The sequence below is a fragment of the Vipera ursinii genome, assembly GCF_947247035.1.
Source record: "Vipera ursinii genome assembly, chromosome: 7".
Classification (NCBI taxonomy): domain Eukaryota; kingdom Metazoa; phylum Chordata; class Lepidosauria; order Squamata; family Viperidae; genus Vipera; species Vipera ursinii.
Genome location: NC_139521.1, coordinates 28,826,575 through 28,889,602, shown reverse-complemented (window position 1 = coordinate 28,889,602; position 63,028 = coordinate 28,826,575). Strand labels below are relative to the sequence as shown.

The following is a 63,028-nucleotide window of genomic DNA, read 5'->3' as shown; positions in this document are numbered from 1 at the left end:
ATGGATGTGCAATTAAAATGAAAGCCAGTCCCTGTCCTGGAGAAAAAGTTGATAAAGCAAATTGATTTGGCTTCAGGGTGTGCTGTATATGTATTATTATACTTCTTGGATTTTCCTTCCTAAAAGAAAACAATGTGTCTAAAACAATTTGAGTATGAGTAAATATCTGCTTGCAACCTGCTTTTCTACCAATAGAGTTTTAAAATGGCCAACATGCATTTTTCTGCCTTTAAGCCACAATATATAATCCAAATACCATGCATGTGCCTTGAAAAACTTTGAAATTTGCTCCTAATCCTTTTAAAAATTGTTATAAAACATATTTTAATAATATGATAGAAATACTCAATACATGGAGCAAACATTTGTTTTATTAACTTTATTCAATCTAAATCATAGATTATTTTTACATAATCATTGGCAGGCCACTATATTGCAGATGGGGCTGTTGACCCAAAAAGGTTGTGCTAACTGCTTCAAAGTATTAAAAAAATAAAATTCCTCCAACAGCATTTATGTATAGCTACCATATGAGGACAAATTATGCACTGTAAAGATCGCTTGGAGGTGGGAGATACTTCCAATGTAATCTACCATCCCCTGCATGCGTTGCTCCTATAACTATGTAGGACCACCAAACTGCAAGAACACAAGCGAGTGGTCAGACAAGGAGACCCAAACTCATTGGTAGCCTCATATTGCAATAAACAAGGACATACATTTAATTTTGTAGCTACTAAGATTGTTGGAGGAGCAGGGACAAAAGCAGCCAGTGAGGTGATTGAAGCCTGGGAAATGGCCCCCACATCAATCGGAGTGCTGATTTACCCCCAGTTTATCAAGTATTTAGGAAGTGGAGGCTTGGCAGCACAAGGAAACAACCAATGACTGAATAGCCAAACATCAGCACACTAATCTACATCTAAAAAGCTACACACAACAGTCACCATTTAATACATCGAACAGCCCAGAACACAGAGATAAGTTCCCTGAGGATGGACTCCAACATGAGTCTGAAAGCTCAGAAGAAAACCTCTGGACACCTGCAACATCTTAGGACATATATATTTGCCTTCATTAGTTACATCTATTTTCAGTACAAGAAGAGTGGGAGAGAAAAACAGGAAGGGTGGGAATATATTGGTAGCCATGAGTATGAAACTCAGAAGCAGTTGAGCTTATGAAGTGCATAAAAAGAAATAAAATTCTCTTTGGCAAACATTGAAGTTTTTTATAATCCCAGTAGGATTGATTTGGATGGCAGGAAAATAGTTCAGGTATTCTCTATGCTAGGAAGATGGCTTCTCTTATGTATTTCTCTGTAAGGAATATTTTTCCTGGGGAGCTGTGGCTGGCCTTCTCTTCCAGTAATTAGAAAAAACTTGTAGAATATGTGTAGAACCTGTTCTAAAATTATTTCTTCTATTTTTTATTTGCTCCTTTTATCTGATTTCAACCATTTCTTGTTTAAGTCTTTCAATCTTTCCACAATTCACAAATTCCTCCATGTTTGTCATATATGTAAGCTCCTGAATGTCTGCTATAGGTTTAGGGAGAGACATACCTGTTTAGGATTTTTTTTAACATAGAGTAATCCCTTATCTCTTTTGCTAGATTACTAAAAGTCTCAAAGCCTTTCACATTAAACATGGAGTTATTCTGGCTAACCACCCACTCTCATGACATTTACAAGTGGCAGCAATTCTTTCAAACATGATAAAATAGGCTTCCATGTCTCTGACAATTTAGGGATTTTTATGTCTTTGGGGCCACCTCCCCTCTCTGTGTGCCTTCTGGTAATTGGACACCTTTAAGTGCGTCTATCAATCCCTTAAACTGTTTTCTTCTTGCATCTCTTTCACTCTTTTTCCATTCCAGCCTCTCTTTCCTCTCTGGCACCCTCCAAAGCTGCTCTTCTTCCTCTTTAATTGAAACTTTTTGTCTCACTGTTCCTTTAATATTTCTGTAGTGATATCTGAGTCTAGCCCCTTTTCTGACTGGACTATCATTTTCTTTGGTTTAACTGCAAGCATAAGGAGAATATATCTCTTCTGCCTTTTCCGTGTCCGATTGGTGTAGGCTCTGCAAGAGGTCTGATTTCTGCAGCCAGATGTTGGCTATTTCCTGTAAAGCAGACATGTCAAACACAAGGCCTGCGGGCCACAAACGGCCTGCCACATGATTGAATCCGGCCCGCACAACTCTCCCAGAAATTACAAAGGTCCGGCCCCCACCACCTTGGTGCCGGCCCGGCTGAGCACTTGCTCAGTAGGAGGCAAGTACATGTGGGCTGGTGGAACCCAGCACCATTTGCATCTCATTAGTCTCCTACGGCTCCAAAAAAAAAAGTGGAGGAGGAGGAGGGAGGAGGGAGGAGGGAGTGAGGTGGGACGCCGGGGGGGGAGGACGAGCAACACCCAGCCGGTGAGGGGGAGAGATACCCAGGCAGGAAGGCAGACTTGAGGTAGCCAGAGAAAGAGCCACAGATGGCTCCTCTGCCGGGCTTCTTTCACACACGGGCTCCTTTGCCGGGCGCTGCTGAGAGTAAGCAGAGGCGCCCGACTCGGATCCTGCAAGGCCCGGCTGAGATGCACCCCCAGCAGCAGAGCCGCTCCAGTTCTTCTGCCGGGCTTCTTTCACACACGGGCTCCTTTGCCGGGCACTGCTGAGAGTGAGCAGAGGCGCCCAACCCGGATCCTGCAAGGCCTGGCTGAAATGTGCCCCCAGCAGCGGAGCCGCTCCAGTTCCTCTGCCGGGCTTCTTTCACACACGGGCTCCTCTGCCGGGCTTCTTTCATGTACGAGCTACTTTGCCGGGCGCTGCTGAGGGCGAGCAGAGGCGCCTGGCCCGGATCCTGCAAGGTCCAGCCGAAACGCTCCCCCAACAGCACCAAGCAAAGTAGCTCTCACGAGAAACAAGCCCAGCAGAGGAGCCCATGTGTGAAAGAAGCCTGGCAGAGGAGCCGGAGCAGCTCCACTGCTAGGGGCGCATCTCGGCCGGGCCTTGCAGGATCTGGGCCGGGCACCTCTGCTCGCCCTCAGCAGCTCGCGGCAAAGTAGCTCACATGCGAAACAAGACCGGCAGAGGAGCCGGAGCAGCGAGCAGAGGTGCCCGGCCTGGATCTTGGAAGGCCCCGGCCAAGACACGCCCCCAGCAGTGGAGCCGCTCCAGCTCCTCTGCCGGGCTTCTTTCACACACGGGCTCCTCTGCCGGGCTTGTTTTGCATGCGAGCTACTTTGCCGGGCGCTGCTGAGGGCGAGCAGAGGCGCCCGGCCCGGATCCTGCAAGGCCTGGCTGAGATGTGCCCCCAGCAGCGGAGCCGCTCCGGTTCCTCTGCCGGGCTTCTTTCACACACGGGCTCCTCTGCTGGGCTTGTTTCACGTGCGAACTACTTTGCCGGGTGCTGCTGAGGGCGAGCAGAGGCACCCGGCCCGGATCCTGCAAGGCCCATTCAAGACGTGCCCCCAGCAGCAGAGCTGCTCTGGCTCCTCTGCCGGGCTTGTTTCGTGTGCGAGCTACTTTGCCGGGCGCTGCTGAGGGCAAGCAGAGGCGCCCGGCCCGGATCCTGCAAGGCCCGGCCGAAACGCGCCCCCAGCAGCGGAGCCACTCCAGCTCCTCTGCCAGGCTTCTTTCACACACGGGCTCCTCTGCTGGGCTTGTTTCACGTGCAAGCTACTTTGCTGGGCGCTGCTGAGGGCGAGCAGAGGCGCCCGGCCTGGATCCTGCAAGGCCCGGCCGAGACGCGCCCCCAGCAATGGAACCACTCCAGCTCCTCTGCCGGGCTTCTTTCACGCATGGGCTCCTGTGCCGGGTGCTTGAAGTGCAAGGATCACATCCAGGCAAGAATATTCAGCTCACAGAAAATGAGATTCTGGGCATATGCCTGAAGTCACGAGAGATCTTCCTGAGCCAGCCCATTTTGTTGGAACTAGAAGCCCCACTCAAGATTTGTGGTAAACAGCGGTATAACATAAAATTATGGAAGACCTTCACTGATTGCTTCAACTGCCTACCTATCACTACCGAGGGCAGAATCCTTTAATTCCAGGCTGTGTTATGGGTAATTTTGCAGTTGCTGAGTTTCTGCTGCACAGGGTAAAGCTGTAAAATGGAAATTGAAGTGGGATCCCCTGCTGAAAAGCTGGCATGGGTACAGAAGTGAGATTATGTGTTGAATTGCTGTTCAAGTGTGTGTACTTCAGGGGCACTCCTAGCCTGGGGAAAGTAAGTCTCTGGTCCTTTTTTAGGAAGGTTTCCTGAATTTGAAGCCCTCTACCCCACCAAAAAGGACATAGAAATACAGGTAGTTCTCATTTACCGACCACAATTGGGACCAGCCACTCGGCTGTTAAGCAATGCAGTCACTCAGTGAAACTGCAACTGACTTAGGATCTTACTTCAGCTGCCATTTGCCACACAAACCTGAAAAGGTTCTAAATGCAAGGATTGGCTGCAAAGTTACTTTGTCACCACTGTTGTAACTGTACTGTTGCTAAACGAGGACTACCTATCTTACGGCTATGCAATGCTCATCGGGGTGCCTGCAATGAGCCAATATCCGGCCCCACCCCACTAGGCTTTTTCAGGGGCCTCGAGGCTGAAGGGGGAAGTTGGCCCTCTGGGAACCAGGTTGAGTGGCACTCTGCCTGCTTCAAGTGCACCTACCTACAAGGGTAACCCTGGTGTGATTGCTTGATTTGCTGGTATAGTAGAGCTGAGCGCTAAAAACTGTTTTTGCCACCCTGCCTGCCCCTCAGGGGCACTGCTGCCAACTTTCTTTCATTTTGAGTAAGCTGCGCTGAGTGAGCAGCATTGAGCTGGCCACGCCCACCCGGCCACGCCCACCTGGCCACGCCCACCCGGCCCCCTGAGGGCAACCATAATGCTGATGTGGCCCTCAATGAAATTGAGTTTGACACCCCTGCTGTAAAGTGTGAGCTCTGTGAGGACCAAGCTCCATTCCCTTTGCAATTGGAGTTTGTTTTCATGAAATATTTAATGAACTCCTTGTGCAGTTGCCACCCTAGATTGGATGTCACACTATTGCCAAGTACTTTTGTCATAGTTTCTTTTACCTATGAATTACCCAATTCAGTGGGCTCAAGACACAAGAGAGCCAACAAAACTCTTCACATGTTATTACACATTGCTCACCACTATTCAACTTTTCCCCACTGCCACTCCTACTGCCTTATGAATCCTACTAGTTCTATTTCTTATAAGTATTACTATAGAAAATTATCTCTTTCTAGCTGCTTTATTTGCATCTACCACAACCACACCTAGTTCTCTGTCAGCACAGCTTTTATAGCTAACATTGTCATGGCTTTAAGATATCTTAGACAGGACAACAGCATAGGTGCTGGCCATTTTCTGGACACTCTGTTCTCTCACAATATTATACATGACATACATAAAAAGAAATAAATTTCTCTTTGGCAGACATTGAAGTTTTTTTATAATTCCAATATAGGTTTCCTACACAATATGCAGGTGGTGGTATTGAACTTCAAGCTTTAAACAGCTCAGAGCTTGACTTTCTCAAGGACCACTTTTGCTGTTTTGCATTTGTTAACTTAGATGAGCAAGAAAAGGAGAACTCAGGTATTCAAGGCTAGGAAGATGGCTCCTCTTATGTACTTCTCTATAAAAATACTTTTCTTGGAAAGCTGTGTTTGGCCTTCTCTCTTTCATCAAAAGAATGGCAAAAATGTATATTTTTCACCAAACCTACTGACTTTAAGGAAACATCATGGTTCCGATAAATGAGACCAAAAGAAATAAGAACTCTGAGGTAATTGCTTTCCTCAAAGAACACATATAATGGCTACATAATATCAGCACGAACAAAGGTGAAACCAAGACTGAAAGTTAACCACCACCCCCAAAAGGTTACAAAGTGAAAGTTGAACTCCCCACCCATTGATGCATCATAAATCACAATCCCCAATTAACACCTTTAGCGGGCTTCCTACCGATAGCTCCAGCCCACCAAACACTTTAGCTGCCTGACCTTGGCTCCCACAAGAAAGTTATTGTTTTGACTAAACTATAAGAATGCAGTCTCCTGTTGCTATGGCAGTCGAAAAATGAAGTATCCTGACTGTATTCAGAGTGCTTGAAGATCTGACAGCCGACTCCCCTAAAGAAGAGAGAAGAAAAGATTTAGAGTCAGAAATCAACTCTTAGGCTTATTTGGATGCTTATCATAAAATTTACATATTAATCTATCAGCTTTTACATCAGTACTTTCCACCCAGGTGGCCTCTGATAGTGGGTAACCTTTCCGTTGCACTAGATATTGCAACCTTCCCTTATACAACCTAGAGTCAAGGATTTGTTTTATTTCATAATGAGTCTCTCCCTTCACAAGATCAGGTGCTTGCTTGGGAGGAGGTTTCAATGTGGATTTCCTGTATGACTTCAGTAGGCTGCAGTGGAACACAGGGTGAATTTTCCCTAAGGGAAGGAAGCTTTAACTCCACAATCACTGGATTTATAATCCACATAATGGGGAAAGGTCCAAAGAATTTAGGTCCCAATTTTTTACTAGGCAATTTGAGTCTTAGATATTTTGTAGAGAGGTAAACCTTTCCCCCCCACCACCACATGAAATGGTCGCTAGGGTGCCCTCCTCTTGTCTGTGTGTTCTTTGTAACTTTTTGAAGCTATTTCCAAAGCTGCTTTTGCATTATCCCACACAGTTTTCCAGGAAGTTACCCACTGATCTATAGTTTGAGAAACAGAAGAATCCTGAGGGAGCTCAGGCATGGGAATCAATTCTCTCCCAGTAGCTATTTTAAAAGGAGTGAGTCCAATGCTGCTATGGACTGTGTTATTGTAAGCCACCTCAGCGAAGGGGAGGAGGTCAGCCCATGTGATCTGTTGGTAATCTACATAGTACCTAATACAGGTAATCTCCCATATATGAGCATTTATTTAGTAATATTTCACAAAAATGAGGTTATTCAGAAAGGATACTGTTATGTAGTGGGTTTTTCGCACAGGAAAGAAGACAAGTCAAGTGAATTCAGCAAAGCTCATGGTTTATTGCTTGCAGAATCTGAACTGAGAATTGGGCTGCAACTGGCAGCAATTTATAGCCTAGCCCCTAGGTGGCAGCCAATAAGTTTAAAGCAACCATTGCCACCTAGGGACAGCCAATTGCAGCACTGGAGACCTGGAGTCTGGGTTGCTGGAGAGCCGTTAGCTGCTCCAGCTAACCATGCGGTATTACAAGTGAGCCCAATACATAACACCCTTTCCCTCTTAGATCAGAAAACATCATAGCAATAGTTGGCCTTAATACAATTAACAAGACTAAACATCATAGCAACCTTAAGTAAAAAACAATACAAGTTACAAGGGTTAACATAGCATCTGAATGAATAAGCTTTCATTGACAGTACACTAGTCAGTTAACATCATAGCTCCAGTTTTTTCAATACAGTGACAAGTTACAGTACATACAACATTATAGTGCTTTATTTTACAATGTAATCAGCAAGATAAGAAGGAGGCTTGCATGCCCTTGTGGAATGCCTCGGAGTTCCAGTCACTTTGTGGTCTACCAGCTTACCCAGCAGGCCAGGTAGACCATTGTCCCTTGATGCACCTGAGTCAAAGGTATTAGATGCTCTCTGGCTGGCCTCTCCAGGTTGGCCCACCCCAGAGTCAGACTGATCAGCAGAGTAGGCACAGCGGCTGTTGAAGTCTGGTTGGCTTGCTCCTTCAGGGGCTCCATGTTGCATTTCTGGACTCCCCTCTTCTATGCCCAGTTCCTCATCGGTTATGAAGGAAGACTCTTGAGAGTCCATGTATGGGTTGGCTTGACTGCAAGTTTGGGGACCTTGGGAGGGACTTATGATGCAGTCCTCGCTTAGTGGCCATTCTAGAAACCGTTTTCTGAGTTGATCAATGTGGCATCTGACAACTCGCCCTCCCTCCAGCCCCACTTCGTAAGACAGGGGCCCAGATGATTTGGTAATTTTACCAGGAACCCACAGATTCCCATGTCCATAGTTTCTGGCCCATAGCCAATCGCCCATTTGCAGCCCCCTAGGGGGTTTAGGTCAAGAGGCTTCTGCTGCCACTCTATATGGATGCAACCTGTCCAGTTTAGTGATCAGTCGCTTCCCCCAACACAGTTCTGCAGGACTTTTGCCTGTAGCAGTGCAGGGCGTAGAATGCTGGCAGAGTAGAAAATCTGCCAATATGTGTTGCCAGTCACCTGTTACAATGCGCTTGAGTAATTCCTTTGTTGTCCTCACCATACATTCAGCTTGACCATTAGTGGACAGGTGAAAAGGGGCAGACATTGCATGTCTGATAAGATTTGCCCTGAGAAAGGCCTGAAATTCAGCAGCAGTGAATTGGGCCCCATTGTCTGAAACTAAGACATCTGACAACCCATGTGTGGCAAAGAGTTTTCTCAGCACCTGGATGGTCCTAGCAGTAGTCATGTTAGCTACTGGAATTACTTCCAGCCATTTGGAGTGGCTCTCCACCACTATGAAGAAGAGCTGTCCCTGAAAGGGCCTAGCGTAGTCTATGTGAATTCTAGACCAGGGAGTGTGCGTCTCCTCCCATCTCAGGCCTAGATTGCTGGCATGTATAACAACCATGGACTTGTGCTTCAATGTCCTTGTCAAGGCCAGGCCACCAAAGGTAACTTCTTGCTAAAGCTTTCATTCTGACTATGTCTGGATGGCCTTCATGTAATGACTGTAAAATCCTGTCTCTCAGGGAAGAGGGAATTATGACTCTGTTTCCCTATAATATGCACCCCTTGTGGGCTGATAGCTCATGCCTTCTGACAAAGTAATTCTGAAACTCAGAACCTTGGCTTTTATCCAACTACCCTATGTGTAGCCATGAAAGCACTCTACTAAGTGTTCTATCTGTACTTGTTTCTGCAGTAATGTCCCCATCATGGAGGGGAAATTCAGGCAGGTCCTGTATGGACAGAATCCCAACAGAGGTTTGTGGTCAGTAAAGACCGTGAAGTCCCTGCCATATAAATAGTCATGGATTTTTTTTATTCCAGCAACAATGGCTAGGGCCTCTTTGTCAATTTGAGCGTAGTTACGTTCAGCAGAGGACAGTGTACTCGAATAAAATGCTATAGAGACCTGTGTTCCATTCTTTTCTAAATGACTCAAAACTGCCCCCACCCCATAAGGAGATGCATCACATGCTAAACAGACTGGTTTAGACTCTCTAAAATGAGTTACAGTGGATTTATCTGACAAGAGTGCCTTTAAATCCTGGAAGCTTGTTTCATGAATGCCGGTCCATTTCCCTGGAGCTTTCTTATCTAAGAGCATGTGAAGAGGCTCTGCCAATGCGGCCTTGTTAGGCAGAAAGGCATGGTAGAAATTGAGGAGGCCCAAGAATGCTTGTAGCTCTCCTTTGGATTTAGGACTAGGAGCCATTTTAATGGCCTTCACTTTGGATTCAGCAGGGTGAATACTGTTAGCGTCAATTCGAAATCCCAGAAATTCTGTTGAAGGGACCCCAATACTACATTTGCTCTTTTTTAACTTGAGGCCTGCTTTGCAAAGCCTCTGTAAGACAGCCCTGAGCCTGCTGGCTAACACTTCTGTAGATTCCCCAGCAATAAGAACATCATCAAAATAAGGGCAGATGGCCTGAATGGCTTTAAGTGTGCGTTCCATGATCCCCTGGAAAATGCCTGGGGCAATGCTGACTCCAAATTGTAAAAGCTTTACTTTGAAAGCCCCCCTATGAGTCACCATCGTCTGAGCCACAGCTGTGGCCTTATCAACCAGCAACTGGGACAGGGTAAGCGTGTTGCTTAAGCGTGTTGCTTAAATTATTGATTGTACATTTATAGTCTGTACAAATCCTAATTTCCCCGTTGGCCTTCAGTGGGGTGACTATAGGAGTTTCCCACTCCCCACCGTCAACTGGTTGTAAAACGCCCTGTTCTACAAGCTTGTCTATTTCTGAGTCAATTTTATGCTTGAGGGCAAAAGGAACCCTTCGTGGCTTAACCCTAATGGGAACTACATTGGGTCTAGCTTGAATGAGATAGGAGGGCCTGTGTATGTTCCTAGGGCTGAATCAAAAACATCTGCAAAGTCCTCGCAAACTGACGAAAGGTTTGCAGCTTAAGCAACACGCTTACCCTGTCCCAGTTGCTGGTTGATAAGGCCACAGCTTTTAGATAAGAAAGCTCCAGGGAAATGGACCGGCATTCATGAAAAAAGCTTCCAGGATTTAAAGGCACTCTTGTCAGATAAATCCACTGTAACTCATTTTAGAGAGTCTAAACCAGTCTGTTTAGCATGTGATGCATCTCCTTATGGGGTGGGGGCAGTTTTGAGTCATTTAGAAAAGAATGGAACACAGGTCTCCATAGCATTTTATTCGAGTACACTGTCCTCTGCTGAACGTAACTACGCTCAAATTGACAAAGAGGCCCTAGCCATTGTTGCTGGAATAAAAAAAATCCATGACTATTTATATGGCAGGGACTTCACAGTCTTTATTGACCACAAACCTCTGTTGGGATTCTGTCCATACAGGACCTGAATGGACCCTGGGTCCCGGTACCTCTCCTGGTCAGATCTTCCGACTGGTGTTTGGGCGGCCAGTCCCTCTGGCAAGCCCTGCAAACTGCTGCAGTGTGGCCTGTTTTGCCGCACGTGGCTGACTGGAATCTGCAATCGGCGTGAAAATGGTTGCCGCACCCTTTACATCTAGGTAAGAGAACTGCCTTGTAAGTGTTCTCTTGCTGTTTGCTGCTGTGTTGCTGCGTGTTGGTTTGCTTGTGAAGCTTGTTGACTTCAGGATCTTCTTCCTCCAAAGATTCCTCTAAGTGTTTGGCATCCTCATGGTGGACTGTTTCTTCGTGTTTCGTTGTCTTGGCGGACTGGACTGTTTCGACTGCACCCCTGGTGGCTTCGTCTGCCATAACTTCATTTTGAGCTTCTGAGAATGTTAAGTTCAGTCTGGCAAAAAGTCTCTGTTGGAGCATTCGGTTCCTCAGGCCGCAGACGAGCCGGTCTCACAGTCTCTCTTCAAAGTTTAAGAATTTACAGAGGCGTGTGGCCTACCTCAAGGCCGCAATGAATTCTGAGGCTGTTTCGCCGGGTTGCTGCACTTGCTGCTCAAATGTGAAGCGCCAGGCAATATCTGACATCTTTGGCTGGAAATGTTCAGCCAGCTTCTTCTTTAGGTCCGTGTAGGAAATCGAGTCTAGCGGAGTTGGAGCGAAGAGGTTTTCGGCCAGGTCGAAGGTGGCTGGGCCATACAAGCAGAGCAGCATGGTGGCCTTCAGCCCATCTTCTGTGATTTGGTTTGCCCGGAGGTAGTTTTCTACCTGGGACAAGTAGGCAGGCCATCCCTCTGGGTGCTTGATGTTGAATTCGTGAAGTCTTCCAACCTTCAGCTTTTTGTCTTTGGCTGGTTCCTGCGGTTTTCAATCCTGCCTCCCAAGGCCCAGGGAATGAGCACGTGGTTGCTAGCATGACTTGCTAGCTGATCATAGGGGGGGCAAAAATGCCTTTTCCCTCCAGGCGTGAGCTGCCTCTCCCCTAGTGGACTTCAGCTCTTTTTGGGAAACAGGATCCCACCTTCATCGCCAGTGTTATGTAGCGGGTTCTTCGCGCAGGAAAGAAGACAAGACAAGTGAGTTCAGCAAAGCTCATGGTTTATTGCTTGCAGAATCTGAACTGAGAATTGGGCTGCAACTAGCAGCAATTTATAGCCTAGCCCCTAGGCGGCAGCCAATAGGCTTAAAGCAACCATTACTGCCTAGGGGCAGCCAATAGCAGCACTGGAGACCTGGAGTCTGGGTTGCTGGAGAGCCATTAGCTGCTCCAGCTAACCAAGTGGTATTACAAGTGAGCCCAATACATAACAGGTACTTACACTAAAAATTCAAAATTGTGATAAAAAACAGGCCTCTGTAGCCACTTGGATTCAGTCTCAGCTGCTGCAGTGGCCATTTTAATTCTGTGACTTGCCTGGGCCTCTTTGGGCATACAAGAAGCCAGAAGTGGGGGGGGGGTTGTGCCTGGTCACATGGCCAATCAAGATTTTTGCAGCCGGCAGGACCATTTGTTTTTGTTTTCCTGGAGCTGTGTGTGGAAGATTTGCTGCTTGCTAGGCTTGAGGACTGGGCTTGCAGAAAGCTAGAATTACTTCTGTAAGTATTTTAAAATATTTTTTGTTACTCTATAGTACTGTACTACATTGTAATTACTCTGGGAATTGCTCTGCTTTTATTGTTTTGTTAGTACAGTATTTTACAAGATTGATTGTTAGCATTTGCCTGAATCTTATAGCATGTGGCTGCTGCTGCTACTTTCCATAGCATAGACGCACCATAGATTCTGCTAACACTTCCTGTAAGGAAATTCTCCCACGCATCCCATTTTGGATTTTGGCTGGAGAGGCTTGTCCTGAGAAGGAGCAGTGTTTTCTTGTTGTTGTTTTAAAGTTTTTAAATTTAAATTGCCTCCAGAAGTTGTGGGCATTCTCTCACTGGAGGCTTTTAAGAAGAGTCTGAATAGGCATTTATCAGAAATGCAGTACTGTACTCTCTTGTGATAGCAGTGGGTTAGACTAGATGACCTAAATGCCCATTCCATCTCAATTACTGTTGCAAGCCAACAATTTTGTAAATTCCACCTCATCTCCCTGTGCATGCCTGGCTGGAGACGCTTAAGCTAATGGCTGGCAAGTGTTTGTGTGTGTGTGTGTGTGTGTGTGTGTGTGTGTGTGTGTGTGTGTTTTAAAGCAATCGGAGATTTCTGTAACTTCTGGAGTTTAGTGGCAGCTGCAATCTAGAATACTCCACCCCCCTCTGAAGAAGCTTGAGCTGCCTAGCAACAAATGGCTTTAAAAAAAAGCCTACTCCCTTCTTGGGAGGTAGTTTACAAGTACTGTGGTTATTGAAACCAGAAACAGCTGATTTGCAGCTGGAAACAGCCTGCAGCAGTGGCAAGAAAAGATTCTCATTTCAGGCAGCCATTGGAGGAAATAGTAAATCAAATCTTTGTTCATTTAACGACACATTTGATTCAATTAATTAGTTTGATTTTAAAATGTTGTAATATGGAGTCTGATTCATTTGACAATTACAAGTCTAATGGGCAGGCTCTATTAGGCTCATATCTTGGGGACTACCTGTATATTGCTCCACCATTGCATTAGCATTTTCAGAGGCTCCATTAGTAGATGGATGAAAAGTTGATGACAGTCCCTTTGTGGACCTGATAAGCTTCAGAAAGTTTTTCCAAAACCTGGCAGTGAATTGCACCCACCTATCTGATATAATCTGTTTCGGAGCTCCATGGAGTTGGTAGATATGCTTGAGAAACATTCTTGCCAACTTCTTTGTGGAGGTGAGACCAGTGCAGGCAATGAAATGAGCTTCTTTAGAAAAAAGGTCTATTACAATCCATATTACCGTATTTCCCCTACTTTCCAGTAATTCTACAATAAAGTCCATGGCTATCTCTTCCCAAAGCTGGGAAGGGTCTGTGACTTACTGTAATAATCCAGGGGGTTTCCCTGGATGTTTTTTCATGGTTGCACAAGTTGCACAGCTTTTTACATAATTTTCAATATCCTTCTTCAGTCCTGGCCACCAAAACTGCCGCCAAATCAAATGTAAAGTTTTTAGATAGCCAAAGTGACCCGCTTGTTTGCTATCATGGCTGCATTGGAGAGCCTGAACTCTAAGAGTCTCTGGTACATACAGTTTCAAACCTTTCCAAGCTAACCCGTCCTGACAAGTCAGTATGGTTTTATTTGCTAAGAACCAGGGATCGATTTTCAATTCCTCCTTTAGTCTCTTAGTAATTGGGTTGTCAGGTTCAGTTAATTTCACCTGCAATGGGACCCCTGTTTTTACCTGAAAAATCAACTCTGATTGCAGAATAACAGAGATCTCTTCTCGATGGTTTTTGTATTGGGAAAATCTGGATAGGGCATCTGCTAGGAAATTTGTTCCTCCCGGGATGTATTTTAACATAAAGTTGAAACGGTTAAAGTACTGCACCCATCTGACTTGCTTAGGGGATAATTTGTGAGGGGTTTTTAGTGCCTCTAGATTTTTGTGATCAGTCCATGCTTCAAAAGGCAAGTCGTTCCCTTCAAGAAAATGACGCCAAGTAAGTAGAGCCCATCTCACAGAGAAAGCCTCTTTCTCCCAAACTGCCCACCTTTGTTCAGTGTCTGTTAACTTTTTGGAGGTGTAAGTGCAGGGCTGTAAATCTCCACTGTCATTCTTTTGCAAAAGAACAGCCACCACAGCTGCATCACTGGCATCAGCTTGAATGGTAAATTGTTTCTCAGGATTGGGATGTTTGAGAATGAGTTCAGCTGCAAACAGTCTTTTTAAATTCTCAAAAGCAGTTTGGCATTCTATGGACCATGGGAGTAGATGGCAGGGTCACGGCTTCCCACCATTCTTTCCCATTTTTAACAGCTCGGTCAGTAGCAAGGCAATTTTGGCAAAAAAGGGGATGAATTGCTGGTAGAAATTAGCAAATCCCAAGAAGCTCTGGAGTTGCTTTCAGGTTCATGGGGGCTGCCACTCTAGTACTGCTTTCACTTTAGCTGTTACAGTACCTCATTCAGTGAAAAGGCTATCCCATTTCAGAAGCTACATGGGTGAAATAAACTAATGTGAAAGCAGATAAATTAATTAAAAAGTTTTACAATAAATACCCTCACAAGCCTCAAGGGAATAATTAATCTGCTTTTTTGTTTCTCCTACAGGAGACTCTTTCTGAGAGGGGAAGACTGCCAACTCGACAAATGAGCATGGCTGCAGCCATTTTTCCTATTCATTTTCGATTGCCACATAGAATGGAGGGAAGGGGGTTGCCCAGGTGCTACGCTAGTCAAAATAATCTTTTGCCCCAGGGTCTGCTGGGCATTACGTAAAAAGCCCAAGAAGATGTATTGGGGAATGTAGTTGCTTGTATAATTTTAGGGATGGGATTTTTTAAACTTTGTGTGGGGAATTGTTACGTGTGTCTCCAGACTTGGTTTCACTTTTGATGTGCCAATACTGTATAACTAATAAACATGTTCTTTGAGGAATTTGCAAGCCTTGGAGTTCTGCTTTATTCATCTCTGTCAGAACCATGACATAGGTCTTTCATCCTTTGTTTGTTCATATCTCTTTCTTGTACCACATTCTGATAATATTTGGTGTCAGCTCTTGATTATCATATTTCCCTGTTTCATTCCATATGGCATAATTATGCTGATGACAATTTAATTATTTTTTTATCATGTGAATTTTTGTCAGCTTCTCCATTGAGTTGCAGGAAGCTGTCAGTTTAAAAATAGCAATAGCACTTATACTTATATACTGCTTCATAGTGCTTTACAGTACTCTCTAAGCAGTTTACAGAGGTAGCATATTCTTCCCAACAATCTGGGTCCTCATTTTACCAATCTCAGAAGGATGGAAGGCTGAGTCAACCTTAAGACTCAGACTCGAACTCCTGGCAGTGGACAGAATTAGCCAGCATTTTAACTACTAAGCCACCATGGCTCCTTTGTGGATCACATGACTTCCGGAGGGCTAGGGAAGGACCAGTCTACTGGTTGCTTCTTTTAGAGTCACATGATGAGTCAATTCCTTGCTGATCGGTGGCAGAGGAAGGGATTATGAGAGTGGTAGGGAAACTATCACATGTCCAAAGTAGCAGCTGACCACAGCAGCAGCCTGAGGCAGCCACAGCTTTCCCAATTTTCATTCCCCAAGAAGTCATGGATCCTGAATTTTGTACACATTATGTAGACCATTGGAGGTACCTTGTTTCAAAAATTGTTACCCTCTGATTCACTCTTTGCCCAGTTAATGATAAGTTTTAATAGCGCACAGATGGTTTTGATGTGTCTGTCCTCTCCATAGCAAAGACTTTAATTGCTAAGTTTTTTGTTAGGGAGTAGTCCTAAGGTTATTCTTTTTTTTAAAGTCAGTATTAGGCCTATTTTAAGGCTTACATTGCAAAGTATTCTACACTTTACAATGTACTTGTTCACTGACTTTAGGCAAATGTGGTTGGAAAGGCACCAGGGTCAACAAGTTGAGTAATAAAGTTTGCATGTCACCCTCTATAACTTAATGTCTGTATTAATTAGAAGTGTGTCGCAAAATTTTCAGCCAGAAGCCTTAAATCTGGGCCATTCTGTACATGGAATATACACGCATTACCATTCAGCTATAACACATGCTAAGTTCTCAAACATATATGACATCTTTAACATAATTAAGAAATATATACAAATCGTCTTCCTCTCTTGTCCCTCTGCCCTCACCATTTTCTTGTAATAGTTGTTCAGTTCAACAGGATAATACATTACAATTTGAAGTCATTTAGAAAGGAGTATTTAGGAAGAGATCATTTATCCTACACAGGATATATTAATTAAGCAGGTTGACACTGCTTAATTATTGAGATCGGCCAATGAGCAATATTAGTATTATGCAAAGGAATCTCCCAAAGTTCTCCTTTCATCCTGAACTATTAAAAAGGATCCTCGCTTATTTTGAGCTTGGTAACTTTGTAGACGTTTTGCCTAAAAACATCTAATGAAACCTTCCAGTAAATGAGATAAATAAGAGGTGTAACAAAACCCTTTAAAACTGCCAGTGGTACCATGCTAATTACAACAAAAAGCTTTTTAAATATGTATTTTCCTCAATCCTGTGCCTTTTCTTTTTTCAAAGCAAACCACAATTGACTATTAATATGCTATAGTCATTATATTCACCTCTTTTTTTTCAATCAGCTCCTAGAAGCCCAATAAAGATGAATTGCTATATCATCCACCTAAAAGGATTTTGTGGCTTTAGCTGTAAATGCTTCCATCTCTCAATTGTTAACATCCTGAAATCTAATGCTCACAATTGTTGTCTAAGTTGCACTTACTGTATGCCTTTCTCATTCCTACACTTGGTCAACATCTGTTTTAAACTGCCAATCCATACTTGTTTTTAATTCTGATGATTGTTTTATTCCAGAAAGTACAAAAATATGAGCTAGACCAGCATAACTGTATGCCACAAGCAAATTTGTTTAAATATGAAAAAGCTATGCCAGTTAAAGATGCTCCTCATGGGGTTTACTGCATTTGAGATTATAGAAAGACAAAAACTCAGTTTCCTATGGCGGTATGTATTAACTTTTATACTTGTAGAGACCCATTTAAAGGTTGTGTATGGCAGTAAAGACTTAAGAGTTGCATGCTATGTAAATTCTTCTATATATTTATTGTTACAATTATGCTAATATTAAAAATGGAAATTGAAAGTTCAAAAATATGAGCTAGACCAGCATAACTGTATGCCATAAGCAAATTTGTTTAAATATGAAAAAGCTATATGCCAGTTAAAGATGCTCCTCATGGGGTTTACTGCATTTGAGATTATAGAAAGACAAAAACTCAGTTTCCTATGGTGGTATGTAGTCAGTTTTATACTTGTAGAGATCCATTTAAAGGTTGTGTATGGCAGTAAAGACTTAAGAGTTGCATGCTATGTAAATTCTTCTATATATTTATTGTTACAATTATGCTAATATTAAAAATAGATTCTTGTTGATCTATTAACAGCTAGTGCCAAAAATTAACATAATTGCCTACTGCCTGAGTCTTTTCCCATTGGGCAGACTCACTTTTTGATATATGTTGCTAACTCAAGGATTAGGCAACTTGATCCTCCAGAAAGGTTTTTAAACTACAATTCACAATCTGTTGACATTGGTCTGGCTACCTTGCTGGGGCTAGGCAAGGCTTCAGGTTCCCTATCCATTTCTAATCTATAGATAGAGCTTTTAGACTCTTAAGATTTGGAAGAAATCATTTAGTAAACAAAGTCACTCCCTGCTATAAATTGTCTTTGTTTCAACTCAGGTAATGAAAAGGATCCAGCACATACATAGATAATGGTTCTTCTATATTCTTCTTATGGTTAGGAAGTTTTTGTAAATCTCAGTCAGAAATCTACCTTTCTATGAGTTTGTCTGGGGAAGCGGAGCATAATGGTCTGTATAAGTCAATACTTTGAGAGCAGATATTAAAAGATGCTGACCATATTACTAGGAAAGGACACATGATAGCAATATTCTGTTTAGATTTCAAGTGGCCACCAAAGAAATCCAAAGCAACCAAATGCAATACAAAACAGACAACATATTATTTTCAAGAGTTGACTGTTCAGCAACAGCATGTTGTTCTTTGGTTTATTAGAATTCCAGTTATTGTTGTTTCTGTATGTTTACAATATGTTTCCTTGGTTCCACAGGGGGTCCACAGAGATGAATACTGGCTTCAAAATAATATTCTTTAACTGACTGTAAACTTGTCTCTTCTTACAGTACATGCATGGAATGTGGGTAACACACAATAAAGCTCCCAGATATGTTAATCATTTTAAAACCAATGATCATTGCTACAAATGCCCTAGTTGTTTTTAAACCATCATTAGTTTGTTCAGAGGCATCAAACTGCTGGTCTGTGGACCGGTTGCATCATGCAGAGGCCATGCCCATCCCAGTTCCAGCAATGCAAATTAATTAATTAATTAATTAATAATTTTATTTATATACCGCCCTTCTCCCGAAGGACTCAGGTCGGTGAACAGGGCAAGTATATAAAAATACAAAAATACAAAAGTTAAAAAGGAATTAAATACAATGCCCAAACTAAAACAGTAAATACATATATTAAAAAACAACAATAAAATCCCAAACCCATCCCCCCCATCAGGCCAGGCCGGCTTGTTCGAATAAGTGTGTCTTCAGATCGCGTCGGAAGGAGCAAAGGTCGGGTGCCATCCGGAGCTCGACCGGCAACCGATTCCATAAATCCGGGGCACCCACAGAGAAGGACCTCCCCCTGGGGGCCACCAGACGACATTCTCTGACAGGTGGCACCCTGAGGAGGCCCTCTCTGTGGGAACGCACAGGGCGGAGGGAAGTTGATGCTGGCAGCAGGTGATCCCAATACATCATAAGTCCCAATACATCATGTGACACGGCTAGTGCGACACCCGTGAACTGAATTCTTTCTCTGTTAATATGTGGAAACTGCAGGCAGTGATGTCAATGTGGTTTTCATTTGTCACAGGTAATTCTTAACAGCCTTTCACAAATGTGTCTAGAACAGACCCTGAAACCTAGGATATATTTATCCTAGGGTTTTTTCCCCAAGGACAAGGAATCATTCATGTGTTTCAAACACTCTTTTAAACAAGACTAATAAGATTTATATCACAGTATGATTGACTATATAAATATTAACTTTGTACCATGAATGTGATTGCCTCTTGAATTCTTTTCTTCTGTGCTCTTTTGGAGATGATGCCCAAGAACGATGTAATCGTTTTTACACTACAATTGTGTTTCAGTGCACTAATCAGCATCATTTCTCAGGGTTCAAATGATGTTGAGAGACAATATTTTATATGTTTTAGCTTTTAAAAATATTTGTATTCCACTCTTATGTTGGTCAGTGACTGTAATAAATATTAGATTGATTGATTGCTGAGAGAGAAGAAACATATCCTGCATGCTTTTTTCAGGAAAAAGAAGAGGTTTGTATTTGGTAATGTGTCTAGCTTCTTATTCGGAGATTAAAATGAACTGTTCTTCAATGTAAATCCAAGATTCATAGGTCTTTATCACTTTATATCTATTTTAAGTCTCTTTCTGTCATATGTTTATCATATTTACTTTCTTTATCCCTTTCAAATTGATTGCAGAAAAACAAATCTAAATGTAGCATGATTGTTAATCTGTTTTTCTTTTGCAAATATGTCCTCTAGATAACCTAATGTTCCCAGGCTTTTTGATGCTCTGATATCCTTACTAAAAGCACAAAGGCATTAAGATTTCCAATCATTCTGTGCTGTAAGATATAATGAAAATTTAGCATAGATATATAAACTCAAGATAGAGCGTTTCATTTTTTGGTAAGCACAGCTGTCAAGCTGTTTTAATCTATAACTTTTCTATACTTTCTAGTTAGCCAGGGGACATTTATATTTATTGTTAGCTTGATGGGTCTGTCTGATTATTGTACATAATATGAAAAATGGACTTTGTATATTCTTTGTTAAAATTATATGAAACTTTTGGTCACAAGCTTAATAGTTTATGTCAACAACTCTAAAATCTGCAGATCAATATCTATCTATTCAGACGTAATTGTCATTGATTTTAATTGAGATGTATCTCAGCTAACTATGTAGTCCACTAGATGGACTAGACAAGAAAAATAAACTACAGGAAGGCTAAAACTTTTTATTGAGATTGGCTTTAATAACAGTCTTGAAAGTATTATTCTGTACTTCTTCTTCCTTACAGTTCAGTGCATCAGGAAGGTGACAGTCTGAGCTACTCTGAATGTTATCACTGTTCTGGACTTTATCAGCCCCTTTTGCTTAAGCGCAGTTCCTGCATACCTCTGCCAAGATCATCTTGACTCCAAATTTAGATAAACTTTGAAAAATAAAATTATATAGATTTGGATAAAGCAATAATCCAGCCTGCTTTTCCAATTAGATTATTGCTTAATCTAAACTGCACTAATTGCACTAAACCAGAGGTGGGGGAACTATGACCCCTTTATGACTTGTGGACTTCAATTCCTAGAATTCCTGAGCCAGCATGGCTGGCTCACGAATTCTGGGAGTTGAAGTCCAAAAGTCATAAAAAGACCATAGTTCCTCACCCCTGCACTAAATGGATGAGTTCTGATTGAAAAAGTGGTCCCGAAGAGCACTGAAGTGGTCCTGAAGTTATAGTGGTGATGAAAAAGAAACTTTACAAGCAGTAGTCGCATTCATAGCTTTTGCAGGTCTGTAAAGCAAAGGAAAGCTGAAATAGGCAGATCATGTGGGTTCCCCAAAGCTTCCTTCCCTCCTTACTGGATATACATTTAATGTAATGCTGTGCCAAAACAGGGCTTGCAATTTTTCAAAGTAGTGTTTCTATGCAAAAGAAGATTCTATATTTTTAATTTTTAGGATACCTAAAAATGTCAAAATTCTTTTCAGACTGTTTTCTGTTTGAGCTGGTGCAGAGACAGCTATTCCTAGTTAGTTTCCTGTTATATATCTTTCCATCACAGTTTTCTGCTGACATAAGAAATACGTGGGAAGAGTTCCCACAGGAGTTGATTGAAGTTTGAGATTCCAAAAAGCTGAAGATATTGTTCAAAGATAAGTATTCATATACAGCACATGGCAACTTTGTAAAAGGTCTGCAAACTGGGCGCGGCAGCTTTCCAAACCGGCTGCAGCAGGTCTGGAAACGGGTGGCGCTGCCACCCGTTTCGGTGGAGGTACGCACACACCTCTCCAAAGTTTGGAGAGCTGCGCGCGCACCTCTCGGAACGGGCGGTGGCGCCGCCCTTTGGGAAAGCTGCCGCGGCCCGTTTGCAGAACTGCCACCTTGATCCAAAGGCGGCAAGCCTGCAAACAGGCCGCGGCAGCTTTCCAAACCGGCGGCAGCAGGTCTGCAAACAGGTGGCGCTGTGCACGTACCTCTCGGAACGGGTGGTGGCGCCGCCCTTTGGGAAAGCTGCTGCGGCCTGTTTGCAGCAACTCTGAAGGCGGCAACTCTGCAAATGGACTACGGCAGCTTGCAGACCTACCGCTGCCCAAACGGGCGGTGGCAGGTCTGCAAACAGGTGGTGCCGCCGGCCGTTTGGAGAGTGGGAAGGTTTGGAGAGCTGTGTGCACACCTCTCCAAATGGGTGGCGGTTTGGAGGTCCCGGGGGTGGCCCCGGCAGCGCCCGGGCTGAAGGCGCCTGTTGCCAGGGAGACCCGTCGCCACACAGGTGCCGTTTTGTGCATGTGCAAAACATTTTGTTTTTTGCGCATACGTGTGCATGGACGCATGCGTGTGCAGTTTTTGCGGCTCCCACTTTTTTGTGTGCCTGATGGAACCAGTTCCGAGTGGCTCTTCTGCTTTTTCAGGTTGCCGACCCCTGTTCAAGAACTTTAACCCATGAAGTGCTGTAAGCAATGAAATGAGCTTACAATTAAAAAATAAAAGATATATAAGTAGTATTCAACATGATTGCAACCAGAATTTGGGTTTCTAAGCAATACAATCGTTTAATGTCATCATGTGACCAGACCTGACTTTATGACCATTTTTACTGATTGTTAAGCAAATCACCCCAGCAGTTAAGCAAATCTGGCTTCTCCAGTTGACTACATGTTGGAAACCGGCTGGGAAGGTCTCAAATCATGATCACGTATTTGCAAGACACTGCAACCATTGTATATGTGAGCCAATTGCCAAGCACCCAAATTACAATCAATGGAGGTGATGCAACAGTCATAACTTCAAAAACAGGTCATAAGTCTTTTTCTGAAGCTGTCATAACTTCAAATCATTAAACAAGCAGTAATAAGGACTATCTGTAATTCAATTATGGCAAAAGAAGTTCACACTAAAAAACTGCAGAGAAGAGGATCAAAGAAACCAAAACTTGAAAATCAGAACTAAGCACATTTCATCCCTCCTTGATCAGTTACAAAAAAGAAGTAGATTCCAGGTTCAGGTATAATATAGCATCAGAATAGTTACATGCTAAACTCACTGGGGATAATTCCAGAATATCCCATCCTTGAACAATACATTTTGCATATCCATACACAATAACATTAAATGATTAGTTAACCTACCAAGCAATGAACCAGGCCACAATGTCATATCGGTTTTATTTGCAAAGGAAGCACACAAAGCTAAAAAACATTTTTGTAAAAGGATGAGGGGGAGAGAAGAGCTCGTACTTGGCTTATTAATATTCCAGCTTTTAATTAGATGTATTCAGTGGAATAAAAAGCTACAGAATGTCAAGAGCAGTATTCATGGGTGCCACATTTACTAAGCCTACTGTGTTTTACAAGAATGAGATAGATTTGAAGTCCAACATTAATTAGAACACCACTGAAGTAATGATTTTGATGTGTTTAGATAAAATCTACCCCTTGCTTTAAAAAGACAATTTTTTTAGCTTTTATGACAATTTAGATGATATAATCATACTGAAATTAAGTTTTATTTTCTAATTATGCACCAGATTAAACTTATTATTTAAAACAGAATTTGATTTAATGTTACATATTAGTGTCTATTATTTTCAAATCAGTTTTATAAGAACCTTCAGCATAAATTCACCCTCTAATTGTCCTCCCAATATCTGGATAGCCCCCCCAAAACATCTGCACTTTCTTTTTTTTTTTTTTTTTTTATTGAAAAGTTTTATAAAATACAATTTTCCCTTAACAACCCCCCTTCCCCCTCCCTCCTCCCCTCCCTACCTCCCCCCTACCTCCCCCCCTCCCCCTCTCCCTCCTCCCTCCCCTACCTCCCCCCCTCTAATTCCCCTCCTCCCCCCTCCCCCCCCCCCCCCGACTTCCCAGAGCAAAATACAAGGTATATATCTAAAAGGCAATCATAAACAATCATATACTAACAATTATAAACTCTAAAATCCATCACTCTCTAGCTTATATAAGGTAAACCAATCCTTAATAATACTAAATATATATAAAAAACTAAAATAAAAGAAAACTAGCATTATTCCCATCTATGTTCTTCCACAACACTATTACCTAGACATACTCTCATTTACACATCACAAACACCTATCCCTGTTAACCTCTCTAACCAAAATAGGCTATAATAGATAGCTCTTACCCAAATTAACCCACATTAAGCCAAAAAACTTTCTTCCTCTTCCTCTATAGTAAGTTATCCATTAATTCCAAATTAGAAAAAAAATCTGTTACCACACATAGTATCCCAAAACCTTTAAAAACACAACTACCACTTAACTATAAATGTATTGTGGAAGTTCCATAGATTTCTACTGGTCTTATTTTTTAGTCTTTTTTGAACGTTTTAAGGCAGCACGCGTCACCCTCTGTTCTCTAAGATCATCCAAAAGAGTTGCAGCTTGATCTCCTCCTGCACCCTTCTCGTCCATCTGTCCATCTTCATCCTCTTGACATTCTCCTTCTCCAGATCCCTCTGCAGCTTCCAAAAGTGTTGATGGGGTTAGTTTCAAAACATTGTTGTAAAAATCGTGCGCTTGCTTCACATTACTCAAACAGTACCTTTTGCCATCATACATGAAGCTCAACCCATCTGGAATCTCCCATTTGAACCTTATATCTCTTTGCTTAAGCTCTTGCACCAAGAATATAAAATCCTTCCTTCTCTTTAAAATCTTTGGAGGAATTTCTTTTAGAACCAAAACTTGTTGGCCAGCAATCATAACTTTGGTATCATAGGCAGCTTGTATAACTTCATCTCTAATTTCCCTTTTTACAAAATAAACCACCACATCTCTAGGCAACTTTCTCTGTTTAGCAATCCACGAATTCACACGAAACACTTTGTCCATACCTTGTTTTAATTCAGATGCTGGATGGTTCAATACCCCCTCAAAAGCCTCAGAAACCAACTGCTTTAAATCTTCCTTAATATTCTCTTTTAGGCCTCTAATTCTCACAGCAAACTGCATCTGGTAAAATTGGGCCAAACTCTGTTCACTGTCCATTTTGTCTTTTAAATCTTCCAATTCCAATACTTTTGCTTCTAATAAAACATTCTTTTGAATTAAGTCTTGCACTTGATCATCCAGCATCTCCACACATTTAGCAACTTTTTGCACAGAGGACAAAATGTCTACCTTCATCTCTCTAAGTTTCTGCTCCATCCTTTCTTCCATTCTCTGCTCCAATTTCTCCAATTTCTCCTCCATCTGTAGAAATTTAACACCTATTGACTCCAAAATTAACTGGGTATGTTTTTCCAAATCCTTCGATGTCAGTACATCAGGAGAATGCAACGCCTGCAGTAATGATTGTTGTTGCACCGGAGAATTTCCAGCACTCCGAAAAGCTCTAGGGGGAGGTTTAGCCGCCATCTTTTACTTACAATTGTGACGCACTTTCACTTTAAGTTTTAAGCAAAGTCCATCAAGCTTGAGAGTAAAACAAAATAATCCTCTTCATCTCTTTATCTTTCCTTCTTGCACTGCTCTGCCTGCTTTTTTCCTTTCATAGTCTCTCCTTCAAGCAGGGATGGTCGCAGACGCCTGGCTCTGCTCCATGAAATCCGGAGCAGAGACGCTGGTCAGCTGGGAGCAGCCCAGGCTACGGGGGAGTTCAAACCTTCAGCCGCCCAAGCTCCAAGCTCAGGCGGCCCCGGGGAACTCTACCCCTACCTGGGGGCTCACCCCCTCCTCTTCTCCCGAGGAGGGGGCTTCAATTTCGCCCGAACAGCTGATCGGCGCTGTTTCGGGCGAAAGAACAACAGCTGAGCCGCGGGCAGCCCGGGAGGGCTGTCTCCGTCGCCGCGGAGCCACCGGAAGTCCAAAACATCTGCACTTTCATAAGGTATTAAAGATCTGGATGTTCCCTCAGATATTTGAACCAGGTTAAACCAGGTCTTTTGGTGGAGATTTTTTCCCCGTTTTTGGTCTACACTGTTTGAAAATGTGTAGTTTTAGATTCAGAATAAAGGAAATAAATATTCTTTTATAAATTATATAAAATGTAACACCAATGAATTGTATAAAATGTAACACTAAGGTATGAGGCTAACTGTTTCCTGCCCAGGCAAAGTGACTCACAAATGGTAATCAGTAAAAACAATATATTATGACTTACTAAAAGCTTCCCAGGAGACTGGAACTTACTATCAGTAAGAAAGGAACATCGCCCAAGGTGAAAATTACAAGTAAACAAGATAAGATAGTAATGGATGGATGGAAATTGTCAAATAAAGAATGACTTAAGCTTCTTAGTAGTGGCATGTATTGTGAAAGAGTATAAAATGCCTACTTTGAAACTTGCTCAGGGTGCTCTTTGAACCCAATCCAATTTGGGAAGGGTCTAAGATATCGCGTTTGCAAACACTTTTTTTCCCCAATTTTCTTTTCAATAAATCTTTTTTTTGTTAACCAGACTTGTCTTCGAGTTGTGAGTATCAAATTCTGGGTTTTTAAATCTCACAAGAATGTATGTTATACTAGTATTACTGTTATTTCTGATTAGTTCTCAGGATGTTTACATTGTATACGAAATTGCTGGTTTTTTGTTTAAACTTCTATATACCACACAGTCACAACTGTGGCATGGGCAGCTATGTTCCACACAGTCACAACTGTGGCACGGGCAGCTATGTTCTGACAACAATCTTATAGTTTATTCTTAAGAACAAACAAACACTCATCACTATTTGAAACATTTTATTGAAAATATTAATCTTTCATACTGTAACTGATTAAAATGTAATATAATCTATTCATAGTAAATGCATTGAAATAAAATTTTTATATAAAGACAAACAGAAAGAAAATGAAGGGCAAAAAATGAACAAGCAATGATATGCAAGTTTACGTATGTGTGTATATGAGGGAACAACTAAGATAAGAAAAAGACTACCTATTGTTCAGATATTAACTCTGAAATGTTCTAGTATTAGGTAAAATGCAACAAATAATGAACAGAAAATAGCAGAAACACAAAGAGGGATACAAGAAGGAACTTTCAAATATCTAACACAAAAGGATTTGTAATCACAAAATGCCACTTGATCATAACCCTCCTAAAATATCTCCTACAGAAGAGCAGTATAGCACACACAGTTTGAGAAGATTAACACCAGATAGTCCAGTGCAGATGAATAGCTCAGCATCCTGGGATAATCTTCATTCCTAGACCATTTTCAGCCCATTGAAAGAAGTCACACTGTTTATCCTTCCCAAGAGGACACACAAAGAAATGCTTTCCATTATTAGGGCCAATCTTCAGCACTGTCCTCATAATGCAGCGCTTCCCATGATTGCAGAAAGGAAAATGCAGGTCTGCCCACTGCAGAGAGAAATCATTTTCTGTTAACACCAAATGCTGAAGCCAAATTCCCGTTTTAGATGAGAAGCAACAAACTCCCCTTTAATTCTGCAAGGTAGGTGGTGACTAACAGTAATCAAGCTTAGCAATTTTTTCTAAAATTCAGTTTGCTCCACTACCTGAACTCTACTTGTTTGACTTTGTGGGAGGACAGTTATAAAAAAGTCTTATCTGACTTTTGGAGGAAACACAGATTTAATTTATCCAAGCAAAACTCTTGATAGCTTATGACTTCAAAGCAAAAGATCTCACTTCCCCAAGCTCTAATGTCTCTCTCCCTTGGAAAATCTGAAGGTCAAAATTACATTGCATTGCATTAGTTACCATATGGTGGAACAGAATTTATTATCAAAGCTGAGCTAAAGAGAACAAATACAAGAAAAACACCAGCACTCATTTTATGTTGCCAAGGTCATTAGAGAAAATATAAACTCAGATTCAGTTGTGCTGTTTTATTACATTAATTTTGCCCCAGAATCTTTGCACACTTGATTAAGCATTCTTACACTAGAATTGTGTCTCCTTTGAAGGTTCTTGCTTTATGTTGCCTAACAGTGTTATTCCTTCTAGCTCATAAAAAGATTAAAGGAAGTATGAACATATGAGTTTCATTCACTCACACTGAGTTTGAATCATTTTGATTATGGTAAATGTATTCATAGTGTTTGGCTAATGCTGCAATTTTCATTGTTTTTTTTCTCCTTGTCTTTGCTTAATGTACTATTGTTAAGTTACTACCTGACAATAGTAATCTAAAAAACACCTAAAAAGAAAGAAGAAAACATAGCAATATGATTTAGATGAAATGTTCAGATTAACTAGCTAGGCAAGAAAGAAAGTTAAGTTTGCTTAGAGCTCAGGTGTCAAACTGGCGATGTCACGTGATGTATCGTGACATATTGAGACTTTTTTCCCATTGGCGGCAATGGGGTGGGTGTGGTTTTGGCATGACACATCTGGCCCGTGGGCCAGCAGTTTGATGCCCTGGCTTAGAGGATAGCGTACATCAACAGAATAAAGTCATAAAATCACTTGTTTTTAGAAGTTCAATTGTTTTTAAAAGCTTATAAAATGAAATGCAATAATTATTTTCAAAAGTTCCCTTTTAGTCACTCAAATACAACTGGGGAGGTACATTGGTAAGGAAGAAACTTAAGATAGAAATGGAATAATTAAAATAATAAAATATTATTATAAAGAACAGTGTTATTTTTAACCTTAGTGTAAGCAACTAACTCAAAGCCTAACAGTCTCACTGCTTCAAAAAAAAAAATCAGTAGAGGCCAGAGAACCCATTTATTCTTCCCAAAATGCACTGAGAACCTCTTTAGACAAAGTTATCATCACAGCAATTCATTTCCCACTATGTTAAAATTAACGAAAGAGTGAAATCTATAAGTAATCACAGTGGTTTGAGAAACCAATTTATCTTTTTCAAGGGTGTAAGGTACTATATAAGCTCGCATACTTCAAAATAGTTACACCGGGCTTCTCTTGGCAAAGGACAAGCATAAAATTGTCTGCCCTTGTTTTCTCCATCTTTCCTCACGATACGAAGAACACAGAAGCGACTGTGTTTACTGCAGCGAGGACTGCCAGCATTTAATGTGCAAGAGCCATCTGTCATATTATCTGGAGGTGCTCTGTAATGATAGGTAACAAGATAAAAACCTGCATAAAATTAAGGTTACAGCAAAACCAGCATCTTCAGTCTCAATACCATAGCTCCAAAGTCCATATAAACCCTTCTGCTTAAATGATACATCTGATCAAACAGAGCACCTAGCAATTTTATCTGCTTTATTTTCTCTTTCAAATGAAATCGAAGGACTCCATGTCAAAAATCCATTCTATTGAAATGAAATGGAAGCAGCAAATTTTTAAAAAGTTCTCTTGCTGCTTTTTTAAAAAAGTAAACTGCACCGTTCTGGCATTGCTAGCATAAATTTTGTACTTTCATGTAGTTTAAAAGGCATCCTGAATTGGCAACAGCAAGATGTACTAGAAAACCAATTCCTTCCAATTATATTCTTCCCCTCTGGAAAGTTATTACACGTGTCTTACACCAGACCATGGGGATATCTATCTACTTGTCTGCTTCAAGACAATTTTCCATGCTCTTTGATCAAAGCTACTGTAATGATCCCCATCATATACCACAGAGGAAGAAGTCTGACTGGCAGAGCAGAAAAGTGTATTTTATGAAGGTGATAGGAAAGTTTGCTCTCCTCTGATGCTAACATAGCATCTGTTTACAATGCACAAAGGCATCTGCCTTGACTGTTAATGTTTAAACAAGGTTAGATTGCTTCTTGTTTCTTAGGTTTAGCAGCAGCCAGGGTTTTTGGCAAGTATGTTACTAGTTAAGCTCAAAAGGCATTAGATAATTTCACTCTAGGGTTCATTAATATGTAAGCAGCATTTCTCCCCAGCATTATGTGTTTTTTTTTTCCTCTAGACCCAGCTGGCTGAAGCTTCTTGAATGCAGCCTGTATGCCATTAGAAGGTCTACAGTATATACTGTTAACAAATGCTGTAAAATGCACCCCCCAATCATACTATGGTATCTAGCAGCTATCTCTTATAAGACTGCCTCTAATAATGGTAGTAGCGTACTTACAGTAGCTCTTTTATCTTTCATCATTCTTAGGAAATTGAAGCTCACACTAAACAGCTGAGTTTTGTATTCTCCCATCTCTCATCTGCAGCGATATCATTAAGGACTGATTCATCTGTCCATTTCCCAACATGATTTATACTACCTGGCAACATCATCCTTCTGCCATTTACATAGGGCCAGAAAGGTCAGTGAGACTTAACAAGGAATGGACACAAATCCACAGATTAAAAACGATCATACTCAGAAACCAAATACTCCAACCCTAACAATGTTCTGTACAAGATCTAAAGGTCACCACACCTAAGCAAATATTTCAGAAGCAACCTTTTTCTACTCCATGGAAAAACTACTGAACCAAAATATGAGCAAATTTTATACTATAGAACTTGGGAGGGAATTTGGAACCTTCTTTAGATATTTGTGAAAGCTACAAAAGTGCAATCAGTCCTTGCCCTGTTCACCCAGATTCTTAAGTTGCATGAATGACAAGAATTCTACTGATGTTGCCTGTGTAAAATGTCCCTGCTTTCCTTGACATTCAGGAATCTGAAGGGAAATTGCGCAGCTGGAGAACAGATTCACCAGCTGTCTAGAATATTCCTCCATGGAGCTATGTAGAGGTTCCTCTAGATTTCTTTCTCCAAGCAAGTTACCTTAAATAAGGCTGTTGGCCAACAGTATGCAGTACAAAAAATATGCATTTATTTATTATTGGAAGCCTGAAAATTTTAATTTGTTGAAACAGGTTATAGAAATACATTTTTAAAAATACTATTTTATTCCAAGAGTTCTTGTGCAGCATTTCCTGTCAGTTTGCCAGAACTATTCTACATTTTAAGAAGGAAGTAAGGCTGCAACTCCTCTTTTTCCTTCCATTATGCCTACCAACTCTGATCTCTCTCACTGCTTCTTTATTAAGTGATTGGTGACTGCAGATTTCAAATATTTTTCAAATGTTTCTATTTTACAAGTACACCCCAGATATATACTGTATATGCTTTAATCTTTCTGCACCTGGCTAATGAACATTTCTAACCATTTCTTTGAATCTAATAAGCTGCCTCAAACACAAGCCTACAGAGCTTTAAGATACAGCTGCAGACAAAGTTGTTTCATGAACCGGTATCTACCAAAATATAAGTAATATTGCATGTTTCAAAGAAAGAATATAATACAAATAGTTTTTCATATGAACAATTTTACCCCTCAATATGTAATTGAAATTAACAAACCTGTTTATAACTTTCTCAGTAAGGCTTCCAACAGATGAGGTTGAACAATCAATTTTCTGTTTCTTTGATGCTGGCTTTAAAGAATTATGTTGATAGGGAAAAGGTATTGATGAATTTACTTCATAAGGGTTGGTACTATTAAAATTGTTTCTCGAAGGATCATGCAGACAGCCTCCATCTGGAGTTCGACTTTCACTTCTGTTATGTTCCAGTGGAATGTCTTTACCAGCAAAATCTGTCAATACTAGAGTTGCTGTCCCAAATGCCGTCTTCCTATTTATCTTAATTTCCATTCTTGATTTTCCAAAGTTGTTACATGGATATTTGACTAAGGAGCTATTATCTGTTGTTAAACCTCCATTTTTTCCTATTTTTTGAAGATAAAAATATCCTAGTTAGTATTAATAGTTTCCATGTCTCCCTAAATTGTGTTACTCCAGCAATAATATGCTACATAGTGCTTCAATTTATGATCCTGATAGTCCAAGTAATCTACTGTAGCAATAAAGAAATAGTTATAGTCATAACTCTGCATAGAAATGCTTATTCCCATTTATATGAAGATATGTATTAAAGTAGTACAATGGGTCTCAGAAGAGCAGTCCACTATTATGATCATGAACATCCCAATAGACATTATGCGAACTGAAGGCATGAGAAATGATATTAATCTTGGTAGCAGGTTTTTTTGGTCTTTTCTTGTACCAAGCTGAATTTAACAACTGCTAACCAAGAAGCAAAAGGAAAGCAAGAGAAATGTTTGTAAGAATAAAGGTAAGATGTGTTAATTATAAGCACTGAGGAAAGTGTTTGATATGCAATATCTTAAAATATACTGAATGCTATTTAGGGGGTGGGGTGGGGAAGGGGATAAGGTTCCTTTATTGAAACACTGTAAAGAAGTCTTCAAATGGCAGGCACTCAATTGGAATGCAAGAATGAAAAGAGCATTATTGTGATTTTGTTCTAAAGCCCTAAGCTGTAGTGCCTTTGTTGCATAGTGTTTGCTTCAGTTTCTAGATCACCAGCTGGGCACATAAATTCTAGGGGATAATTGAATTGATGAATTTGCTTTTCTGAAGGGATTAAAACCTTTAGATTCCTGAGGCTGGCTAAAGAATCAACTAAGAAAGGATAATCAAGAACTTACTTTGCAGCTGATACAAATACAAAATGGATAAGTCCTTAAGGCTCTTACTCCCAACACTGTATTAATTACAAAAAGACTGAATCAGCATTTTTTTTCCTCATGCCAGTCATTGGATTTTATACATTCAGTTGTGAATGCCTTCTGTAATATCTTTAAGTATTACATATGTAAATCAGGAGCATTTTTACTACATTTTTGAACAATGGATTCTATGAAATAATTTTAATTTAATAAATTTACCAGTAATAACATATTACATTGTTGTTTTTATGCAACAGCTTAAATCAAGGAGAATTGGGTGGCTGCTGGGGCACATTTAGAATAGTGAAAGTATGTCAGAAGGAAAAATACATGTTTGAGTTAAAGGAGGCAGAAACAGGAGGGGACAAAACCATTGTATTCTGAGGTCATTTCCTAAATGTGTGCTTAATTCCAACACATATTTCCATGGGACTATCTGGCTGCTTTGCAAACCCAGGAAGACATACCTTCCTTGAAAAAATATTGACAAGTACATCAAGTGTGCCCACAGCACTTCCAAAGATCTTTTCCTTTTCATGAGTGTACATTACCTACGTATACCACTAAGGCAGAAAGAAAGTCACCTATAGTAGTAAGAAAAAACTGGAAAGAATCTAATTGGAAATACTCGAGTAAAAAAGGTAACATGTTTTAAACAGAGGATCTTAAAGTAAATGACTTGGCATTTAAAACTTTGGAAAGAAAAAAATAAGTTAAAAAGAAAGCTAAAGGAGAAACCTAATAGAAGAAAGTAGACGAAGCAAAATCAGAGTAAAAAAAGTGTGTGCTTTGAAGATTAGAAGCTTAAGACTACTGCTGAATACTGCCCCAGGTAGTGGAAGGCAATACTGAACACAGCTATTGCGAAGAGAGTGGGATATACTACAAATGGCAGTCTGAACATATCTCCACTCAGAATCTCAATGCTTTGGAAACTCTGTGCTCCAGAATATTAAGCATTTTATGGATTGAAATTTAGAATCTCAAATATTTTATTGCTAGATTTAAACACTTCTCAGTGCGCAGACTCTAGTATCCAAGAAATATCGCAGACTCTAGTATCCAAGAAATATCAGTAAAGTGAAATACAGCAATGGTCCTTTCTAGCTATAAAAGGAAATATTTTCTCCCTTCCTGCAAATGTATTCCTTTCCAAATGTATGAAACATTTGGTTTGGCAATTCAGAAAGTGCTGAGACCCACAAAAAGTACAGAAGGTTCAACTGAATAATTCATTCAGCAGAGGATCATAGAAGGGCTGTGAAAGTATAGATTTGAGTTACAAAAAGAACATTCATTTTAATGCAAACAATTGTTCCCTAAAGTGACTAGTGTCTGGGTTTATAATTCAGATTTTAAGCACAAGTCTCTGCTCAAGATTTCTTATTTTTCCTCATCATGGTCTGTTTCAAAGAGAATTTCTTCTAAATTTTCTTCCTTTCTCAAGAAACAGGATTATACCCCTATGCTGCTCTTTTACAAGATCCATAAGAAGACATTTGCCATTTTATTGTTAATTAAAATTAACAATACAAACTTCATGTTGCTAATGGCATGTAGAATAGCAGTAATGTTGGACCAGTTTGTTGTAATAAAAAATGCAAAGTGAAGTACATACATATTAGCATTTGCAGCAAAAAGAAAATATATATCAACAGTAAATGATATGGAGCTGCATATACAGCCAATTAATGATAAATGTGTCCATTGATATATAATTTCAGACTGAACTATCAGAGAAAACAATATAGAACTGAAACCCTAGTATGTTAATTCATATTACACACATTACATGTGAGAATAAAAATAATCTTTAGGTTATTGGTGTTACATTACAGTGACGCAAATAGGCAATCATAAAGCCCATAATACCTCTGGGGCGTGGAGTCAGGCACGCATCACATATTTTCACAGAAGGCTTGTTTATTAGAGTGCAGAGAATGCAGGCCCACTCCTCTTCTGACTTCTCAGCAACTTCTTCAAAACAAGAGTCCCTGTTGAATGGCCAGCCACTTAAACCACTCCTTCTTGGCTGTCTGCTGTGGGATGAAGGAAGGAGGCCAGATAGATTCAGTTGGCTGAACAACCATATGGTCCTTATTGGTTCAATTCTATGTATTCAAGATGGACAGTGATTAATATTTATATGTAAGGGTGTAGGTATATACATAAGGGGACACGGTGGCTCAGTGGGTTAGGACGCTGAGCTTGTCGATCAGATCGGCAGTTTGGCGGGTAGAATCCCGAGTGCAGAGTGAGCGCCTGTTACTCGTCCACGTTTCTGCCAACCTAGCAGTTCGAAAGCATGTAAAAATGCAAGTAGAAAAATAGGGACCACTACGGTGGGAAGGTAACAGCGTTCCGTGTGCCTTTGGCATCTAGTCATGCCGGCCACATGACCACGGAGACATCCTCAGACAAGCGCTGGCTCTTCGGCTTTGAAACGGAGATAAGCACCGGCCCCTAGAGTCGGAAACGACTAGCACGCATGTGCGGGAGAACCTTTACCTTTAGGTATATACATATGTTGTATATAGCATATTTATGTGTGTTATGTATGTGTATACTTTTGAGAACAGGCAACAGAATTTCATTTTTAATGTGTGCTAGTGCGCCCACAGTAAAAAATGACAATAAAGGTTATCTATCCTAACTTATATAAGTTACTTGGAAAGAAATATGCAGCATACTTGAGGTTCTGCCCTGGACCTGGTGATTGTCAATATTTTCATAATTGCTTATAAGGGATAAGGGATGTCCAACAAATCTGCAGTGACACAAATCTGGGGAGATTGCTAACACCTCAGAAACAGACTCAAGGTTCAGAAGGATTTTGATAGCCTTGAACAATGGGCCTTTTCCAAAAAATACAGTTCAGTGGCAAGAAAGGTAGATTTTGCTCTATGTTAACTTAGCCATTCATAAGAAGAATAGTCTGCTGCTAAGTTCACCAGCTTGGATCTTCACTGAAAGGAACTGGACTAGTACTATTCCTCAGATCTCACTTGATTTTCTTTAAGGAAAAAAAAATCCAAAAACTTGTATTATCAGAATTACTGATGAATATTTGTGGCTCTATCTTGACAAATGGCCTACTGCTCTATGGATTATGCACCAGAAACAAATTCCCTGTGTGTCTAATCACACTTGGCCAATAAAAAATTCTCTTCTCTTTCTCTTCTATTCTGTTCCCCAATTGTAATGGTTCAATATAAGCTGCTGTGATTTCACTGGCTGAGCAGACAACCCAACAAATACGGAAAGAGGGAGAAGAACAAGAAAAAAAATCCTCTTTAAAATTCAAATATTAAATTGTACTGAAATAATTTGTGAAATACTTTTAAAAGTAATAAGGTGGTCCTTGACATACAATCACAACTGCGCCCAAAATTTATGTTGCTAGGTAAGATAGTTGTTAAGTAGGTTTTGCCCCATTTTACGACCTTTCATTCCACTATTGTAAAGTGAATTGCTGCAGTTGTTAAGTTAGTAGCATAGTTAAGTAAATCTGGCTTCCCCATTGACTTTGCTTGTCAGAAGGTCACAAAAGGCAACCGTCATAATTATGAGTCAGTTGTCAAGAGTTTGAATTTGAATATGGAGGTGCTGCAATGGTCATAAGTGTGAAAAAACGGTCATAAGTCACTTTTTAATGTGCCATTGTAACTTTGAACAGTCACTAAGTGAACTACCTGTAAAGACTTACCTCAAATCCCCAGGCTGAGGTTTGTCGTTTTGGCACTGTGAGCAGAAATAGGTCATTCTGTTGTTCTCTCCTAATCGACATACTGTGATCTTTCCGTTGCACTGGCAGCAAATGGGGCGTTTATACACTCTGTAATGTTTACTTACTGCCAACCCCATCTTGCAACACTGGAATAGACCATTATTATTTATGTGTCTTCAAAAGCCAAAGATGCAGCTCACCTCAAATCATATTTATCTTGCAATAACTGGAAAGAACTTACAAATAAATTGAAAACCCTTCTTTTAGGTGTGATGGACAAAATAAATTATTGTTTTCTTTGTCCCTTCCAAGGGAAGAGGTTCTCTAGTGATATCTGTCAGCTGCATTAAAATCTTCTAAACATTGTCCAGGAGAAGTTGGGTTAAGTAGCATTTCTCCAATCACCAAATTTAATAGAGTACAACATGTGTAGCCTTGAAAGGTTTTTAAAAATTACATATCTCTGCTCTAATAAAAGTTCAAATATAAAACATATTTAAGGGTTAGAGCCCTTCCTCTGGAATTGCAAACTTTCTTCAGAAAAATAATTTTTAATGACCTGGAATATTATTCTTCTTCTCTCTGGTATCCAATGACATAGTTCCCAACAGGCTACTTTCACTATTTTTAATTTGTAAGTTCATACTTTTTTAGCTCTATATCCTAAAAAAATTAAACAAGATTGTATTTAACAATGTACAAGGGAGGAGAAATCCTTTTATCAGTTAGTAGAATAATACTGAAAATTTTAAGTAACATTTACTTTAAGGCATATTCAGCTTGTATTTTTTTTCTTTTTGCCAAATTCTTAGAAAAGAATTTTTCCCTACCTTATAAAAGAGAAGTGAGAAATCCCGAGTCATTTTCACCAAATGGCATATTTGCTTATCTGTTAATTGACAAACCTGTAATTTGGAACATTGGTTTTAAAAAGCTACAGTGAAGCCATGGCTCTTTGCTTTATATAACAGTGTCTTTCCTTAAAGAGATTTTGATGAGTAGATAATAGATGAACCTATCTTAACAATACAGGAAACACTGACAAAACCAAGCCTACCGGGATTTTAATATAGCAATCGTATACAGGAAACTATGTATAGAATTGCTCTATTAATAATATAATTAAGGCTTCATTTATGGAAGATTTTTTTGCAGCTATGCTGTAGGTATCTAGACATCCATAATAGTCTCATGATTATGAAAAATATAACTTTCTCACATTTCTTTATATTTTAATTTTTTGCTATGAAATTGGTAATCACTGGTCAATGACCATGATTTTGATTCTAAATATAAATTACCTGTTGGGATTATCTATGGAAGGTAAGACTCCAATTAATTCCTTATGGAAATATTTTATTTACAATGTAGCAGAGCAGTCATTATGCACGCTACAATTATCTTTTAGGAGCTCAAGACATAAATCATCATAAGCAAAATGTAAAATACAACTGAAAGCAACTAGAAATATTTTACATACTTTAACAGTTGGATGCAGACCGCTGTCATAAAGTGCTTCATTCTTTATGATATTTCCCACTCCAGGTAGGACTGCCTGATCAAGCAATACATCACATAACATACGGCCCTTTTGCTTCTTAATCTCACTTTCTGCTCTTCGGAAGCTAAATTTTGAACAGCAGACATCTAAATCTCCCAGCATTCTAATTTTTTCTTCACATTCAGCTGTGTTTCTGTAGGATTAAAAATAAAAATAATTGTCAGATCCTAACTGCCCAGAAGGCAAATTCTGCCTAAAATAAAATATCCTATGGGGACCACTTCCCCGCATGGCCTCAGAGAACAACTGAATGTTATCAAATAATATCTCCATGGGTCTTTGGATGGAAGCCATTCCAGAGATCAGGCATTGCAACAGTGAAGATAGGCTTCCCGAGTGCTAATAAATGATTCTGTTTTAAGGGATCTAAAGCATACTTACTCTGCCCGACTCCACTGGCCAGGCATAAACAGAGATAAGTGGTTCCTCAATTGCACCACACTGTATACCCATGACCGCCTGCAGGACTGCATTCTGGACTAGCTGTAGCTTCCAAGAGGTCTTCATGGGCAACATATTCAAAGCACATTGAAAGAGCCATTGTGAGGTAACTAGGGAATAAGTGTCTGTCTGAAGAATCTTAACAGGTAGATTTCTGTGGTGTTTCAGCCACAACATCAAGCCGGAGCTATGAATCCAAAATGACTCCATGGGTTCATACCAGGCCCAAGTGGAGAAGTACAAACCTATCCAAGATTAAAGAAAGTCCCTGGAAACAGGGGCACAATTTGCTACAGCCACTCAGAATTAACAGGATTTGGCCATGTTCACACTGCCTCCAAACAACCGGGATCAAAATACATAATTAGTTATCTTCAGCATACTGATTTAACCTGAGCCCAAATTGACAGATAATTTCACTCTGTGGTTTTATGAATATTTTAAAGAATTAAGAAGTAGGTATGACTTCTGGTTTTGATGTCACAGTAAGATGGAAGCAGGGAAGCAGGGCTCTGCCTCCCGTGCCTGATTTTTTCCTGCTGGGCCCCCGAAAAGGGCCTGAAGTTGGCCTGGAGAGGTGACAAAAGAAGAGGAGACTGTTGTAGATCATGGGGAGATGGCGATCAACCAGCTTGATCCAAGGAAGCCCTCAGAACCAACAGGAGAAAAACTGGCCACACCCATTCAGCCAGTCAGAAGCTGCTGACCTCTGGAGAAAAAAAGTGGTATTCAACAAGGGCAAGCAACATGTTTGAATCTGGGTGAGATTATTTTGCTTCCTCTACGATTTTAAAACCTAAAGGTTTTTCCCCCCCCCCTTTTTTCCCCCCTCTCCCAGAATAAAAGTGACAGTTCAAGCTTTCTTGGGGGAAAATAGAAAGACTATAAAATTAATTTGGACACAATAGAAAGAAAAAAAGTTTGGGGAGTTATAATTTCTTTTTTCTTACCTTTCTTGGAGAGTATTGGAGCAAAACTAATTTGGGGGGGGGTTGGAAAATTACAAAACGGATACGTAATGACATCTAGTGGTGAAACTACATCAAGCTCTATTTATATTTTGTCTGGAGTGAGGGAATTTGGCCTGAAGCCTAGACATAGATAACAGACTAAACTCTTTGAAGTTTCTGAATTTAATAACCTTGTAGATTGCAGCTGAAAAAAGGAGAAAAACGTTTTGGGCTGTCTTCCGCAGGATGGATTACAACTAAAACTACAAACTATTTTGAAGCCCTCTGGCTTCCTCAGATTACAAATATTGTTTGACCTGTAATTTTATAAACTATTTAGAGACAGACTGAATGGCAAGTAACTATCTACAGGAGGGGTGTGAAACTGGCGGCCCATGGGCTGGACGCGTTACCAGGAAACCGCACCCACCCCATTGCCAGGAATGGGGAAAAAGCTCTGATACGTTACGTGATGTCACGTGACATCGTGAGTTTGACATGACTGATTTACAGTAAAACATTTTGGATTATAATTTTGACAGATTGGTAACTTCGCATTTTGGGACAATTGGTAAGAGCTGGAGTCAGAATATAGAAGTGGATTATAAACTTTTTTCCTTATCCCCATTTTTTCTTTTTGCTTTTCCCTTTTGTTTTTCTCTTTTTCTTCTTCTTGTCTGGGGAGCCTATTAGATTATAAACATTTAGTCTCAGAACTACGTAAAGACAGTGGAAGCTTAACTGTTGGTGATTTTCTTTGGAGAAGGCCCTATGGACTATTAATTTGGAATGGTAGGACCTTATGGATTATAAATTTTGACTAAGCGATAATCTTGGATTTTGGACAACTGCTCCGGAACGAACCTCACAAACAGAAGTGGATTACAACTTTTTTCTTTTTCTTTGTTCTCCCTTCTTTTTCAGGAAGTTTATTGGATTATAGGGATTATAGACAAGAACTAAGAGTTATTTAAGACAAATTTAAATGATATATTGTGGTATTGAATACAAGATTAATGGTTTGGTATAAGGCGGACATCTGGGAAAATTATTAGAGTTGATAAAAATTTTGGGGGGGTGGAATTATAAATGGCTAAAACTGGCAAGAAAACATCCTCAGCCCTGTCCTCCACCTCTGCAAGTACTGTGTATCAGATCAATCGAATCAATGCTTCAACAAGAAAAATCTAACAATTTTCAGAAGGAGATGCAAGTGGCATTACAAGCAATTCAAGAGGCAATCTCATCCCACAAAGAAGATACAAGGAAAAACCATGAGGAGACAAAAGACAACTTTGATAAAATGAATCAAGAAATTCATAACATAAACTCTCAACTAGAAAGCTTCTGACAGATGGTCACAAAGACCAATTCAGAAAATAGAAGACAAGTCAGTAAAGACTGATCTGAAGATGACAGAAATAAAAGATGAAAATCAGAGGTTGATACAGGCAAATAGAGAACTGGAAAATTCAATGACAGTTTTAGAAATGGAAAAGGCATCTTATTTTTTAAGATTTCAAAACATAATGGAGGATAAGGAAGAGGATCTCGTGGATTTGATGATAGAGCTATTGGCTGAAGCACTGGAAATCGGGAAACAGGAAATTGAAGGAGAGGTAGACCAGATATTTTGAGTCAATTCAAGCTATGCGAGGAGAAATAAAGTCCCTAGAGAAGTACATGTTAAATTCATCAAAAGAGATGAGATATTGAGAAGAGCTAGAGACAATCCTCTGCATTATAAAGAGGAAATTGTAGTGCTGAAGCAGATCTCCAGGAGGATAAGAGATTCAAGAAAAGAATACCAATTCCTGACCAGAAAATTAATTTTAAAAGGAGTGAACTTCAGATGGCTGATTCTGGAAGTGATTTTAATTAATTGGAACATGAAAAGATACAGATTGGACACCACTCAAGGCAATGGAATTTTATGAGAGATACAAAGCTTTTTTTGGAAGGGGAAAGTCTGGAATTTTATGCAGAGAGAGAAGCAAAAAAACAGGAAAAGATAGCAATAGAAGGAGCAGCTAAACTAAAGGTAGAAGAAGAAACAGAAAACACAAACATAGAAGAAGAGGCACAAGCAAGAGAACAAAGATAGATAAGAACAACTAGGAGAATAAAATCTAAATATAATTGAAGAAGATGGAGAAGGAAAATGGGATTCTTTCAATGAATATAAATGGATTGAACTCCCCAGCAAAAAGGATTTTTTTTACATGACTATGAAAATTAAAAATGGATATAGTTTGTCTCCAAGAAACACTTTTTAAAAGACAACATTACAAATTGTTGGAACAACCAAAAATTGGGAAACTTCACTTCTCACTAGCACAACAAAAGAGGAATAGCTTTATATATCAAAGAGATAATGAACCCCAAACAAATCTATGCAGATGAAGAGGGAAAAATATTAATGGTGGAAATAATAATAAATCAAAAACATATATTGATGATAGCAATATATGCTCCTAATAACAAACAAGAAGAGTTTTATCAAAAATTACACAAAAATAGTGGAATTGGAATATCAAAATATTTGTTTAATGGGAAACTTTAATGCAATAATAGATGGAAAGTTGGACTACACAACTAGCAAAACAGGAAAAAAAGGAAGAAAAGACGTAGGTATGGAAATTGTAAAAATGATTAAAGTTGTCAAAACCAAGCTGAACTGAGGAGAAAACAGCCTTGAACTAAAATGGGAGGCAGGTGGAAGGAAATGATTATTTTTTGTTTGTTTTAGCTTTTACCTTCTGGACCCGAAAATGAAAAATGGGTCAAGAGAGCAAAAATTTAGCAAAGACTTAGGTGTTCTCAGAATAGCAGATCTTTCAATCATAGAATAGCTAAGTTCAAAGATAATACAACAAACAATGGCTTATCAGTAATAATAAGATTATCTGAGTCTTGGATTCTCACAACCTTCCCATTTCTCCTCCTTTGTTGGAACCATGGAGAAATCAGTTTTAGCTCCTGTTTTCAATTAACCATAATTCCTAAAGCAGAAATCATACCATATGTATGCAGTATATAAGCTGCAGTAAATTAAAAATAATTAACCCCATAAAACATGACAAGATATAAGTGAATGGGACTTACTCCCAAGTATGATTGCAAGAAACTCAGTAGAAATGATTTCTTAACAAGCATGATCAAGAGCAAGCTGTTAATCAATATATAGGGGATTTAAAGAGACAAAGAAGTAGGGCATGCATTTATAAAGAATGTTTGCCACCAGCTCACTCTTATAATACTCATGCTAAATATTAATAGCTTAAACAAAATTTCTGCTGGGTGATTTTTAGGTGCATTTTTAATCAAACATGGTTGAAAAATCAATTACCCTAACTTTTTATAACTACAACAGTAGAGCTTAATACAGACAAACATTTATGGGTAAAAGGGGATTGTAACTTATAATAGAGCTTGCCAAGTATGAATCAAGGGAGTGGCTTTTTGTCATTAAATATACAATTTAAACATGCACTGGGATTTAAAAACCACTTTTCTCCATCTAGTCACAATCAATCTATATAAAGCAAATGAACTACTAGAATTAAGCATATTTTCAGTAGATTTAAGCAAGCTCCCACAGTTGACTTAGAATGGCAATATTTTCCTTCCTGGATGAGATATTCCAGTAAAACATATGTTGCTTTACCTAAGCTGTACAGTTGCATCGTAGAAACAAATCAAATCAGTAGTAAATTGTATTTCTAAGGCTGTTAGTGCTACACTTCTGTTTTGGCTTGCATCTGGATTTATACGCAAAGAACCATTCATCCCAAAATGGATCCTAGAAGAGAAATGTATTTTAAAATATATTTTATTCAAAACTTTTTCTAGCTGTATGACTACTCAAATGCAATGATAGTCATAAACAATTCTGGTTGTGATTAATAGTATGCTATAATCATTGGCTTAATTTCATTTGGCCTTCAGCCTAATGCCACCACCATCACCCTTTTTCTTTCTTTCTTTCCTTTTTCTTTTCTTTCTTTCTCTTGTTTTGGTGGCAAAACAAAAATCCCAGTAACTGCCTGGACCAGTTTACTTGGCAATATTTCAGAGCTGAGAGAGTGATCAGCCCAAGCCTAGACTTCATGCCTAAGGCAGAACTAGAATTCAGGGTCTCCTGGTTTCTAGCCTCAGGTGTTAACCATTCCCCCAACTGATCAAAAGCCCTTTACAAATGATAAACTCAGAGCCTAAAAAAAGACCTTGTCTTCCCAACTGTGTGCTATTAACTGAGGAAAACAAAGAACTAAGAACATGTTACAAATACTTTTAAAAAGACATCTCTGCTTTTTTTTAAAGTGGACTGATAGAAGGGAAAAGAATGTGCCCATTAGGTCCCAAACACTAAAGTACCCTCAATATTGGCATGTGATTCAACAAACCATGCCTGCAAGAATGTGTCTGAAAAGTCACTTCGTGTGAGATGAGTGACTATAAATGTGAGACATAAATACAAAATATAATTGTTCTTGATGTCAACCTTATCTTAAAAATTGTTTGATTAAAGCTAATTCATATAAATATATAAGCGTGGGACAGCTAAACTAAACATTTATTTACTGGAAGATTTAAACATACACATATGATTTTAGTGGGGATAATATTAACAATAATAACAATAATAATAATGTTGGAAGGGACCTTTGAGGTCTTCTAGTCCAACCCCCTGCTCAGGCAGGAAACCATAAACCATTTCAGACAAATGGCTGTCCAGTCACTTCTTAAAAACTTCAAGTGTTGGAGCATTCACAGCTTCTGGACGCAAATTGTTTCACTGATTAATTGTTGTAACTGTCAGGAAATTTCTTCTTAGTTCTAGGTTGCTTCTCTCTTTGGTCAGTTTCCATCCATTGCTTCTTGTCCTGCCTTCAGGTGCTTTGGAGAATTAGCTTGACTCCCTCTTCTTTGTGACAACCCCTGAGATATTGGAACACTGCTATCTTGTCACCTCTAGTCCTTGTCTTCATTAAACTACTAGAGTAACATACCTAATTCCAGCAACCGTTCTTTACATGTTTTCACCTCCAGTCCTCTAATCATCTTTGTTGCTCTTCTCTGTACTCTTTCTAGAGTCTCAACATTTTTTTTACATCGTGATGACCAAAACTAGATGCAGTATCCCAAGTGTGACCTTACCAAGGCATTGTAAAGTGCTATTTAACACTTCACATGACCTTGATTCTATCTCACTGTTAATTCAGCCTAGCACTGTGTTGCCTTTTTTGGCAGCTGCAGCACACTGCTGATTCATATTTAAGTGATTGTCCACTAGAACTCTGAGCTCCTTCTCACTTACTACTACTGAGCAAGGTACCAACTATACTATACCTGTGCATTTGGTTTTTCTTGCCTAAGTGGAGAACCTTACTTTTTTCACCACTGAATTTCATTTTGTTAGATAGCGCCCAATGTTCAAGTCTGTCAAGATCCTTGTGTATCTTAAGTCTATCTTCTGGAGTGTTGGCTATTCCTGCCAGCTTGGTGTCATCAGCAAATTTGATAAGTTCCCCATCTATCCCTTCATCCAAAACATTGATGAAGATGTTGAATAGTACTGGGCCCGCAACAGATCCCTGGGGCACCCCACACTAGACGTCCTTCAATGCAGATGCAGTTCCATTGAGGACCACATGCTGAGTATGGCCAGTCAGCCAGCTACGAATTCATCTGGTGGTGATGCTATCTAGTCCACATTTTTCTATCTTATCAAGTAGTAGGTTGTGGTCTACTTTATCAAATGCCTTACTGAAGTACAAGTAAATGATATCCACAGCATTCCTCTGGTCCACTAATTTTGTCACCTGGTTAAAAAAAATGCAATAAGATTTGTCTGGCATGATCTGTTTTTGACAAACCCATGTTGGCTTTTGGTTATGACTTTTTTTGCCTCTAGGTGTTCACTGATTTGTTGCTTGATTATCTTTTCCAGAATCTTCCCAGGTATTGAGGTCAGGCTGATAGATCTCTAGTTTCCTGATTCCATTTGTTTTCATTTTTTGAAATACTATGGGTTTGATTGGCTCATGACCCATAAAATGGTGGGGGAGGTGTCTATTTCCTTACTGTAGTACTACAATTTATGCTAAGTCGTGTTCATACTTATGAAGTTCATAGTCTTTAATATAACTGGTACAATTAAATGTTTACTTTGTATCTGGGCAAGAAGAAAATAATTTTCCAAGAAGGATAAATAAGTCATGATAATTACCTTGAATTATACAAGTTAAGAATTATCTTTCTCACCTTAAGGTTTTCTCTCCAAAGTACATGAAAAGTTCCTTCCCCAAAGTTTCCACGCCATAGTATGTACATCTATTAAGCACCTTTAAGAAACTCTGGCACAAATTCTTATTTCCAGAAATCTAAACAATTTGAAAATATTAACAAAATAAGTGTTAGGAAAGATGTTTAAGTTTGTTTTCACAATTATCCATTTATGAGACATAATTCATTTCAGGTGATTCTCAATATATGACAATTGAGCCCAAAATTTTTGTTGCTAAGCAAGGCAGTTGTTAAGTGAGTTGTACCTTATTTCATGACCTTTTTGTCACAACTGTTAAACGAATCACTGCAGTTAAGTGAACGATGTGGTCACTAAGTGATTCTGCTTCCCCTTTTAACTTTGCTCGTTAGAATTTGACTAGAAGGTTAAAAATAGTGATCCAATGACCTCAGGACAGTGCAAGTGTCATATACATGCTAGTTGCCAAGCACCTGAATTTTGATCACATGACTATGGGGATGCTGTAACAGTCATGTGAAAAAATAATCATAGGTCACTCTTTTTAAGTGGTGTAACTTTGAACGGTCACTACATGAATGGTTGCCTAAGTCAAGGATTACTATATAGGATACAGAAAGAACTGCCCTTATGCCAACAGTATAAAAAAGTCCAGTTTTCTCTCCACTGAGTTAAAGCATTATTTACTCACCCACTGAGTCAGTACAAAACAATGCTGACATAATATTTGGTATTTTCTGTGTCAATTCCTATCCCACCTTGGCCACATCTGTTCTAAGTCATTTCTAAAATGATTGGTTCGCTTCTCTGGTTTTGCTACCATCACTTTTTAACATATCACAGCTATCATGGAAAACACCATCCAGTGCTTTACAGCAGGAATCCAAAAGATCTCATTGAAACTTTGCCTAAGCTCCACTTGGCTGACATGTATTCCTTCTTCCATATCCCATTTGGGCATCACCCAAGTTAAAATAATTAACATTACAATAATTAAGAACTACAAAACATATGGAAAGACTCCAGGGCAGAATAGGTCCATTGGAGATAAAAACAGACCTTATTATGGGTGTATAATTATTTCTATCCAGGAAAGCAGGAATAACTGAAGCTGGCTAGCTTCTGAGGAACAGGATTTCATGCTTGGCAAGAAAGGCTGTGATTGAATATACAGACTTGGCATACAAGTGCAACTGCTGACCTCTCATTTATCTAGCTGGAAGCCTGGAAACATGATGTCAAAATTATGTCTGGTATTAAAAAAAAATCTCAGTGATGTCTGCAAATGATAATGGCGCTCAAGGCATGATGGTAACGTAGGTAACTGCAAGTAATGAAAGAGTCACAGCATTGATAGTATCATTCAATATATATCCTATAATATTAGTCTGTCTTTTATATTCATCAGCTGAGGCCCTCCTTTGCCAATACCCACTGGAGTGTTATTTTGGTGTGATCCAAGAACAAGAACTTTTCCATTGTGATGCCCAATCTGTGGAAAAGTTTCAGGTGGGAGCCCAAATTCAAATCATGTAGAATCTGAAAACTACTGTCCTACTTATAAACACTTGCTAATGTTTTATATTTGACTACTGTGTAGAAGATATATATTTAACATTGTATCATATAGAGATGTATGGTTTGAAAGGTGTTTCATACTTTAATAAATAACAGGTTTTCATAAAAATGCTAACATAAATACTATATTCATATTAGTTTAGAAGCTGGATATCAATGAATCAAGCAATTCCGGAATTATTAAAGAAACCATCTTTAAATACTATTGTCAAGTGTTGTAGTTGGAAATCTGAGAGAAGGAAAAACTATCTTGTTTCCAAGCAATTCAGACAGGAAACTTTAGAAAAATAATATGTAATTTGGGGATATTTTCAGATGCAATACAGATTCTATCTTATTATTTCATAATCTATTTTTACAGCTGAATGCCTATAAGAATATGTAAACATACTTGGTAGTGAACTATATTCATATATATTTGCTAATTGCCTATGAAACTCATAGGAGAAAGGAAATGAAATTTATCCATTCACTCAAAGCAATTACCACTATTGACAGAAAGCTGACATCTAAAAACTCAAATAACTAAATAATACTGCTTATTTAAATTATAAGTTGATTTTAATGCACTATAGGGAAAAAAATCTAATATCAAAATAGCAATTGTGAGGAGCATTAGGCAAAGATTCCATACATACAAAATGTGAATAAGATAGCATCACCACCAGATGCATTCACAGCTGGCTGACTGGCGGTACTCAGTATGTGGTCCTCAATGGAACTGCATCTACATGGAAGGAAGTGTGCAGTGGGGTGCCCCAGGGCTCTGTTCTGGGCCCAGTGCTATTCAACAGCTTCATCAATGATTTGGATGAGGGGATTGATGGGGAACTCATCAAATTTGCAGATGACACCAAGCAGGCATGAATAGCCAACACTCCAGAAGATAGATTTAAGCTACAGAAGGATCTTGACAGACTTGAACATTGGGCGCTATCTAACAAAATGAAATTCAATGGTGAAAAAAGTAAGGTTCTACATTTAGGCAAGAAAAACCAAATGCACAGGTACAGTATAGTTGGTACCTTGCTCAATAATAGTAACTGTGAGAAGGAGCTTGGAGTCCTAGTGGACAATCACTTAAATATGAGTCAGCAGTGTGCTGCAGCTGCCAAAAAAGCCAACACAGTGCTAGGCTGAATTAACAGTGGGATAGAATCAAGGTCATGTGAAGTGTTAAACAGCACTTTACAATGCCTTGGTAAGGCCACACTTGGAATTCTGCATCTAGTTTTGGTCACCAGGATGTAAAAAAGATGTTGAGACTCTAGAAAGAGTACAAAGAAGAGAAACAAAGATAATTTGGGGTTGTTGTTGTTGTTAGTTGCGAAGTCGTGTCCGACCCATCGCGACCCTATGGACAATGTTCCTCCAGGCCTTCCTGTCCTCTACCATCTTCTGGAGTCCATTTAAGCTCACGCCTACTGCTTCAGTGACTCCATCCAGCCACCTCATTCTCTGTCGTCCCCCTCTTCTATTGCCCTCAATCTTTCCCAGCATTAGGCTCTTCTCCAGTGAATTAGGGGACCTGAGTCTAAAACATTTAAGGAATGTGAAGTGACTTACAGATCACTTGGAGACAGCTGGCTCAGTCTAACAGGTTTATTTGAAGAACCGGACAAGTGGTGTTTGGCTCTCGCTCATTTATAGCCGGCCGTCGTTCTTCTCCCGCCGGGATTCCGGAGCCAATCAGCTGTGGTGTGTGTTTGACAGCTCTGCATCCTCATGGCTGGATCGCATGCGTGGTGCGATACTTGTTTGACAGCGGAGAGCTGTCAACTGGCTGCGCATGCGCTTCCGCTGGCTTTTGACAGCTGTCAAAAGCTCCCGCGTGTTCCCCTGTCACTGTGTTTACCTCACAATATTACAACTGTTTAACTCTTAACATTCGTAACATATAACACACCCCTTACCCTTCCCCTGGATTAGTTTCTTCCCCCTGATGATGTTGGTTGCTTCCTGCCCACTCATAGTCCTGCAGGTAGGCGGGGGCTTTCCTGGAGTGGCTGGAGCGGCGTAGGGGTGTTCTGTCGTCAGGCTCCCTTCCCCCCTGAACTGGTTGTTGAATGTCGGCGGCGTTGGGCAGTGCTGGATCGGGTAGTGCTGGGTCGACTGCTTGCGGAAAGACTCGGCCCTCTGTGGGTTGTTGAGAGTTATTTTGGGGGCTCCGTGCTCTTAATTGGTCTATGTGTCGTCGTAGTTGTCGTTAGGGCCAGCATCTATTAGGTATGACAGGGGCCCGGTTTGGTGTAGCACGACCCCTTGCACCCACTTTTGCCCGCTTGTGTAACTCCTCGCCCAGATGGGCTGTCCCTGTTTGAAGGACCGGGGCGGGGGAGGTTGCTCTGCGTCGAAGTTCGATCTGTCGGGGTGCAGTCTGTCCAGTCTGGTTATTAGCCGCCTTCCCCACCGCAGTTCCGCCGGTGACTTGCCCGTGGTCGTGCAGGGGGTGGTGTGTTGTGCTATGAGGAACTGGCTTAGGCACCGGTGCCAGTCCCCTTTGATGAACTTCTTTAAAGCTTCTTTAGTGGACCTCACCATAATCTCTGCCATGCCGTTAGACGAGGGGTGAAACGGAGCCGATGTGACATGCCTAATAGAGTTCCTCATGGTGAACATCTGAAATTCACGAGAGGTGAATTGGGGGCTGTTATCGGAGACAAAGACATTGGGGAGGCCGTGAGTGGCGAAAACCCCTCTGAGAGCTTGAATGGTGGCGGTTGTGGTGGTTTTGTTGACCGGAATCACCTTGGAAAAACTATCTACGACTAGCAGAAAATTTTGTCCCCAAAGGGGACTGGCGAAATCTAGGTGAATCCGGGACCACGGGTTTTTTGTAGTTTCCCATCTATGGACAGGTGCGTGGGGTGGATCTGATCTGGCTAATTGGCAAGGGTAGCACCCTCCCACATGGTCCTCGATGTTATCAATTCCTGGCCACCACACATAGCTTCTTGCAAGGGACTTCATTTTCACAATCCCTGGGTGTCCCTCATGCAGTGTACAAAGTGTCTGGGGTCTATTTTTCCCTGGAATTACCACTCTATTTCCCCAAAGAAGGCATCCTAAGTGGGAAGTTAGTTCTTGCTGTTTCGTGAAGAAGGGGCAGAATTCTGGGTCAGGACATTTTGCCGGCCACCCAGCAGTGACCCAGCGCAGTACTCTACTAAGATGTTTGTCCCTGGCCGTGTTGGAGGCTATGTCTTTGGCTGACAATGGACACTCAGGTAGTTCCGAAATCGCTAGTATGTGTCCGGCAGGGGCCGGGTCAGGGTCTGAAGTCTGTACGGGAAGTCTGCTGAGGCCGTCTGCGTGTCCCAAGTCCCTCCCCGGTTTGTGTACAAGTTTGTAAGAGTATGCAGATAAAAAGGTAGACCACCGTAAGATTCTTGGGGACAATATTTGGGGGGTTATTTTGTTCCACGTAAAAATGCCTAATAGAGGTTTATGGTCCGTAAAAATGGTAAAGGGTCTGCCGTACAGGTAATCGTGAAATTTCTTCACTCCGGTGACAATAGCTAACGCCTCCCTTTCAATTTGGGCATAGTTCCTCTCTGCTTTGGATAGGGTCCTTGAGTAGAATGCTATCGGCCTTTGTGTCCCTTTTTCGTTTATGTGGCTTAGGACGGCCCCTATCCCGTATGGGGATGCATCGCAAGCGATGCAAATGGGAACGTCCTCCTTGAATAAGGTGACGGTGGAGCTGTTACAGATGATGTCTTTTAGGTTTTGGAAGCTGGTTTCATGTTTTCTAGTCCAGGACCATGGTGTTCCCTTATCTAATAGCCTATGTAAAGGTTCTGCAATTGTCGCCTTATGTGGCAAAAATGCATGATAAAAATTTAGCAAGCCTAAGAAAGCCTGGAGTTCTTGCTTATTTTTGGGGCTGGGGGCCGCTTTGATTGCCTTGAGTTTCTCGTTGGTAGGGTGGATTCCTTGGGCATCAATCCTGTACCCAAGGAATTCCGTGGATGGTACTTCGATTGAGCATTTTTCTTTTTTCAATTTGAGACCGGCTGCTCTGAATCAGTCTAGGACAGCTGACAGTCTGTCAGCCAGATTGGATTCAGTCTCCCCGGCGATGAGGACATCGTCGAAGTAGGGGCAGACTCCGGGAATCCCTTTGAATGTTTTTTCCATTACCCCTTGAAAAATTCCAGGGGCAGCTGAAATGCCAAATTGAAGCCTATTGACTTTGAAAGCCCCGCGGTGCATGACAATCGTCTGCGCATCCGCGGTTTCCTTGGTTACAGGCAGTTGCAAGTATGCCTGCGTGAGATCTAATTTAGTGAAGATGGTGCCGGAGCGGATGGAAGCAAGGACGTCTCTCACCGCCGGGACTGGGTAAGCGTGGGCGTTTAAAGCTAGGTTCAGGGTGGCTTTGTAGTCGGCGCAGAGCCGAATCTGGCTGTTAGCTTTAATCGGGGTAATGATAGGGGTCTCCCAGCTTCCCCCTTCGGTAGGTTCTAGGACCCCTAGTTTCACGAGGCATTCCAGCTCATCCTCAATTTTCTTTTTGAGGGCGAATGGAACTCTCCTAGCCCTAATTGTGCGGTGGGGTTCAATTTTAAGGAGATGGGTGGGCCGGTGTATTTCCCCAGGGAGCCGTCAAAGACGTCTGCAAATTGTTTGCAGACGGCTTCAAGGCTTGAGGCCTGTGTTGCATTGACTCCCGTAATAGCGATGCCCAAGGCTTTAAACCAGTTAAGCCCTATTAGGCTGGTGCGTTCCCCTTGTGTTACTAATACTTCTAGGGGCCCCTGAAATTTTTTAAACTCTATCCACACTCGGGTTCTCCCTTTAAGCAGAATGGGGGTTTTCTGATAGTCTGCCAAATATATCTGGGGGGGCTCTAAGGGGATTTCCCTGTTGTTGTGCCGGCAAATTTTCTTGTAGGTTTTGAGGGAGATTAGTGACACTGCCGACCCGGAGTCAACCTCCATGTCACAGGAGACCCCTTGGAGTTTAGCTTTGATTTTTACCTTGGGTCTTAGTTGGTGAACCCCTTGAGCTCTTTTGTCCCTGTCTACCACCTGCACTAAACTCCCCGGGGGTTTTTGGCTAAGGGCTCTGGTAGGTCTCGTACCTGGGGGGGTGGCCTCCAATTTGTGCAGATTGTCGCGGGGTCGGCTCCGGCAAACTGTCCTGATGTGCCCGGTTTTTCCGCAGTTGTGGCACTTGGTGTTATGGAAACAGCAGATAGCTCGGGCATGGTTGCCCCCACAGCTGGCACAGGTGGCCCGTTGTTCCCTGGGGTAGCTCCGGGGGGGGATGTAGCTCCGTGCTTTTTGTCACTGTGGTCGCTTCGGCGGGTTTGGAGTCTCTCCATCCGCCGTTGGATGGCATCCACGTCGGTCGGGTCTATGGTTCCGTCGTCGTCACTGAGGGTCGTTTCGTCTTGATGTACGGTTCCGTGATGTTCGTTGGTTGGTCGAGCGGGGTATCCTCGGTGGCTGTCTTCGTACGCCAACACCTCCCTGGAGACCTCCGCTAGATTCAAATTGGGCTTTGCGATAATCTTTTTTGGAGACGCTCGTCTTTCAGCCCTATGACGATTTGGTCCCTGATCCGGTCTTCTAAGTCCGGGAATCGGCAGCTTCGCGCGGCGTGCCTGACTCCTGCGATGAAGTCATTTGCAGATTCATCCGGCCGCTGGTGTCGATGTGCGAATTGTACTCTCCAGTACAGCTCTGAGCGGGCAGGCATGAAATGTTTGTTGAGTCTTTCGGTAAGCTCGGCGTAGGGTACCTCAGCGATCGGTATCGGGCTGAACAACCCAACGGCGATGTCGTAGACTGGAGGCCCGCTTATGTACAGGAGGGCTGCCGCTTTTGCTCGGTGGTCAGTGATTTTACTGACCAAGAGGAACCCTTCGACCTGCCCCAGATGCGACTCCCATCGCTCCGGGTGGCGGGTATCGAATTCTCTTACGCGTCCGAAGTTGGCCATGCTGTCTCGGTCCGGTTATCTGCTTTGGAAGTTATAACTTCCAAAGTGACTCAGCCGTGACTCGCTCGGGTTTGCCGGGAACTCTCTTCCCTGGCGGTGACTTCAGCTCGGCGAAGCAGATCCCATCCTCGTCGCCAGTGAAGTGACTTACAGATCACTCGGAGACAGCTGGCTCAGTCTAACAGGTTTATTTGAAGAACCGGACAAGTGGTGTTTGGCTCTCGCTCTTTTATAGCCGGCCGCTGGCTGGCTGGGCCAATCCGCGGTTGTTCTTCTCCCACCAGGATTCCGGAGCCAATCAGCTGTGGTGTGTGTTTGACAGCTCTGCGTCCTCGTGGCTGGAATGCATGCGTGCTGCGATGCTTGTTTGACAGCGGACAGCTGCCAAAAGCTCCCGCGTGTTCCCCTGTCACTGTGTTTACCTCACGATATTACAACTGTTTAACTCTTAACATTCATAACATATAACACAGAATGGTTGCTGGAATTGGGTATGTCTAGTTTAATGAAGAAAAGGACGAGGGTGACATGATAGAAGTGTTCCAATATCTCAAGGTTTGCCACAAAGAAGTGGGAGTTCTCTATTCTCCAAAGCACCTAAAGGCAGGACAAGAAGCAATGGATGTAAACTAATCAAAAAGTGAAGCAACCTATAACTAAGGAGAAATTTTCTGACAGTTAGAACAAATAATCAGTGGAACAACCTGCCTCCAGAAGCTGTGAATGCTCCAAAGCTGAAAGTTTTTAAGAAGAGACTGGACAGCCATTTGTCTGAAATGGTATAGGGTTTCCTGCCTGAGCAGGGGGTTGGACTGGATGACCTGCAAGGTTCATTCCAACTTTATATTATTATTAATTATTAATTATTATTATTGTTGTTGTTGTTACTGTTGTAAAATGCAGATATATTTTTCTTAATCCTTCAGAAATTAGAGGAAAAAAAGTTGAAAATGTATTTTAAAATCTGAACCCAAATTTCCCTGACATTTAGCAATTCATTTAGCAATATTTTAGCAGTATTTGCCATTCTACTATAATATGCTGACATTCTTTATGGAGTATCTTCCCAGCTACACACAATAGTAAATAATTAAAAGACTCAAGATTGCTGTTTTTGCAGTTGCTAATTTCCTTTTGAATTTTTAAATGCCTTTGTGAAATAAACATGTTGTAAACTGAAGGTCATGGTTTAAGTTGATTACTTCAGACACGATTAGACATTGGCATTGGGTTCATGAAAGCAGACAGTTATTAGGGATAATTTTAAGCTTTCTTGAATTTAATTTTCAGTGCCAGAATCAGCTGTGAATAGCTAGATGTAAATCAAGGGAGTATCACAGGAAGTTTCTTCTTAGTATATTCTCTTTAGTGATATGTTAGATCAAGGTGTCAAACTGCTGGCCCACAGTCCGGTTGCATCATATGGAGACCACGCCCACCCTAGCTGCGGCAATGTAAAAAAAGTTGCGATACGTCACATGTCACATGATGCAGCATGTTTGACACCCGCATCCACTTCTGCAGCTTCTTTGATCCCTGTAACAACTTCCCTTAGCAGCAAGTGGTGATCAGGTGAGAATATATCTCACATCTGACTTAACCATGAATATTCAAGCACTCAATAAAGCAGACTAGAAAAATATGACAGGCCTTTCTTGCTGTGAACATTATATATGAGTGAAGCTCACTTTTAAACAAATAGTAGATTGATAATATAAAAATGTTTCTGAATATTTCTACAGAGTGAAAATTTCATGCTTTCTTGCTGCTACAATAAGGAAAAACCATCCAGTCCACCAAAAAACAAAAGTTTATAATCCACTCTTTGTTGAGCCATACTCCTAACCACGACCATAATACTGTAGGTACTAGTATTGAATATTAAGTCATACATGCCAGGAAAAATTTTACTGGATGAGCTGCTATATGTGCAGACTGATCTCTGGTTAAACCCAATCATCTAGTTCAATATCCAGGACTATAGGAGTTTTAATATCTAGCATTGAGCCCAGTTGTGGGGCAAGATAGTAATGCCATTTAACGTAAATCCACTTGTAAATTATCTACAAAATAGTAGCACTGAGATATTTAAAATGAATGCCAACCATGACCTTCAGCTACAAGCAACAAACCAAAATATAGAATCTACCAAATATTTTCCCCTAGTTAAAAATCCATGAACACTTTGTGGATCATGTTCCCACTAATGGCATTTCTTGCCTGCATTCAAACAAAGGCAGACCGTGATTCTCTTGGTATATCCATCTCACCAATCAGAATTCAGGCTTAGCTCTTCACAGCTCATTAATCCAAGCTGCTCATTTATATTCCAACATCTTTTCTCCTATAAAGTTCCACAAGCCCCAACAGGGTAATTTTATGCTGGCAACACTAGTGATCAAAACTTGCAGAGAAATGGCATGCTGTGTACATGGGAAGCAAAGAAAAAAAATCCCCTTGTCCTAAGCCTTTACACCAATAGTATGCCTCATTAGCACATTTTTAAACAAATAAACAAGTCCACCCCCCAGTTTATATATTTATATAGATATATGCCAATTTCTGAATCTGATCTTTCCTCATGGTAATGGCAGTTATTCTATAGTGGATGTTGTATAACTGACTTCTTTATAATAAACAAATATAATAAAATTGCCATCTTTCTAATTAGATTGAGTGACTGGAGGACACTTTCCTCATTATTTCTTACATGTGTTCAATGTTTGCCAGAGTTCTTCCAACTCTTTATATTAATCAGACTTGTTATGGTTGATTTATTATGTTAATGACAGGAATATATTACAGATGTTGGTTATTTCTTTTTAAGTGTATTTTGAAAGGAGAGAAAAAAGCCACACAAAAAACCCCTGCCAGAAAATCTGATAGTCAAAACTTATGATTACTAAGAATGAGATGACTGTGCTGGTTATGTTAACCTCATATCAATCAGTCACGTCTTTTGCAATTCTCATATGCAACGGACTCTTGTAATAAACGATTTAGTAACTGGGCAGCTTGCATATGCTTAATCTTTAGGAACAAGACACTGGCACAGAGGCTGTCAAACTCTATAGCAGCCTGCACATTGCCAATCACATGTAGATGAAATTCAGGCCAACCTTGCCATGTAATTATTAATGAAAGAACTGGAATGCCTAAAATTAGAGATAATTTAATCATGCATGTACTCATTTTCCATTTTATAATCTGCAAAGTAGCTTGAATTCAATAACGTAACAGATTTAACCCAACCGTAAAACAATACTAAGGATTACCCTAGCTAAGTTGTTTAAGTTGGTTACCTGTCTATTGAATGGCACTGATGTCTTGGCAGAAATCATTCAGACAAGAATTCTAGCAGTTAGAGTCAGTTTCTGCTACTCCGGATTTTAGTCATTATTAACAGTATTTGTGAATAGGTATCTGACTCTCAATGGTATGGGAACCAACCTGTACTTATGAATACTTTCTGCTCTCCAGACTTCATCTCTGGAAGGTCCAACACCAGAGCATGGTTGCCACAACCGCTTTCCCTCATGTAAATAATGAGTTAGGGCAATTAAGCAACACGGATTCTTGGTCCTACCTAGTGCTATTAATTTCATACTTAAAATTCCTCACAAAAAATACATGCTTTGAAAGATTCCTCAGTGTGGTTTGCTGCCCTTGTCTCAAGGAAGAGCGCAGAAAAGGAAATTGTCCCATCCAGCTCGGGCCTAATTGCAATCCAACAGCTCGTGGGGAGAAATATGAAATTCGTGCACGCCCTTCCGTAGAACTTCGGGATCTACTAACCCTATCCGCGGCGCCGTCAGCGGCTCTTCTCTTTAAGGCTCCATCTTGAGAGGCAGAAGGGACCCGCACACACCTCACGATTTGACCCGGCGCAATTCGACTACTGATCTTCTCCCCGTTCAGCTTGCATCCGGGACCTTCCACCATATTGGAAGAAAAAGGAAAAACGGCTGGCGAGGCTTTGTTCAAATTTCGCGCCGCCGCTCCTGCATAACTACTCCACCCAAGCCGAGGCAGTCCCTCTTTCGTCATTGCTTTTGGTGATCACAAACACAAGCAGAGAGAGCGTGGGAGTTCCGATTTCTGCTGAAAAGTTTTTGAACAGCAGGCTCCGGATGTGAGTCTTATTTTCCTTTAAGCGTAAAATGTGCTCCTTTTCATTTGAAGTTCATGGACAATATAAACAGTCGAACTTCTTTTCTGCCAGTAAGAAAACGAAAATAACTTCTCCCAGCATCCAAGTTTTGGATTGCTTCAGGTTAAAACTTAAATTAAATTAAATACCTTGTTGCAAACTGCTTCCACTGTTTCTTTTATATTGTAAAAGATATTGAGATTTTTTTTCAGTAAAGGTCATTTCAGTATATCCTATCTTAACAAGATTGTTGTAAGGAAAAAGGAATGTGGCTTGTAGCTGGAAGAAAGGAGAGCTATAAAGGTGAAAATAATAAAAAAGCAGGAGAAAAGGAAACTTAAAAGGGGAGCAATAGAAGCTGGTTATTTTAATTGGGATCAGATTGTAGGGAGAGGAAGCCCAGTCTTTGCATTTTGTAAAACGTTCAATTTCATTGCTCCTTTGCATTTGTTAGATCAGTCTTTTAAAATTACTCTGAATCAGGCTTTCTGGTTATACTTATTGATGGAAGGTATATTCCCATCTCAAGACCCCGGGAAGGAAGAAAAATGGGAGAAAATTTCCAGATAAACTGTCAACACAGCATATTCCATATTTTACTTTTTAGATTACAGGTAGTCTTCAATTTACAACCATTCATTTAGTTACTATTTGAAGTTACAATGGCACTGAAAAAAGTTATTTATGACCATTTTTCACACAACTGTTGCAGCATCCCCATGATCACATGATCAAAATTCAGTTGCTTAACATATTTCTGACAAATATTTGAAGCAAAAAGATCTCAAATTGTCCCCAAAGATAATTAGAAACTTGGGTGTGACCAGCAATATTCTAATATGCCTTGATTCATTTAAGCGTGAGAAATAGCATTTGTAGAAATAGTATTATAATCTCATTCCCTACGTGACTCTTACTTTGGTCAAATGTGCACTAAATCTAGACTTAACATAATTGAAGAGCTGTCCTTCTCTTCATGCCTGTCCTGATGCTCTTCAAGAAAATTTAGACTGTACAAAAAAGTACAAAATCTTATGGATGCTTCCAATTTGATAGCTAGTAGTGCCATCAGTTAAAATGTACTTTACAACTCACATGAATGTGAGATGGCAAAAGCAGGATAACATGGAAAGCTTAGAGACAGCAGATAATGTTGCCTGCCTTCTGTCACATTCCATGAATGATTTTGCACAATAAAATGTAGCAATATTTAAGATGTCAGTCATCCACTGTTTTGCTGCAGGAGATGAACAAAACTGTCCTCCAAAAATTACTGCAATAAATATTTTTGTATTAATAAACATCCCAGAAGGACAAAAGTCACTTTACAGTACCGTTATTATCTTTTACTGATATCACTGTTTTATATATATATCACTTTGGGCCAGTTCTTACTTTGGTTTAGAAATATGCATACTTCTGCACAAATATGTAGAAACAATCATTGTATAATAAGTTGACGTGATTTTCCTCAACTGAATTTGCCTTTGCTGATAGCAAAAGAATTGCAATCTCATATACCTGATTTACAGTGGTCCCTATGGTATTTATATACAGCTGGAATTGTGAATCTGCCCAGTGTGTGATCTTTTGGTCACTAAAAGGTCAACGAAGCACGCCTTATTTCTACTGATGCAACAGAGATAATTTCACATCAAACAGTTGTAAACCCCCCCAAGTCCTCAGAAGTGTATGCCATTCAAAATCAGCCCTCTCTTGGTGCACGTGAGGTTGTGAATCCGAAAGGTATCTACAACAATCACATATAAGTACAGTTAACCCTCTGCCACTTTTAAATAATGACCTTTTCTAGACTTTGACTGGCTTTCTCTATTACTAAACCTAGAACCATGGTTCTGGTGTGGATCATTTAAACTGAATACTGAAAGACACGTGATACACTCGAGATATTTTGCTGTTTTTAAAAGACATTGATTATAAAAATTTGTCTGCAGTTGAACTTAAGAGTAAACATGTTAACTTCAGATTATTGCTCAGGTAAATTAGAAATTTCCTGTCCACTGTCTATAGATGTGTTTAGGACATATTTCATACACCAACCATATGTACCGTATATACTTGAGTATAAGCCGAATTTTTCAGCCCACTTTTTGGGCTGAAAAACTCCACTTCGGCTTATACTCCAGTCAACAAAAAAAAGAACTGTCCCTTCGTTCGGAACAGGCTGCTGAGAGAAGGGAGCGGCAGAGCCTTGCAGAGCTGGCGGCAGTCCAGCGTTGTTTCTCCCCCTCGTGCGTGCGTGTGTGTGTCAGACCCACGGGAATGGCTGGTAGGGAAGCGGCATTCCGGCATTCCCCCCCTTCCTGTGTGTCGAGCCCACGGGGCTTGACACACAGAGAAACGCAACTAGCCATTCCTGCGGGTCTCACACACACACACACACACACGCCGCCGGGCTCGGCTCCTCGGCAGGAGGGGCAGCCCCCGCCGCGCCCCCCTCCCGGCCCGCAGCGCCGCGCCGCCGCCGCTGCCTCCGGGCAAGTCGGGGGGGCTTGCGGGGCAAAGGCACCGGCCAGGGGGCAGGCAGGGTGGGAGGGCGCGAACTCACCGCCGCCGCCGCTTCCCCCCCATCTCTCGCTTGCCTGCTGCCTCGCCCGTTCCGCCCCCAACTCACCGGCCGGCGCTTCCCCCCCATCTCTCGCTTGCCCGCTGCCTCGGCCGTTCTGCCCCCAACTCACCCGCCGGCGCTTCCCCCCCATCTCTCGCTTGCCCGCTGCCTCGGCCGTTCCGCCCCCAACTCACCGGCCGGCGCTTCCCCCCCCATCTCTCGCTTGCCCGCTGCCTCGCCCGTTCCGCCCCCAACTCACCCGCCGGCGCTTCCCCCCCATCTCTCGCTTGCCCGCTGCCTCGGCCGTTCCGCCCCCAACTCACCGGCCGGCGCTTCCCCCACCATCTCTCGCTTGCCCGCTGCCTCGGCCGTTCCGCCCCCAACTCACCGGCCGGCGCTTCCCCCACCATCTCTCGCTTGCCCGCTGCCTCGGCCGTTCCGCCCCCAACTCACCGGCCGGCGCTTCCCCCCATCTCTCGCTTGCCCGCTGCCTCGGCCGTTCCGCCCCCAACTCACCGGCCGGCGCTTCCCCCCCATCTCTCGCTTGCCCGCTGCCTCGCCCGTTCCGCCCCCAACTCACCGGCCGGCGCTTCCCCCACCATCTCTCGCTTGCCCGCTGCCTCGCCCGTTCCGCCCCCAACTCACCGGCCGGCGCTTCCCCCATCTCTCGCTTGCCCGCTGCCTCGGCCGTTCCGCCCCCAACTCACCCGCCGGCGCTTCCCCCCATCTCTCGCTTGCCCGCTGCCTCGGCCGTTCCGCCCCCAACTCACCGGCCGGCGCTTCCCCCCATCTCTCGCTTGCCCGCTGCCTCGGCCGTTCCGCCCCCAACTCACCCGCCGGCGCTTCCCCCCCATCTCTCGCTTGCCCGCTGCCTCGGCCGTTCCGCCCCCAACTCACCGGCCGGCGCTTCCCCCCATCTCTCGCTTGCCCGCTGCCTCGGCCGTTCCGCCCCCAACTCACCGGCCGGCGCTTCCCCCCATCTCTCGCTTGCCCGCTGCCTCGGCCGTTCCGCCCCCAACTCACCGGCCGGCGCTTCCCCCACCATCTCTCGCTTGCCCGCTGCCTCGCCCGTTCCGCCCCCAACTCACTGGCCGGCGCTTCCCCCACCATCTCTCGCTTGCCCGCTGCCTCGGCCGTTCCGCCCCCAACTCACCGGCCGGCGCTTCCCCCCCATCTCTCGCTTGCCCGCTGCCTCGCCCGTTCCGCCCCCAACTCACCGGCCGGCGCTTCCCCCCCTCTCTCGCTTGCCCGCTGCCTCGCCCGTTCCGCCCCCAACTCACCGGCCGGCGCTTCCCCCCCATCTCTCGCTTGCCCGCTGCCTCGCCCGTTCCGCCCCCAACTCACCCGCCGGGATGGCTTCGTGCTGACTGCTGACCTCACGTGTCTTGGGCTCCCGTCGGGACTGGGCGCGCGCCTGCCTCCTTCATGCGCTCTAGCGCCTTACGTTTCGCTTTCCTTCCCGGCCTTTACTTACGGTAAGCAGCCGCCTTTCTTTCGGAAACCCTGAGAGCTAGCTAGGTATTGCGCCCGGCTTGCCCGGTCGCCCGCCCGGCAGCGCAATCGTAGCGCCGGGTGTTTTTCCTAAGCTTGACCGGACGGAGTGGCGGTGGGGGGGAAAGCGCCGGCCGGTGAGTTGGGGGCGGAACGGCCGAGGCAGCGGGCAAGCGAGAGATGGTGGGGGAAGCGCCGGCCGGTGAGTTGGGGGCGGAACGGCCGAGGCAGCGGGCAAGCGAGAGATGGGGGGGAAGCGCCGGCCGGTGAGTTGGGGGCGGAACAGCCGAGGCAGCGGGCAAGCGAGAGATGGTGGGGGAAGCGCCGGCCGGTGAGTTGGGGGCGGAACGGCCGAGGCAGCGGGCAAGCGAGAGATGGGGGGAAGCGCCAGCCGGTAAGTTGGGGGCGGAACAGCCGAGGCAGCGGGCAAGCGAGAGATGGGGGGGAAGCGCCGGCCGGTGAGTTGGGGGCGGAACAGCCAAGGCAGCGGGCAAGCGAGAGATGGGGGGGAAGCGCCGGCCGGTGAGTTGGGGGCGGAACGGCCGAGGCAGCGGGCAAGCGAGAGATGGGGGGAAGCGCCGGCCGGTGAGTTGGGGGCGGAACAGCCGAGGCAGCGGGCAAGCGAGAGATGGGGGGGAAGCGCCGGCCGGTGAGTTGGGGGCGGAACAGCCGAGGCAGCGGGCAAGCGAGAGATGGGGGGGAAGCGCCGGCCGGTGAGTTGGGGGCGGAACGGGCGAGGCAGCGGGCAAGCGAGAGATGGGGGGAAGCGCCGGCCGGTGAGTTGGGGGCGGAACGGCCGAGGCAGCGGGCAAGCGAGAGATGGTGGGGGAAGCGCCGGCCGGTGAGTTGGGGGCGGAACGGCCGAGGCAGCGGGCAAGCGAGAGATGGGGGGAAGCGCCGGCCGGTGAGTTGGGGGCGGAACGGCCGAGGCAGCGGGCAAGCGAGAGATGGGGGGGAAGCGCCGGCCGGTGAGTTGGGGGCGGAACGGCCGAGGCAGCGGGCAAGCGAGAGATGGTGGGGGAAGCGCCGGCCGGTGAGTTGGGGGCGGAACGGCCGAGGCAGCGGGCAAGCGAGAGATGGGGGGGAAGCGCCGGCCGGTGAGTTGGGGGCGGAACGGCCGAGGCAGCGGGCAAGCGAGAGATGGGGGGAAGCGCCGGCCGGTGAGTTGGGGGCGGAACGGCCGAGGCAGCGGGCAAGCGAGAGATGGTGGGGGAAGCGCCGGCCGGTGAGTTGGGGGCGGAACGGCCGAGGCAGCGGGCAAGCGAGAGATGGTGGGGGAAGCGCCGGCCGGTGAGTTGGGGGCGGAACGGCCGAGGCAGCGGGCAAGCGAGAGATGGTGGGGGAAGCGCCGGCCGGTGAGTTGGGGGCGGAACGGCCGAGGCAGCGGGCAAGCGAGAGATGGGGGGAAGCGCCGGCCGGTGAGTTGGGGGTGGAACGGGCGAGGCAGCGGGCAAGCGAGAGATGGGGGGGAAGCGCCGGCCGGTGAGTTGGGGGCGGAACGGCCGAGGCAGCGGGCAAGCGAGAGATGGGGGGGAAGCGCCGGCCGGTGCCTCACCCGCCGGCGCTTTCCCCCCCACCGCCACTCCGTCCGGTCAAGCTTAGGAAAAACACCCGTAGCCCAGTACTTCTAGTACTCCTGCACCAAAACAAAGACGCAGGTCATACGAAGCTGCTTTCAAAGTAAAGGTTGTGTCAAGAGCAGAAAAAAAGACTCGGCTTATACTCGAGTCACCAACTTTTTCCAATTTTGGGGGGTAAAATTAGGGGTCTCGGCTTATAATCGAGTCGGCTTATACTCAAGTATATACGGTAGTTACAACAGTGATGAAAAAATAACTTTACAATCAATCTTCACAGGTCTGTAAAGCAAATAAAAGCTGAAATAAGATTGTAAGCACAATTGTGTTTCACTTAGCGACCACTTCATTTAATGACCACTGGTCCCAATTGTGGCTGCTAAATGAGGACTACCTGTAGTAGGATATATATATTTTTGTGAAAATAAGCAAATCATTTGCATTTTTGATCGGAAAAACAATGATTGAGTGTAGTTAAGAATTCCCAGTCTGAAAATAGTGATAGAAACTTTCCATTCATGATTGGCTTACTGCCTGTTTTCTTTTTTCTCTCTCTCTTTGTTTTCTGATGCTATCCAAACGCCTAGATTCCAGGTGCCTGGTTGCAACACTTTATCAGCTGTCTGCATATGTACAACACTTCATTTTAATTAGCCTCAAGATCTAAGTCTCAGATGGAATAGCAGGGGTCCCTAATTATCATCACAAATTAGTGATCTGCCCAGAAAATGAGGAATGCATAAGGCATTAAGCTGTCAGAGGCCAATAGTACAATTAAGGAGAATAGCTAAGAAAATGAGACATAA

The 63,028-nt window shown here is 42.2% G+C and overlaps 1 protein-coding gene across 1 annotated transcript; it reads right to left on the bottom strand.

Annotated features, from left to right (window-relative positions):
- Positions 1 to 25,893: 25,893 nt before the first annotated feature.
- NEIL3 (nei like DNA glycosylase 3) lies at positions 25,894 to 56,377 on the bottom strand (the record flags this gene model as incomplete). Its single annotated transcript, XM_083367343.1, has 10 exons — positions 25,894 to 26,899; positions 28,407 to 28,581; positions 30,791 to 31,157; positions 33,834 to 34,000; positions 35,668 to 35,834; positions 36,519 to 36,593; positions 37,169 to 37,382; positions 42,308 to 42,442; positions 44,908 to 45,026; positions 56,231 to 56,377. 10 exons carry the CDS (start codon positions 56,375 to 56,377, stop codon positions 26,717 to 26,719), a joined length of 1,749 nt encoding a protein of 582 aa, XP_083223469.1. The 3' UTR covers positions 25,894 to 26,716.
- Between the last annotated feature and the right edge of the window lie 6,651 nt (positions 56,378 to 63,028).